This window comes from Oncorhynchus nerka, linkage group LG18 (assembly GCF_034236695.1).
Source record: "Oncorhynchus nerka isolate Pitt River linkage group LG18, Oner_Uvic_2.0, whole genome shotgun sequence".
Lineage (NCBI taxonomy): Eukaryota > Metazoa > Chordata > Actinopteri > Salmoniformes > Salmonidae > Oncorhynchus > Oncorhynchus nerka.
In genome coordinates this window covers 37,536,969-37,606,876 of record NC_088413.1, presented here as the reverse complement: position 1 = coordinate 37,606,876, position 69,908 = coordinate 37,536,969, and the positions used below count along the sequence as shown (strand labels likewise).

The 69,908-nt window shown below is 44.0% G+C and overlaps 1 protein-coding gene and 2 pseudogenes across 1 annotated transcript; 1 reads left to right on the top strand and 2 right to left on the bottom strand.

Moving 5' to 3' along the window:
* The first annotated feature begins 5,422 nt into the window (after window positions 1-5,422).
* Window positions 5,423-6,386, top strand: LOC115146750 (toll-like receptor 2; annotated as a pseudogene).
* Window positions 6,387-11,998: 5,612 nt separating this feature from the next.
* Window positions 11,999-15,035, bottom strand: LOC115146567 (secreted frizzled-related protein 2-like). Its single transcript, XM_029688653.2, has 3 exons — window positions 14,410-15,035; window positions 13,697-13,777; window positions 11,999-13,531 (listed from the first exon to the last, which is right to left on the bottom strand). The coding sequence occupies exons 1-3, from the start codon at window positions 14,903-14,905 to the stop codon at window positions 13,227-13,229; spliced, it is 882 nt and encodes a 293-aa protein (XP_029544513.1). The 5' UTR covers window positions 14,906-15,035; the 3' UTR covers window positions 11,999-13,226.
* Window positions 15,036-42,643: 27,608 nt separating this feature from the next.
* On the bottom strand, window positions 42,644-68,352 carry LOC135561619 (protocadherin-23-like; annotated as a pseudogene).
* Between the last annotated feature and the right edge of the window lie 1,556 nt (window positions 68,353-69,908).

Sequence of the window (69,908 nt, the reverse complement as noted above, 5' to 3'; positions counted from 1 at the left end):
CAGCTCGTTGATGAGCTGTCGAAGGAGAATGGAAAGAATCGTGCAAGCTAACAGGCAGACGACAAACAGGTAAATAATGGCGCAGTATAACAGTGGTGTGTAGAACGGCATCTTGGAGCGTAGAACTCATCAGTCCTTGTCACGGATGGGCTATTGCAGCAGAAGAGCACACCGGGTTCCACTCCTATCAGCTAAAAACAAGAAGAAGTGGCTCCAGTTGGCACGCAATCACCAACTGGGCAATGAGGAGTGGAAAAACATTGCCTGGTCTGATGAATCTCGCTTCCTATTGCATCATGCTGATGGCAGAGTCAGGACATGGAGTAAACAGCATGAGTCCATGGCCACATTCTGCCTGGTGTCAACGGTACAGGCTGGTGGTGTAATGGTGTGGGGAATGTTTTTTCCTGGCACATGTTAGGTCCTTTGATAACAATTGAGCAACATGTACATGCCCTGAAGAATTCAGGCTGTTCTGGAGGCAAAGGGGGGTCTGACCCGGTACTAGATGGGTGTACCTAATAAACTGTGTATAACTAGCTGTATGTTGTATCTTACAACCTAGTTATTATAATCTGAATAATTGGGCACACTTGTATGAATAACCATTTTAAATGCTTATTTTCATGTCTATGAATTTGAGGGGTTACATTTCTCCAGCCCGATCCATCAGCAGACACAGGGATGGGAAGAAAGATTTCTTGAGCAATCTTGAGGAGCTTGTGTTCCATGTCAGTGCTCTAGAAGTCTATGAAAATGGACGTTTAGAGTACATTGGACCTGTTGGCAGTGTAACACTTCGCCTAAACAATCCATTTTAGAGAAAAATGTTCTTGGTTTACAACAGGGTTCCCCAAATTTGGCCTGTGGATGGTTTTATTTGGCCCCCCTAGTTTTTTGAGCACATGGAAGACTGGAAAAACACCAGTCGGCTCCAAGTGATTTTCATTTAAGATATCTGTTCCCAAGTATTCCCACGCATAATAGAGACACGTGATCGTGTACAAATGTAACCAAGGTTTAAAATGAATATTTTTTTAGTCAAACATATGTTTGGGCTTCTTGCGGTCAATTTGCAGTCTACAAATTATTTGTAATTATATTCCTGCCCCCTACCGTCCATTAAAGATAAAATAGGCCTGCGGCTGAATCTAGTATATTTCATAGCCCAACACAATATTTACATTTACATTTAAGTAATTTAGCAGACGCTCTTATCCAGAGCGACTTACAAATTGGTGCGTTCACCTTAAGACATCCAGTGGAACAGCCACTTTACAATAGTGCATCTAAATCTTTTAAGGGGGGGGTGAGAAGGATTACTTTATCCTATCCTAGGTATTCCTGAAAGAGGTGGGGTTTCAAGTGTCTCCGGAAGGTGGTGATTGACTCCGCTGTCCTGGCGTCGTGAGGGAGTTTGTTCCACCATTGGGGGGCCAGAGCAGCGAACAGTTTTGACTGGGCTGCGCGGGAACTGTACTTCCTCAGTGGTAGGGAGGCGAGCAGGCCAGAGGTGGATGAACGCAGTGCCCTTGTTTGGGTGTAGGGCCTGATCAGAGCCTGGAGGTACTGAGGTGCCGTTCCCCTCACAGCTCCGTAGGCAAGCACCATGGTCTTGTAGCGGATGCGAGCTTCAACTGGAAGCCAGTGGAGAGAGCGGAGGAGCGGGGTGACGTGAGAGAACTTGGGAAGGTTGAACACCAGACGGGCTGCGGCGTTCTGGATGAGTTGTAGGGGTTTAATGGCACAGGCAGGGAGCCCAGCCAACAGCGAGTTGCAGTAATCCAGACGGGAGATGACAAGTGCCTGGATTAGGACCTGCGCTGCTTCCTGTGTGAGGCAGGGTCGTACTCTGCGGATGTTGTAGAGCATGAACCTACAAGAACGGGCCACCGCCTTGATGTTAGTTGAGAACGACAGGGTGTTGTCCAGGATCACGCCAAGGTTCTTAGCGCTCTGGGAGGAGGACACAATGGAATTGTCAACCGTGATGGCGAGATCATGGAACGGGCAGTCCTTCCCCGGGAGGAAGAGCAGCTCCGTCTTGCCGAGGTTCAGCTTGAGGTGGTGATCCGTCATCCACACTGATATGTCTGCCAGACATGCAGAGATGCGATTCGCCACCTGGTCATCAGAAGGGGGAAAGGAGAAGATTAGAGAAGATCTGGTGGTCCCAGCACGCACGACCCACGTGGAGTTCCAGGTCTCCGGTAGCCTCTGGAACTGCCGATCTGCGGCCAACAAGGCAGAGTTCATCTCAGCCTATGCCTCCCTCCAGTCCCTCGACTTCTTGGCACTGACGGAAACATGGATCACCACAGATAACACTGCTACTCCTACTGCTCTCTCTTCGTCCGCCCACGTGTTCTCGCACACCCCGAGAGCTTCTGGTCAGCGGGGTGGTGGCACCGGGATCCTCATCTCTCCCAAGTGGTCATTCTCTCTTTCTCCCCTTACCCATCTGTCTATCGCCTCCTTTGAATTCCATGCTGTCACAGTTACCAGCCCTTTCAAGCTTAACATCCTTATCATTTATCGCCCTCCAGGTTCCCTCGGAGAGTTCATCAATGAGCTTGATGCCTTGATAAGCTCCTTTCCTGAGGACGGCTCACCTCTCACAGTTCTGGGCGACTTTAACCTCCCCACGTCTACCTTTGACTCATTCCTCTCTGCCTCCTTCTTTCCACTCCTCTCCTCTTTTGACCTCACCCTCTCACCTTCCCCCTCTACTCACAAGGCAGGCAAATACTCGACCTCATCTTTACTAGATGCTGTTCTTCCACTAACCTCACTGCAACTCCCCTCCAAGTCTCCGACCACTACCTTGTATCCTTTTCCCTTTTGCTCTCATCCAACACTTCCCACACTGCCCCTACTCGGATGGTATCGCGCCGTCCCAATCTTCGCTCTCTCTCCCCCGCTACTCTCTCCTCTTCCATCCTATCATCTCTTCCCTCTGCTCAAACCTTCTCCAACCTATCTCCTGATTCTGCCTCCTCAACCCTCCTCTCCTCCCTTTCTGCATCCCTTGATTCTCTATGTCCCCTATCCTCCAGGCCGGCTCGGTCCTGCCCCCCTGCTCCGTGGCTCGACGACTCATTGCGAGCTCACAGAACAGGGCTCCGGGCAGCCGAGCGGAAATGGAGGAAAACTCGCCTCCCTGCGGACCTGGCATCCTTTCACTCCCTCCTCTCTACATTTTCCTCTTCTGTCTCTGCTGCTAAAGCCACTTTCTACCACTCTAAAGTCCAAGCATCTGCCTCTAACCCTAGGAAGCTCTTTGCCACCTTCTCCTCCCTCCTGAATCCTCCTCCCCTCCCCCCTCCTCCCTCTCTGCAGATGACTTCGTCAACCATTTTGAAAAAGAAGGTCGACGACATCCGATCCTCGTTTGCTAAGTCAAACGACACCGCTGGTTCTGCTCACACTGCCCTACCCTGTGCTCTGACCTCTTTCTCCCTCTCTCTCCAGATGAAATCTCGCGTCTTGTGACGGCCGGCCGCCCAACAACCTGCCCGCTTGACCCTATTCCCTCCTCTCTTCTCCAGACCATTTCCGGAGACCTTCTCCCTTACCTCACCTCGCTCATCAACTCATCCCTGACCGCTGGCTACGTCCCTTCTGTCTTCAAGAGAGCGAGAGTTGCACCCCTTCTGAAAAAACCTACACTCGATCCCTCCGATGTCAACAACTACAGACCAGTATCCCTTCTTTCTTTTCTCTCCAAAACTCTTGAACGTGCCGTCCTTGGCCAGCTCTCCCGCTATCTCTCTCAGAATGACCTTCTTGATCCAAATCAGTCAGGTTTCAAGACTAGTCATTCAACTGAGACTGCTCTTCTCTGTATCACGGAGGCCCTCCGCACTGCTAAAGCTAACTCTCTCTCCTCTGCTCTCATCCTTCTAGACCTATCGGCTGCCTTCGATACTGTGAACCATCAGATCCTCCTCTCCACCCTCTCCGAGTTGGGCATCTCCCGCGGCCCACGCTTGGATTGCGTCCTACCTGACAGGTCGCTCCTACCAGGTGGCGTGGCGAGAATCTGTCTCCTCACCACGCGCTCTCAGCACTGGCGTCCCCAGGGCTCTGTTCTAGGCCCTCTCCTATTCTCGCTATACACCAAGTCACTTGGCTCTGTCATAACCTCACATGGTCTCTCCTATCATTGCTATGCAGACGACACACAATTAATCTTCTCCTTTCCCCCTTCTGATGACCAGGTGGCGAATCGCATCTCTGCATGTCTGGCAGACATATCAGTGTGGATGACGGATCACCACCTCAAGCTGAACCTCGGCAAGACGGAGCTGCTCTTCCTCCCGGGGAAGGACTGCCCGTTCCATGATCTCGCCATCACGGTTGACAACTCCATTGTGTCCTCCTCCCAGAGCGCTAAGAACCTTGGCGTGATCCTGGACAACACCCTGTCGTTCTCAACTAACATCAAGGCGGTGGCCCGTTCTTGTAGGTTCATGCTCTACAACATCCGCAGAGTACGACCCTGCCTCACACAGGAAGCAGCGCAGGTCCTAATCCAGGCACTTGTCATCTCCCGTCTGGATTACTGCAACTCGCTGTTGGCTGGGCTCCCTGCCTGTGCCATTAAACCCCTACAACTCATCCAGAATGCCGCAGCCCGTCTGGTGTTCAACCTTCCCAAGTTCTCTCACGTCACCCCGCTCCTCCGCTCTCTCCACTGGCTTCCAGTTGAAGCTCGCATCCGCTACAAGACCATGGTGCTTGCCTCACGGAGCTGTGAGGGGAACGGCACCTCAGTACCTCCAGGCTCTGATCAGGCCCTACACCCAAACAAGGGCACTGCGTTCATCCACCTCTGGCCTGCTCGCCTCCCTACCACTGAGGAAGTACAGTTCCCGCGCAGCCCAGTCAAAACTGTTCGCTGCTCTGGCCCCCCAATGGTGGAACAAACTCCCTCACGACGCCAGGACAGCGGAGTCAATCACCACCTTCCGGAGACACCTGAAACCCCACCTCTTTCAGGAATACCTAGGATAGGATAAAGTAATCCTTCTCACCCCCCTTAAAAGATTTAGATGCACTATTGTAAAGTGGCTGTTCCACTGGATGTCTTAAGGTGAACGCACCAATTTGTAAGTCGCTCTGGATAAGAGCGTCTGCTAAATGACTTAAATGTAAATGTATATACTGCACTCAATACCATCTACTGTATCTTGCCTATGCCGCTCTGTACCATCACTCATTCATATATCTTTATGTACATATTCTTTATCCCCTTACACTTGTGTCTATAAGGTAGTAGTTTTGGAATTGTTAGCTAGATTACTTGTTGGTTATTACTGCATTGTCGGAACTAGAAGCACAAGCATTTCGCTACACTCGCACTAACATCTGCTAACCATGTGTATGTGACAAATAAAATTTGATTTGATTTGATTTGACAATGCAAGAGATGCTGTGCTATGGCAAGGGTGTACTTTGGGGGCTTAGGTCCCTGAACATCAGCAGACACAATCTGCAATCCTTCAACAATCACATTTTCACGAAACTGGAGAAGTTGACCACCATCGACTTGAGTTGGAATGTTTTCCATAGCATACTTGACAGCTGCATCTGGTCTCCAAGTGTCAGCTTACTGAACCTCTCGTCCTCCCACTTAACAAAGGCAACCCTTTGCCTTCCGAAGAGTTTGCACGTTCTTGATTTAAACAACAATGACCTGACGCTGTTAAACATTGAACTTCCTCTCCTTACTGAGTTGTACTTCTCTGGCAACAAGATCTTGAGTTTGATGGATGGAAAGTTGTACCTTTGTCTGGAGGTTTTCTCCATTCGCAACAATGCCCTTTGCTCCTTTAGCTGTGATGACTTGGAGGGATACAACAAACTAAGGGTTCTGGAGGCTGGTACCAACACATTCGTATGTTCGTGTGACTTTGTGGCTTTCATCTACCCACCTTAGTAGATGGATCTGGGGCCTATGAATGCGAGTCACCTGACGCGGTGAGAGGCATGCCCATCGTAGACGCTCGGCTATCAGTGTTTGAGTGCCACGCAACATTATTCCTGTCCCTTCTTTGCACTAGCATTCTCATGGTCCTGTGTCTGGATGTCTGTGTTACAATTGCGATGCCCTGTGGTACCTAAAAATGACCTGGGTTTGGCTGAGAGCTAAAAGGAGGCCAGTTCTCAAGAGGGGCGACTGTCGGCTACGATGCCTTTGTAAGCTATAGTGGGAGAGATCTGGGTGGGAGGAGGAGCATCTGGTCCCAGAGCTTGAGCAAGTGCAACAGCCATTACGGATCTACCTCCACAAGAGGGACTTCCTGCCCGGTAGGTGGATCTTGGACAACATCATGGACACCATAGAGAAGAGCCACAGGACACTCTCCCAGAACTTTGTGTGAGTACGAGCTGGACTATTCCCACTTCAGACTGTTAGATTTAAAAACGACAGGGCCGCGTTGAAACTGCTGGAGCCCATTGCCAAGGAAACCGTCCCAAAAAGGCTCTGTAAGCTGTGAAAGGACATGAACTCTAGGACCTACCTGGAATGGCCAGAAGATGACAACCAGTGAACTGAGTTTTGGCAAAGTCTAAAAGTGTCAATACAAAGACCTGAGCAGAAAGCTTGAAAAATACATTAATTTGGAGTGAAAATGTAGGTATGCTATTGCTGTGCTGCTGTTATTTGAAACAATGGAATTTCCTTAATGTGAAATGTTTTGTTTATTAAAAGGTGCATCAATGCAATTCAGGGTAGTGTTCTGTAGGCAAAAAATGGGAGATAATGTTTTGAACCCTACCAGAGATACTGGATATAATGAGAAAATGCTTGTGTCTCCATCCAAACAATGGGATTTGTTGTCCACAGAGTGGAACGTCGGGCTGTCATGTTCACACTTATTCCTCTCTTTGGATTTGTGGATACATCTTGTTATTTGAATATTAGATGAGGGGTGTTGACATCAACCATTGAAATTACTTGGAAACAACGTTGATTCATTGGCTGTCTCGAATTTCAACAACGACAACTCCAATATAAAGTGTTTTTTCTCAAAGGTGCCAGGATGTCACTTGCATCATACTTTTAAATCAGTACACCCGTGACAACCTAAGCATTACGGAACCTCTATGAGATCAAATAAGCCATCAAAATAGCAATTCATTTTTATCTTGACTAAATTCGTCAATCTCTCATTGCCCCCCATACAAAAACGTGTAATTTGCTAATGAATGATTGACAGAATGGACAGATTTTGGGCCTTTTCGTTTCCCATTTTCGTCTCTGACCTTACAACCTAGGCAGGCTCAATCCCAATCAATCACTCTTCACCCCTATCAACTCTTTATTGACCTCAATTCTGAATACGTTTATATCAAGTAAGAAATGGAGGTGCTAAGCCTAGTTTCCATAATCCTGGTTGCACTGTCATCAGCACCTGAATTTTAGAGAAAACCTGCTTACCTTGATCTCAGTTGCAGTGTGTTAAAATCTCTTATCTACCACTAGTGGTCATGCAAGACCTACCAAGGGTTAGATTTAAATCCCTGACATGTTACTATGATTATCAGTTTTCTGACATATTGTTTCACATTAGTCTACAGTGATCATAAGGAGGCAAAATGCAGTTGGTATGCTTGGTCAGTATTTTTTATATATATATATATATATATATATATATATATATATATATATATATATATATATATATATATACTGACCAAGCATACCAATTGCAATGTGTATATATATATACACATTTTAGGGGGTACATCAGCTTTAATATCGCAGATAGATTGTGGATTCTATCAATGTAATTAGCTGCATCATTTCTAATCTCCCACATATTTTTTGGTAAATATATATTTTAATGTATTATGTCTTTATTGTTTTCCCTTAACCCTACCATCCCTCCCCTAATTGGAGTAAACTAATGGACAACAATACTTAGGCTTTTACTTCCTGCGGATACACACTATATACATTTTACGGACACATTTTACTTGAATTATCTTGTTTTTTTGTTATTTTTAGTCCCACCCTTCAGCGCTCCCCTCAACCCCTCCCAGCTATCTCTGAACACCATCCAGTCCCACCCTTCAGCTCCCGTCAACCCCTCCCAGCTATCTCTGAACACCATCCAGTTTTGATTTATATTTGCCATATATTTCTAAACTGTGCTGTGATGTTTCCCTTTGCAGAAAAACAGCCCCAAAGCATGATGTTTCCACCCCAATGCTTCACAGTAGGTATGGTGTTCTTTGGATGCAACTCAGCATTCTTTGTCCTCCAGACACGACGAGTTGAGTTTTGGTTTCATCTAACCATATGACATTCTCCCAATCTTCTTCTGGATCATCCAAATGCTCTCTAGCAAACTTTCAGACGGGCCTGGACATGTACTGGCTTAAGCAGGGGGACACGTCTGGCACTGCAGGATTTGAGTCCCTGGCGGCGTAGTGTGTTACTGATGGTAGGCGTTGTTACTTTGGTCCCAGCTCTCTGCAGATCATTCACTAGGTCCCCCCATGTGGTTCTGGGATTTTTGCTCACCGTTCTTGTGATCATTTTGACCCCACGGGGTGATATCTTGCGTGGAGCCCCAGATCGAGGGAGATTATCAGTGGTCTTGTATGTCTTCCATTTCCTAATAATTGCTCCCACAGTTGATTTCTTCAAACCAAGCTGCTTACCTATTGCACAGTCAGTCTTCCCAGCCTGGTGCAGGTCTACAATTTGTTTCTGGTGTCCTTTGACAGCTCTTTGGTCTTGGCCATAGTGGAGTTTGGAGTGTGACTGTTTGAGGTTGTGGACAGGTGACTTTTATACTGATAGCAAGTTCAAACAGGTGCCATTAATACAGGTAATGAGTGGAGGACAGAGGAGCCTCTTAAAGAAGAAGTTACAGGTCCGTGAGAGCCAGAAATCTTGCTGTTTGTAGGTGACCAAATACTTATTTTCTATCATAATTTGCAAATAAATTCATTAAAAATCCTACAATGTGATTTTCTGGATTTGTTTTCTAATTTTGTCTGTCATAGTTGAAGTGTACCTATGATGAAAATTACAGGCCTCTCTCATCTTTTTAAGTGGGAGAACTTGCACAATTTGTGGCTGACTAAATACATTTTTTGCCCCACTGTATATTAGTCTATATACATTCTACTGGTTGCAAGAATTTGGTATAGTTTAAATTGAAAAACTATAAGTTTTGAATCCGGCGTCGTATTGTGTATCAGTTCATGAAACATGTACCATGGAATCGGTACATCGAAAATCTCTTCCCAACTACAATATTTTGCAGCCTGTATGGCACAGCTTATCATTTTCTTTAACCAGTTTTGGTCTTTAATGCAGGACTGACAGACAAGTTCCTTACCTTCTCCCCCATCCACTTGTCTCTTCCATTTTTACTGAAATACTGTAGTTAGTTGGTTGTAATTTTGGATAGAGCAGACATTTCCATAGTTTTGTTGGCATAACTCTACCAGTCCTATGTATGACATAAGATTATACCGTCATTTTTTTTCTCCAATAATATCCTTTTTTTTAAAAATCAATTAGTATATTTGAGTTATTTATTGTAATATTTGTTCTGTCTTTTCTGGTGGATTAAACTGAAATTGCAACCAACTTTCTATGGCTTGTTTTAGAAATAGCAATATTTTGGAGAATTCGTTTTCAAATAACCGAAAGTGAAAGGTTGTAATCTGAATAAAGGGAAAAAGGCCATTCTTGAACACTGGGTGAGCCATTATTACTAATCTGCTAGAGAACCAGTAGGGATTCAAGCCTTTATCGAGAGGTCTAATACTTTAATATTGAATATTATTTGCCCTCTGAATTCATATTCATTACCGTGCATTCAGAAAGTATTCAGACCCCTTGAATTTTTCCACAACATTACAGCCTTATTTTAAAATTGATTAAATAGTTTTTCCCCCTCAAAAATCTACCCACAATACCCCATAATGACAAAGCAAAAACATCACATTTACATAAGTATTCATACCCTTTACTGAGTACTTTGTTGAAGCACCTTTGGCAGTGATTACAGCCTCGAGTCTTCTTGGGTGTGACGCAACAAGTGTGGCACACCTGTATTTGGGGAGTTTCCCCCATTCTTCTCTGCAGATCCTCTCAAACTGTCAGATTGGATGGGGAGTGTCGCTGCACAGCTATTTTCAGGTCTCTCCAGAGATGTTCGATCGGGTTCAAGTCCGGGCTCTCGCTGGGCCACTCAAGGATATTCAGAGACTTGTCCCGAAGCCACTACTGCGTTGTTTTGGCTGTGTGCTTAGTGTCGTTATCCTGTTGGAAGTTGAACCTTTGGCCCAGTCTGAGGTCCTGAGCACTCTGGAGCAGGTTTTACTTTGATCCATTCATCTTTCCCTCAATTCTGACTAGTCTCCCAGTCCCTGCCGCTGAAAAACATCCCCACAGCATGGTCCTGGGAGTCTTTAAGTGGCTTTTGGAAAACTCCAAGCGGACTGTCGTGCCGAAGAGTGGCTACTGTCTGGCCACTCCACCATAAAGGCCTGATTAGTGGACTGCTGCAGAGATGGCTGTCCTTCTAGAAGGTTATCCAATCTCCACAGAGAAACTCTAGAGCTCTTTCAGAGGGACCATTGGGTTCTTGATCACCTCCCTGACCATTGCCCTTCTCCCCCGATTGATCAGGTTGGCCGGGTGGCCAGTTCTAGGAAGAGTCTTGGTGGTACCAAACTTCTTCCGTTTAAGAATGATGGAAGCCACTGTGTTCTTGGGGCCCTTCAATGCTACAGAAATGGTGTGGTACCCTTCCCCAGATCTGTGCCTCGATAAAATCCCGACTCCGAGCTCTACGGACAATTCCTTCGACCTCATGGCTTGGTTTTTGCTCTGAAATGCACTGTCAACTGTGGGATCTTTAGACAGGTGTGTGCTTTTCCAAATCATGGCCAATCAATTGAAATGATATGAATGCTTGGTCAGTATTTGTATTAAACCATTCCCTTCTCTAAACTGATTAGTCTCTTATTAATATGGTTTTGATCCCCCCATGGGTTACATATTCTGAAAATATGTTTATCTGTAAATTGATAGTGATAAAACAAAAATCCCCAAACTATCACATCTGTCCTGTTTGTTACTAATTTGTTTGAAAATAAATATAGGTATGTACAAGCTGTATTCTTTTGAAATATATCCAGCAGATAGCTCTTCATTATTGTATACATTTTACCCTAATATATATTTTGTTCAGGGCCTCAGTGCCCAAAGTATTGGTTTGGTGTATATTTTATCAATCCACTTTCTCTGCATTGTGACCAGATTTTGTGATCCCTCTGTATGCAAATTATTTGACAGATATTGTTTCAAATGAATATGAATGTATTCATTTTAAGACAATGGTGCCACCTGTTAACTTTACAGGGCTAGATAATGATGATTTAGATGTTTTTACAGTCCAGATCTGTCTACATTTGTGAGATATCCAGACACAATGAGTGCTCTGCTACCTCTGCAGGTGGTCAGGAAGATCAGATCACAATGTGTTTTTTGATCATCTACACCTGTCTACATATGTGGGCACAATCAGTATGTTGACAAAATCAGGACAAAGGACGCGTGTTAGCACCAGGTATGAACGAGGCTACGGAGTACCATCTCTTGCCCTGGCACCTTGCTTTAAATGTGGATGTTGTATTGGCATGATAATGTTTAGGGAGATGGATACTTTAATAGGTTAATAGGGTTGGTCTGCGTCTTGTTTTTCCACATTTCAACAGATCTTGTCATAGTCTCAATACGCTAAATTTAGCTCTGGTTGTCAAGAAGTTAGATCTGGAATGGTTCTGAAGAGGTTGTGTCTGGTTTTCCGCTCTTCACTTCATATCTGTTCCCAACATATTAATAAACATGCCATTGATTAGTCAAAGACTTGTATTTTAAGGTTCCTTGAATTGTTTCCTTTAATTAAGAGGGACCAAAAGATGCATATCATTTATAAGAATTACACTTCTCAGATTAAGATTCTACAAACATATGTTTAGTGTTGTAATTTACAAAAATATATATCACCATCTGAATACACACGTGTCAACTGCTGCTGTCTCCCGAAACTATGTACATGAATACAAGGTTTCTGATATTTACAGAGTACTATATAAAGCAATATTTTACACACACACACACACACACACACACACACACACACACACACACACACACACACACACACACACACACACACACACACACACACACACACACACACACACACACACACACACACACACACACACACACACACACACACACGTTGCATTCACCCCTAAAACCCTAAAAATGAAAACACAATCGACCACTAATATACAATCCTGATATACTTAGTTAACATACCTAAGACACGCTGCCATAGTGAGAAGAAATGTAATTTTAAAAAGTTGAGAGAAACAGAAATGGCATGGTAGACGGGCACTCCACAATTTGATCCCCAATGTCAAAGGAATTTACTTGAAAAAGCTTGAAACAGAAAAATATTTCATAATCAATCATTGTGGTAGAAAAATAAACAGTGCAGTATTGAGGCTCATGTACAAAAAGGTGACATAGTCCATTGACTGCAGAGGGTCAAATAATTGATTGTCGTCACTGCAATGATATGGGCCTTGCTTTGGGCTGCTGAACTTGCAATGCCAGGGGTACATTGGAAGTACCATCTAAAAGGCAGAGAATATAGCCAGCTATCTCTCATTGCTTGAGAAAAATAATAAGTAAAAAAGCACATTACATTGTATTTCTTTACATACCATATCATCATCTTAACGAATACATCTGAAACAATATCACACCATGCACACAGAAACCACACACTCTCCCTCTCACCTGATGATAGGCCAATGCACTAAATGTATCCAGCCTCATCATCAAGTCTGGATAAGTGTAGCCTAACAGACTGCATTGCATAATGAAAAAATGAAAATAATGATTTTGAATCTTTTCAGAAACACTGAAATATGCATACAACATTACAGGTAGTATGTAGTAGACCTGCAATATTCACCTGTTTGTCTTTGATTTTAATGTAATGTGTATGTGATTTGTGTTATCTTATAAGGACTATTGATGGATCAAATAAACATGGTACTAAGAACAGGACGTTTAACAATACTGACTGAGAACTAGTTGCATTCGGATCGGACCAGATCCGGCTCTTAGAGTTTAGATAAGACTCATCGGGTCTTGAGTCTGGCTTCGCTCAGCACTGCAGCTTGCGGATGCTGCGCGAGATCCTCTTGAACACACGCTGGCCCCGCTGCCAGCGCTTGAGCGAGGTGATGACCAGGTGGCCATCCATCTTCTGGCCCATGACCAGGTAGGAGGCGTTGATGTCGTTCATCTCGTCGCACACACACTGCAGGCCATCCTTGAGCCAGAGCACCGTCTTGCGCAGGTCTCGTTCCGTCACACCGCTCAGCTTGTAGATGGTCTTGCTCTTGGTCTCGGGCACGATCTTGGTGTCGCCGTTCATGTAGGAGATCTCCTTTACCTTGATCTTCAGGGCTGCGCAAAGCAGGCAGGGTTGAAAGGAAGAGGTTGAGGTTAAGGTTTCGATTTGTTGGACTTGAAACTGGGTGCTAACAGGCCTGCAGTAGGTAGCCGACATTTGTATATCTATAAAAGCAAAGAAAAGACTGTATCTACTTAGAATTCAGGAGTAGGACTTACCGAAGTCGTTTTTGCACAGGTTGTCAACTATTTCATTGTCATTTTCCTCCTTTTCCTTGCAGGCGTCACACACTCTGGGCACTACAGGAGAAACGAGAGCAGATGTTTTATACTCCCACTGTAAATTCAACAGGTGTTCTATCAACTATAACACAATGCAGCATATGACAGTGTAACGAGTAAAGCTATTTAATGCATTCTTTCTCACATTCCACTGTTGAGTGATCCTCAGGAGTAACCCGTGGAGATCGTGCTGTTTAAACATCCCCTAATTAAGGGAACAACCCAGTAAACACAGGCCCTGCCCAAAGGAGGGGATTCCACAAGACTCGCCACTAATTAACCTGATGTTCACTCTTATGAAAATCCACGAGGGAATGGAGCTCCAGGAACATGGTTTTTAGGCTATTACGTTTTATTTAATTACTCCATTACATTACTCCATTAGCTCTCAATAGGCTACTGTATAAAATATACCATCGGCTGTTTGCTGTAGTCATGTTATTGTAGGCTAAGACATATTTTGCCTTGACTTTATTTATTTTATCAGTATTCTGTTTCTGAAAATGTTACACTTTTTGTTATGTTACCATAATAAAGCCCTGTATTTTTTCAGAACTGGTTAAACAGGTTTACACAAATATATAATCGATTTGAGGTTTATTTTTTGAATAACTGAAGTGTAGTCTAGCCCAATTATGCCAATACCTTACCTTCTTTGGCAACTGGCATGAAATAATCGATGCCCGCTGGAGGGATACACAGGTCATTGTCTTGGGGGAAGCGCTCGCAGTCAAGCATATCTGGCCACGGGAACCCGAACGCGGACATCACCGGTGCGCAACCGTGTTTGACGCTCACGCACAACGACCTGCACGGCTGGATAGGCTCGTCCAAATCGTGCAGACACACCGGTGCAAAGAGAGAGCAAAGAAACTTCCTCGTGTCGGGGTGACACTGCTTCTGGACCAGTGGAATCCACGAAGAGGCTTGCTGCAAAACCTCGTTCATGGTCTCGTGCCCGAGAAGATTCGGGAGGCGCATCTCGGTGTATTCGATGTCATGGCACAAAAGAAGATTGGCCGGGATGGGCTTGCAGTTATTCTTTTTGAAGAATAACTCGGGCTGACCGAAATTGTATAATCCCTGGATGGCCATGCACGCAGGTAATGTTATCGCCCATATTAAGGACAGAATGTAGTAATTCATAGTTGTTGCCTAAATAAAATACAAATGATCTAAGATTTTTTTTAAATGTAATCGAAAAGATGAGCTGCAACTCCTTCATCCAGGTGTTCTTCAGCATCAGTAGCCTACATGAGTAGAGGACCACTGACAATGTTCTGAATATGTAGTAGCCTAACATGGTGTTTTCTTGTGGGCATGTTTGGGAGGAGTCAGTGTCGTCAAGTGATCTCATCTATTGGTCCATTTTCACTCCTCGGTTTCAGGTGAACATTCGACTGGCAGAGTTACATTCTCAATTATTTTGAGTCTGGGTGGAATTAAAGTCAATTACTACTATTGAATACAAACAATGAAACAACAGAGCTCACCAGAGAAAGATGCGTGAAAGTGTTCACTGGGATATTTTCTAGTGTACAATGTTCTTCATTTCTCATTTCTAGTGTACATTTCTAGTTTACAATATTCTTCATTTCTTATTGTAGCAAAAACATATGTATACAAACCAAGGTTTATTTGAAAAATGGCGCTAAGAGAAGAAGGCAGACGCTTTACATGTCCCCAACTGATTGTGTTTTTTTGTTCTTTATTTGCATTTTTTTACAACTTATATTTTGTGCATAATGTTGCCACTACCGTCTCTTATGACAGATAATAACTTCTGAACATCAGGACTGCTATTACTCACCACGGACTGGCAGAAACAAGCCCGACACAAACAATATACTGCTTTCTCGGAAACAGGGCCATATCGCCATGATTTGTGTGAAGAGGCGGAGAATTCGAGGCAATTGAATAAACCCCCACATCCTTCCATTCTGCTAGCAAATGTGCAATCTTTGGAGAATAGAATAGATGACCTACGGGCAAGATTAAACTACCAACGGGACATTCAAAACTGTAATATATTATGCTTCACGGAGTCGTGGCGGCAGGATAGAACAACAGCGGTGTCTGGTAAGACAAGGGGTGGTGGGCTATGCATTTTTGTAAATAACAGCTGGTGTACAATATGTAAGGAAGTCTCGAGCTTTTGCTCAGCTGATGTATCTCATGATAAGCTGTAGACCACACTACCTACCTAGAGAGTTTTCATCTGTATTTTTTCGTAGCTGTTTACATACCACCACAGTCAGAGGCTGGCACTAAGACAGCATTGAATGAGCTATATTCCGCCATAAGCAAACAAGAAAATGCTCACTCAGAGGCGGCGCTCCTAGTAGCCAGGGACTTTAATGCAGGGAAACTTAAATCCATTTGACCAAATTTATATCAGCATACAAAGCTCTCCCTCACCCTCCATTTGGCAAATTTGACCATAACTATATCCTCCTGATTCCTGCTTACAAGCGAAAATTAAAGCAGGAAGCACCAGTGACTAGATCAATAAAAAAAGGGGTCAAATGAAGTAGATGCTAAGCTACATGACTGTTTTGCTAGCACAGACTGGAACATGTTCTGGGATTCCTCTGATGGCATTGAGGAGTACACCACATCAGTCATTGGCTTCATCAATAAGTGCATCAATGACATTGTCCCCACAGTGAATGTACGTACATACCCCAACCAGAAGCCATGGATTACAGGCAACATCCGCTAATCTAGCTAAAAGGCTAGAGCTGCCACTTTCAAGGAACGGGACTCTAACCCGGAGTTTATAAGAAATTAAGTTTGCAGATGACACAAGTGGTAGGCCTGATCACCGACAACGACGAGACAGCCTATAGGGAGGAGGTCAGAGACTTGGCCGTGTGGTGCCAGGACAACAACCTCTCCCTCAACATGATCTTGACAAAGGAGATGCTTGTGGACAACAGGAAAAAGAGGACCGAGCACGCCCCCATTCACATCGACGGAGCTGCAGTGGAGCAGATTGACGGCTTCAAGTTCCTTGGTGTCCACATCACCAACAAACTAACATGGTCCAAGTACACCAAGACAGTCGTGAAGAGGGCACGACAAAACCTATTCCCCCTCAGGAAAAGATTTGGCATGGGTCCTCAGATCCTCAAAAGATTTTACAGCTGCACCCTTGCATCACTACAAGGTATGGCAACTGCTCGGCCTCCAATTGCAATGCACTACAGAGGGTAGTGCAAACGGCCCAGTACATCACTGGGGCCAAGCTCTCTGCCATCCAGGACCTCTATACCAGGCGGTGTCAGAGGAAGGCACTAAAAATTGTCAAAGACTCCACCCTAGTCATAGACTGTTCTCTCTGCTACCGCATGGCAAGCAGTACCGGAGCTCCAAGTCTAGGTCCAAGAGGCTTCTAAACAGCTTCTACCCCCAAGTCACAAGACTCCTGAACACCTAATCAAATGGCTACCCAGACTATTTGCAATGCCCCCCCCCCCCTCTTTTACACCGCTGCTACTCTCTGTTATTATCATGTTTGCAGTCAATTTAATAACTCTATCTACATGTACATATTACCTCAACTAACCGGTGCCCCCGCACATTGATCCTGTACCCGTACCCCCCTATATATAGTCTCGCTATTGTTATTTTACTGCTGCTATTAGACCCAACGAGATCCTCTGGACTTAGTCCCCTTCCCCTCACCCTCATTTTTTTTTAAATGGCTGAAAAGTCAAACTAGTACTGTATTTGTCATTTTTACTTGTTACTTTTATTTCTTATCCGTATTTTTTAAAACTGCATTGTTGGTTAAGGGCTCGTAAGTAAGCATTTCACTGTAAGTTCTACACCTGGCGCACGTGACAAATAATATTTTATTTGATTTCATTTAAGTTATTTCACTACCAAGCATACCTCTTTGCAATTGGAGCCAGCAGAATGGGAGAAATACCTCACACATGCTACAAAACTATACAAAACTGTCTTGCACTTTTTTTTTTTTTTTACTAGCTAGAGCTATGTCACTTAATTTAGACTTTTAGACTCTCCTACTCTCCTATGCTTTTTGAGTCAGCTGCCCAAAACAATAGTATACATGAACTAATTAAAACCCATAAGCTACACCTTGTCTTTAGGAAATATGGACTGGAAAGCTATGTTGAAAGTGGCACTCGACTCAAATTAACGCATGGATAAATTGTCATCATCGCCAGAGGTTAAACCTCCTGGCCCACTCCTCAGGTTTATACACCATATCATTTACATTTACATTTAAGTCATTTAGCAGACGCTCTTATCCAGAGCGACTTACAAATTGGTGCTTTCACCTTATGACATCCAGTGGAACAGCCACTTTACAATAGTGCATCTAAATCTTTTAAGGGGGGCGGGGGGGTGAGAAGGATTACTTTATCCTATCCTAGGTATTCCTTAAAGAGGTGGGGTTTCAGGTGTCTCCGGAAGGTGGTGATTGACTCCGCTGTCCTGGCGTCGTGAGGGAGTTTGTTCCACCATTGGGGGGCCAGAGCAGCGAACAGTTTTGACTGGGCTGAGTGGGAACTGTACTTCCTCAGTGGTAGTGAGGCGAGCAGGCCAGAGGTGGTGAAATATAGTCCAGTGTGAGAACCAGAGCTTGGCACATTGGACCCAGGGGTGAAACTCTATCTTCCCCCATCGGCTGCAGACCTAGCCTGGCTCCCATCCCACTCAACACCCCCTGGGCTGGAGTCTCGTCTACAGACAGCCAAATGGTTCTTCTCAGCCTTGACATCCTGCCCTATTTTCTTCTTGGGGGAAAAAAAAGAGAAAGAACGAATGGTGAAAGCTTTATTTTAAAGGTTGATGTTGTTCATGCTCGCAGGAGTCTTTGCTCCGACAAGTATAACTAGATCAATGTGTAAAAGGGAGAGCTGGAGTTGACATGGTCAGCAACCTAAGTCATGGCCTCCATTTCCTTACTAGAAAGTCAGTACTCTGAGAAGAATGTTCATTTTCAGTCACACACAATAACATAAGGAAGCATGTACATTGCATTGTTCTAGTGAATTTAAAATTTGATAAAAGCAACACAAATGTGTTCTTGCTCGTTAAAGATGCACTCTCGAATAATTTCAGCCGGTAGTTTTGAAAAAGATGCTCACGAGCAAAAACGGTTCCCCGTTTTTTGTGTACCACGTCATCCAATTGTGTACTGCGTCATCCATTTCCTGTGATACCTTATGGATTTTACAATTCGTATGATATCATACCAATTTTGCAATTCGGGTGTATGTTAAAGGTGCACTCAGGGATCTTAAGCACAAGAAATTGTAACATATTGCACAAATTGCATTTGTAACTTCCCTTCTACTCTGTCCCACAATAAGATGTTATTGCCTTGTAGTTGACATGTTACCTACCTTGACAATAATGCAGTATGTATGCTATAATAGGCCTAAGAGTACACAACCTATGTGCATGTACAATTCTTTAAAAAAAAACTTTATTTAAGAACAAATTCTTATTTACAATGACGGCCTACTGGGGAACATTGGGTTAACTGCCTTGTTCAGGGGCAGAACGACAGATTCGATCTTGCAACCTTTCGATTACAAGACCAACACTTTAACCACTAGGCTACCTGCCGCCCCTATATGGGTTTTTACGATAGAAAAACCACATTGAAAAAAGAAATGAGGAAAGAATGTGTTATTGTAATGGTGTGATTTATGGCATCACCCAAAACGGTTATAATGAAATACTTTTTCAAAAATTCAATGAGAAATCTATCAAATGTCATAAAGCTGTTTTTCTTTTAAAATTGTGAAAATGTTACGAGGCCCATAAAGCTTTTAGCCGTGTGCCATCCATGTCAAACAAGCCAAGAATTGACAACCCCCACCTTTTGGATGGAAAAACCAATGAACATGATTCCTCGCTATAAAGCTTTCTTCTGGGACAGGAAGAGCAATATGTATATGTGGTCTCGCCATCTCTTCTTCACTTCTCGAGATCCCCTTCCAGCACCACACAACAAGCAGATCTGTTCAAATAACATTAGTTGTCTTTCAAATACTTTAGCTGTGATTAATTGACCTGCCTGTCGAAATTGTACCAATGGAATAGTCCCAAAAGAGCAAATCCCACCCACCTGGCACAGTGGCACTCCAGGCAGGCTCAAGCAAATGTTTATAGTATTTGAAGGAAAATCAGGTCTGCATAGCAGTCACTTTGTTCGCCCTAGAAGTCGATATAAGTAAATGGCAAAAGAGGAGAATGGAAGTCAATTGAAAACAAGAGAGTCATTTACAGTGTCTGAATTAAACCTATCATTAAAGTTTATAGCTTTAAGTCCGTACATTTTTCAGTTGGGAGGGATAAAGAGGATGGATACGTTGGGAAAATGCTTAAAGTTTGGGACTTTTATTCTGTGGTAAAACAAGACAGAACTTCCATAATATAAACAACTAGGAGTGTTTTGCATTTCAGTCCAAATGAATAGCTGACTATTTACCCATTCCCTTAAATGAGGTGTTTTATTGTTCACTAACCATGATAAAATACTTCTAAAATTCTCCTGGAATGAGTCATCATAGAATCATGAGTAGATGGCATACCTTCTACTGAGTCACACATTTCATCTCTTTATAGAGGCTTGTATGGATTTGTTACAAATAATAGTACCTATTACGCCCACATTTCAGGAAGGCAGATCACCTAGAGCGCATTTAGAATGTTTAAACATATGTATTTGCTGTCAAAGCAAGGCCCATGTGTGTTGGGACAATGTGAAACTGACTACAGGACACTTCCATTTTAACCATCCTCCAATAACATTTAGACTGCTGCTCGCTCAGTGTCAAGTGTGCACGTACCGGAGTGTAACTTATCTACAACTGCTTTTTATTTACATAGGGAAAATGTGCACCCCCCAGTGGTCTAAGGATCAACTGAGTCCAGTGGTACGTTTGTGGTGCCCCCAGTGCCTTGGAGTCAAAGGTTTACCCTGCTTTTATGGGGCAACGTTTCTCCCTTCATGCTTGCTCCTCTTCGTAGTGTGCAAATTCCACAAACACTTCTGCGAAGACAACCTTGAGGTCGTATTTACTCACTAAAGCCCCTATTAACCCGCTACTGGGCTCCCTTTGACCCTCAGGGTCCAGAGGCTAAGCCCAGCTATTTAAACCCAAGGTTTGATAGTTCAAGTGACAATCCCTTCTGTTGGGCTACCGAGGTGACATAAAGGTTACAAACGGGAGCACGGCTTATACTGGGGAGTCTTAACGTCTCGCTACACCAGGGCCTGTATTCACAAAGAGTCTCCGAGTAGGGGTGGTGCCCTAGGATTAGGTCCTCCCCCCCTGTCCATTATGATCTGAAAGGGAAAAATGATTCTAGATCGGTGTACTCCTACTCTAAAAAGCTTTGTGAATACGGGCCCAGAGAATGGTTGTGGACCCATTCAATGGGAAAGTTCAGGGGCGTAGAATGTGTGGTTTCACAGGTCCACGGGGCATGGGTAAAATCACTGGGGAAGCCAAGCCAGAAAAGAAACCAAATCACAACCTGTATGTGTTGTGATAATTGTGTTGTTTTCTCTATAACCTATTAGGTCTATTAGCCTTGCCACTGTGATATATAGGCCCAAGGCCGAGACAATAAGAAGATACAGTGGCAGAATAAATTCAAACACACCTTTGTTTCATCACAAAACTGGAGAGCAGCATCTGTCCAGTGAAGTCCACAAAGCGTATTTCATTTAACAAACAGTTACACAACCTACAGCATGGTCAAGCAAGTTAATGTTTCCGTCATTTTCATACTATTGATTTCGAACCACGGAGAGTTCCCGCAAGTCGCTAAGAAAACAGGAGCTGCCATCTGCTAGTTAACATTAGCCTACTACATCTAGCTACATATTGAACTTCCATCCTTTCAGGCCAGGGGCACAATGTATGAATTTATGGTTGGTTGGATCAGAATCACAGTTATATAATCACTAACCAGTACGGAGAATGAATTAAAAACAAATTGCTATCTCCATCCATGGCTAATTTAGGAAAGGGACAATTTTATCTAACTAGCTAGCCACCAGAGAACAACAACACAATGAGATGCAATAATTCACATTTTTTTCTGTCAATGACTATTTGTTTTTGATGTGATTGGTGTGAAACCAAATCCAAACTGTCTTCCAATGACACTTCTATTCACAGTTGAGGTCGTTCCGTTTAGCTCAACAATGATTGGATATTATTATTATTTTTTAATTATTATAAAGGGATGCCAAATGCTCACTGGCTTCCCTTGTATTCAATGCTACAGGCAGCAACAAGGTCATACTCTCTTTGACAGTGTCAGATACAGTTGAAGTCGGAAGTTTACATACACCTCAGCCAAATTTAATCCTAGTAAAAATTCCGTCTTCGGTCAGTTATGATAACCACTTTATTTTAAGAATGTGAAATGTCAGAATAATAGTAGAGAGAATGATTTATTTCAGATTTGATTTCTTTGATCACATTCCGAGTGGGTCAGAAGTTTACATACACTCAATTAGTATTTGGTAGCATTGCCTTTAAATTGTTTAACTTGGGTCAAACATTTTGGGTAGCCTTCCACAAGCTTCCCACAATAAGTTGGGTGAATTTTGTCCCATTTCTCCTGACAGAGCTGGTGTAACGGAGTCAGGTTTGAAGGCCTCCTTGCTCGCACACACTTTTTCATTTCTGCCCACAAACTTTCTATAGGATTGAGGTCAGGGCTTTGTGATGACCACTCCAATACCTTGACTTTGTTGTCCTTAAGCCATTTTGCTACAACTTTGGAAGTATGCTTGGGGTCATTGTCTATTTGGAAGACCCATTTGCCACCAAGCTTTAACATCCTGACTGATGTCTTGAGATGTTGCTTCAATATATCCACCTAATTTTCCAACCTCATGATGCCATCTATTTTGTGTTGTTCACCAGCCCCTCCTGCAGCAAAGCACCCCCACAACATGATGCTGCCACCCACGTGCTTCACGGTTGCGATGGTGTTCTTCGTCTTGCAAGCCTCCCCCCTTTTCCTCCAAACATAACGATGGTCATTATGGCCAAACAGTTCTATTTTTGTTCCATCAGACCAGAGGACATTTCTCCAAAAAGTATGATCTTTGTCCCCATCTGCAGTTGCAAACCGTAGTCTGTCTTGTTTATGGCGGTTTTGGAGCAGTGGCTTCTTCCTTGCTGAGCGGCCTTTCAGGTTATGTCAATATAGGACTCGTTTTACTGTGGATACTTTTGTACCTGTTTCCGGCCAGCATCTTCACAAGGTCCTTTGCTGTTGTTCTGAGATTGATTTGCACTAAAGTAGTTTTATTTCTAGGAGACAGAACACTTCTCCTTCCTGAGCGGTATGACGGCTGTTTTTCTTTTTTGTTGTTGTTTTTTTTAACCTTAGGCAAGTCAGTTAAATTCTTATTTTCAATGACGGCCTAAGAACAGTGGGTTAACTGCCTGTTCAGGGGAAGAACGACATTATGTACCTTGTCAGCTCGGGATTCGAACTTGCAACCTTTCGGTTACTAGTCCAACGCTCTAACCACTAGGCTACCCTGCCGCCCCAACACTGCACATGCTGTGTGGTCCCATGGTGTTTATACTTGCGTACTGTTGTTTGTACAGATGAACGTGGTATCTTCAGGAGTTTGGAAATAGCTCCTAAGGATGAACCAGACTTGTGGAGGTCTACAATTTTTTTTCTGTTGTCTTGGCTTTCCCATGATGTCAAGCAAAGAGGCACTGAGTTTGAAGGTAGGCCTTGAAATACACCCACAGGTACACCTCCAATTGACTCAAATTATGTCAATTAGCCTATCAGAAGCTTCTAAAGCCATGACATAATTTTCTAGAATTTTCCAAACTGTTTAAAGGCACAGTCAACTTAGTGTATGTAAACTTCTGACCCACTGGAATTGTGATACAGTGAATTATAAGTGAAATAATCTGTAATAATCAACAATTGTTGGAAAAATTACTTGTGTCATGCACGAAGTAGATGTCCGAACCGACTTGCCAAAACTATAGTTTGTCAACAATAAATTTGTGGAGTGGTTGAAAAACGAGTTTTAATGACTTCAACCTAAGTGTGTGTAAACTTCTGACTTCAACTGTAGATGGGCTAGACATACAGAAACAGAGGTGTGCTGTTTCGCTCGCTCGGATGCTTTCTCCGGTGAGAGAATTCTCTTCGAATTGAAGGGAAATTATGAAACACAGAGACACGAAGTATTTTTCTTGGTAATTGTTTTGGGGAAGCCTGGCTTCCCTTGGCACCCATGAATACACTCCACTGTGAACAGAACACTGCACACTGTCTGTACATCATCCTAAACCTCTTCCTAAACCTCTTTCAGAGACAAAGCCCATGTCAGAGTGAAATAAACCAGGCGAAAGGAAAAGCACATTGTGGTTGGGTTTTAAGAATTTAGCCTAGCGGTTAAGAGTGTTGGTTCAGTAACCAAAATGTCACTGGTTCGAATCCCCGAGCCGACTAGGTCAATAAAACTGTGGCTGTCCCCTTGAACAAGGCACTTAACCCTAACTGCTCCTGTAAGTTGCTCTGGATAAGAGCGTCTGCTAAATGACTCAAATGTAAAAAGCCTCAAGTAAAAGAGAGATCCTTTTCAAGAAAGCCTTTTCAAATATTCTTACAGTGTGATCCCCACACCTCTAACCACAACTGTCGGGCTCCCCTGTGCCAAGTACAGTGTGTCACCAACACTGCAATGTTCCACAAAACCACATAATTGCTATTCATACCACAAGGGTGATGTTAAGCAGTGTACCCTGCAACCAAGAACCCCAAACAGCACAATCTGTGTTGGCCCATATTTGTCCTCCATAGCCAAGGGAGATGCTCCCTAACGAAGCATAGATCTCAGGTCAATCTGGAGTTTGACAACTTTATGGGTAGAAGTTAGAGTCAGGAATCGGGAAGCTGATCCTAGACCTGTGCTTAAAGGGGCCGCGTCTCCCCAGAAAGACTACCAGGAGGTTCTCATTACAACTGTGTCAAATGAGACGCAGCTTTGTTGGAGCGACCCGCTCATCTGTAGGCTGGTAATCCTTCCCCCTCCATCCCTCCCACCCTCTCTTTTTACGTGTTTGATTGAGAATCGCAGGCTGGACTACTGTCACAAGCCATTAGTGAAGGAATGTTTCCTCAGGTTCAGGAGAAACCCAAACCCCACTGGAAGCCTTTGAGGAATCAATTCATCGATCGTCAATAAAGTCTCTTGCGGTGTGAAGGGGGTTTGGACCATCGGGCCCGCTCGAATGTAAAACTAGAGTTCTCTTTCATGTTTTCACATCAAAGTCGCAATTCCTTGATCAGAAAGCTATTTTTTTCCCATCTGCACTTTACAACATTTTTTTTAACGCTTGCTATTTGGGAAGGAGTTCGCTAGTCAGGTCTCTGAATATGTTTACTGTAATTTGGTTGTTAGCGACATATTTCTAAGCCAAAAGCCAAATCTTTCATCACTATGATACGACATTCTGTTCCAATCACGGTACCAGAAGAATTGTTGTTGGCTTTCGAGAAGGGCTTTTATGAAATCAAAATTAGAGTTTCAACTATGTTTTGAGGAAATAAAGTGTTTACAAACAATCTTATATTGATGGAGTAAGTAAGACTGTTGAACTAAGCTCATGAGGCATTTCTTAAAATCAATGGGTACATATCATATATTTAAAAAGCAAAATAAAATATCAACCCTTTAAGCACTTTCTAAGCTTCTCAGGCTGCGTTTAGACAGGGAGCCCAATTCTGATCTTTTTTTTTCACTAATTGTTCTTTTGATCAATCAGATCAGCTATGAAAAAGATTGTGTGAATGCAGCCATAGTGGTCTGCAAGTGGCAATCTATCATAGATCTTAGATCTGCAGTGTATGAATCTATTATATATGATTTATGGTCTGAGTGACAGACCGATGCTTCGTGAGATCAACAAGGCTGTTCCACTTCTACTCTGTACTTATCACGTAGGGAATCAACAGAGAATCAACGTACAGTCCAGGATATGTACTGAAGTCCACATGGACCACATGTACTAATGACCTTGTTAGCCGTAATCCCTCTGCATACATTGACATAAGAGGGGAAGGAATTCATCCTATCTAAAATGTATTAAAATCTTTAAATCTCATTAAAGTTCCAGACAGTCATATAGATAATGGTGTAATTTATGAAATGCCCCCCATTACGGAGGTAAAATTGTTTCAGTATGGAGGTTCAGGCAGCTGTGACACAATCAACTCTCATGCTAAGGGGGATAATAATCAGATGCACAAGAGCTGTGGCCCTGTCCAGCTTCTACGTCAACTAGATCTACACATCTGTACAATGCTCAAATTCTATTTCAACTATATCTACATATATACACTGAGTACACCAACCATTAGGAACACTTTCCTAATATTGAGTTCCACAGGGATGCTGGCCCATGTTCAAGTTCGCTGGATGTCCTTTGGGTGGGGGACCATTCTTGATACACACGGGAAACTGTTGAGCGTGAAAAGCCCAGCAGCGTTGCAGTTCTTGACACAAACTGGTGAGCATGGCACCTACTACCATACCTCGTTCAAAGGCACATACATTTTGTGTCTTGCTCCTTCACCCTCTGAATGTCACACGCACAATCCATGTCTGAATGGTCTCAAGGCGTAAAAATCCTTCTTTAACTTGTCTCCTCCCCTCCATCTACGGAGGCAGGGTAGCCTAGTGGTTAGAGCGTTGGACTAGTAACCGGAAGGTTGCAAGTTCAAACCCCCGAGCCGACAAGGTACAAATCTGTCGTTCCGCCCCTGAACAGGCAGTTAACCCACTGTTCCTAGGCCGTTATTGAAAATGAGAATTTGTTCTTAACTGACTTGCCTGATTAAATAAAGGTAAAATTCAATTTAAAAAAATTGAAGTGGATGTAACAAGTGACATCAATGAGGGATCATAGCTTTACCCTGGATTCACCTGTCATGGAAATGTTTTAATGTTTAAACATTAAGTTAATGTTTTGTATACTGTGCACCGTGTGAGTCAAAGTCAACAGCATGGTACAAAAAAGGCTTCTTCAGGCTCGTCTCTGTAGAACAACCCGTTATGATTCTAGGTAGAACCATTTTTCCCACAAAGAACCCTGTTTAAGGTGTTTTTTCCCCATGGAGACTGTTTTGGAGAACCCCTCCCAGATGAAAAGGATTCCATTTTCCTTACAGAGAAAATGCTTCCAAAATTGTTATTTGTGGGTGAAAAGGTTTTTACCTAGAACCATAAAGGGTTCAACTACTACAGGGACATGAACTGAACAGACACAATGTCTATATGATTGACTGTTAGTTAACACGAGGTCTTCCCCTTTCAGACAAGCTGGAAAAGTGTTTTTGGGTTGGGATCAAATAAAAACGTAGGTGGTGTTGGGCGCTACACATGTTTGGCAGATGAGTAACTCGCCAGCGAGGCACGTTGGGCCACACGGATGAAAGTCAACCATTATGACTACAATTGAAATGGTCATAAATGCTCTGCGTTGGTAAATTTAACAAACACATTTTGTGGTTTCGAAATTCAAACCACGTTGCTTTTGCTGACTAGCCTTACGATGATTATATTTCTGGGAACGACCTTGGCACGCTTTAATGTTCGACCGAAAGGGAGGGTTACCTTTTTTAAATAAAAAAGTCAACAGCTTGCCGTTTGAAAAGGTCAGAAAAGCGTTAGAACATAAAGTGCAGCACGTAAAACATTGGGCCGAGCAGTTTTACGCTATACAGGATGTCCGCGACACACGACAAGCGGATGCTTCGGAATGGCCTTGCCCTTTGACCTCTGACCGACACTGGAGCTGGAAGTCTCACACTGAGGGACTTAGAGGGACTTTTTTACGACGCACACCAAAGCAACGAGCAGCCCTGGGGTTACTGCACTGTCTATGGATGACCCAGACCTGATCTCCATCTCATACGGAAGGGCACCACCATCCCATTCTCGCCACCCCCACCCCCTTCCCTGACAGATGCATTCCTTCCCAATAGGAACCTCGGTGTTTACCTAAATCAGTCCCTGTGGAAAAAGAGAGGGGGCTACCGACCTACCTACCGCTCTAAATCGTTATTAGCAAGGCTTGGAAAACATACAGATGAGACGTTAACCAATTAAACAAAATGGAGCAGCTGCCGGATATCCATTATGGCCAAATGTAAAAGGTGGGGTCATTTCCTGACATTTCGCTCACGTTTATGCCCTCGGAAACTTTCAGTTGATGTACATAGTTGATGTAGCATAGTTTTGAGAAAAATGTGTACGAGACTAGCTATATAAGTCAGAGGCCTATCAGTTGCTATATTTATAGTCTGTGTACTGTATTTTGGACAGTCTTGATGAAACCATGGAGTCTGTATAAGAGCTCCATAACCAATAAGGGAGAGGGTCTAGGTTTTAGCTCCATCTGTAAAATACTGGAACAAAAAGAAAGGTGGCTTAACAGGTTCATAAACCGGTTGTATTTCGTATCTAATTAACTGACCCAAAAGTTTGAATCGTGCACAGGTCGGCAAGGAGCGCCACATTTATCAAACTTCAACTTGAGCCTTTAAGACCTCAGTCTTACGTGTACAGTGTACCTTTTTGGTCTGAAGCTGTTAGACGCGATATCACTCTGTTACCCTAGACTTGTTTTAGAGTGTCCAGTGCTGTTTTTCTGCTACATTTTATTGATATCAATGATCCAGGCTCTATCAACGATTAAGCGTCACTCTACCTGGGCATTCTAGAGGAATGGGACTAAATCCAAAATGCCCCCCCCCCCCCCCACTTCTTAGCTCATAAAACAAGTCAGGATGCTTTTCCAGATAATGTAAATATGGCCAATAATGTATTTATGTAAATGCAAGTGCTGCAAGACAAGCACCGGTAGTCTCAGTGACATGAACAAATGACTGCTCTTGCACCAGTCATGGATCATTTGACAGTGTGTGTTGTGAAATACAGTCTCCACAAACCCTCATCACCCTCCTCTTAATTTTAGCCAAAATGACTGTGGGTGTACTAAGTGACCCGGAGTGACCCCGGGAATACCAGACGCAGACTCATGCATAAATAAAGCTCCGGCATTCCCACTCAAAGACGCAGCCACTGCGACAAGGCCGGAATTCGTTCACAGGGATCAGCCGAGACCCATTAGGTTTCACTTGAGCAGAAACAGACGTGAGCGCAACCATCTCCTTCATCGCATCACAAACAAACCCCCGCCAGCCCGTAAATGTGAAATGTGACCTGTGGTCCGTCTCTGAAGTCACTATCAAAATAGAATGATCCAAAAGGCACACTACAGTAGGCCTACAAACGAACATTTCTTTTCGCTAGGTAATTATTTCAATTTTTAATGGTCTTGTTTCCATTTCTGCCTGTTTGAAATGGTTTTGTATTTTCCAGATTTTGTTGCATTAAGTCAATGTGATACAACTGGAATAATCTTAAGGTAATTCCTTTGAAATGCCATTGATTGATATGAAGCAGATTGTGTTGAGGTATGTGGTATGTAAACAGAGCGTACAGTATAACACAGATTTCTTGGAAATGTGGAAATAGTATGAAAGCAAAACCACTCAATAATAATCTGAGAAACAAGCAAAAATGTGTTCGCAGCAAATCAAATGAATCATTTCTGTATATTGACATCTAACATGGATTTAGTTACATACAGGACGAGGGTATTGTTTAAAAAAATATATACACCAATCGCTTTTGCAAGATGAGCTTACAAAAGCTGCAAGAATATCAAAAAGGTCAAAAGTTGAGAAGCCTTTGCACTGTAGGAAGACGACAGGCTACAGTAAAGATAAAATGAAACATTGCTTAGAGGCAGAGGACTTGGCATATGTTACGGTGTAAAAGTATTATATAAAAAGACTGATTATGGTTAGTGTCGTGCAAGGCATCTCTTTCATCATCATGTAATCAAAGGTTTCCCCTCTCACACAGCTGAAGGATGGACCAGTGCTCCACACAACCTGCAGCAATGAGGGGGGGGGGGGGGGGGTTGACGTGATCCTGTGTTAGTGTGTGTGTGTGTGTTAGTGTATCCACGAATACTATCACTACGTGTTCAAATAGTCACAACAAGAGATCAAGGACTCTCGAAAAAAACAGGGCTCGGGTGGGGGGTTAAAAAAAAGGGAAGGGGTCGATTTCCATTTAGAATCCATGTTTCAAATGGGACAATTGGGTATTGACATGACAAAGGTTGCACCAGAATGTCCATATGTCGAAATGTCCATAATGTTGAAACATTCTTTAATTATACAAATGTCAGCTTCTAACTTTAGTCTTATGCAACTGCATTTAGTGGAATTGAATTATGACAGTAATATCCACTTTTGTTGCCCATTTGCTAACTGAACCTCACTGTGCAGTCAGTGTGCTTTCATCACCGGTACCGCCATGCTCTGGCATGTTGACGTTTTTCGCCAAAAGTCGAATTATTTTGACAAGGCTTGATGGATGACCGTGTGCAGCCACTTCAAATAAGTCCTACTGCATGTAGAAGCCAATGCGAGTTGGATTCTCTCATTTGAGGAATGTCCTTCCCTCTTCCCTGACAGAGCCAGACAATTGTGACCACAAGAATGAATTAGCCAAACATTTTGGAAGGATGCATTTTCATGGGATCGCATGTACTGTATTAATCAATATGACAACTGTGTATGCCAAAATATCTTCTTTTTTAAATTATTTTTTAGCAAGAGGCATTGTTGCTGTAAACGTTCGTCACATAGGTGTTCCTAATGTCAGAATACAGTCTATATTGAAAGGGAGTTTTGCTTTATATTGAAAAGAACTTTCCGTAGCGCAGCTTGCGCAGGCTTTTTAACCATAGCAGAAAGTGTTTCCCCCTGACATTTTGACTGTTTTTAAAAGAATACACTGACAAACACTGTCATTATACCCTGATGAAGACAGCTTGTCTGTCCAAACGTTGGACATAAATATTTTTGCATCTGAGCTCCTATAGAGCGCGTCTCACCTTTATTTTATAATACACTTTACCATCCAAGTTGACACTTTTTAATTATGTACCTTTATCCAAATAGAAATAGATTTAAAAGACCCTGTGTCTTCATGTCTGCAAGACATACTTGTAATTATTTAGCACCTATGGACCAAAGCAAGGCACTACATTAAAGGATAAAGAAGGTCTTTCCCCGGCATGGGATACATTGACATTTGAAACACTGATATTGTTCCCAAGGAGATTACCTTCCTCCTGGTCCACAGTACAATAACAACGTTTGATATAGAGTTGTAGTATATAATTGACTACATGAAGACAGTTTTGTACCTCTCAAAGTAAGTGGAGAACATGGTCTCCAGATAAACCACAAAAGTTCATTCCACTTGCCTTCTAGTGTAAAGATAGCATAGACCTTTTGGTGGATAGCCCAAATTCCTACCCTTTCTTAAATACATTGCACAGTTTATTTGCGTTGACTTACAGTACAGAACATTTTCGCTTTACCTTCATGCACCGTGCCAAGAGTGTTTGCTAACTTGGAAGTGTGCTTGGATGGAACAAGCCCAAGGCACGGCACATGATACCTGGAGAGTCCTGCTGCGAGCAGCAGAAAGAGACCAGGCATTAGCCTTAACCTATTTGGGAGACACGCCCCTGCACACTTAAAAACCTCCTGCCCATTTACTAAATGATGGCGTCCTGTAAACGCTGAAGGCATTTCCAAAACCTTGACGAGACGACCTCCTTCAAAGTCCCTACGTGCTAATTATTTGAAATTTTGGGCCTCGTTTTAAAGGAGAGGTAGGATGGTAGCTAGACTTCTCTAAATGGCAACTAAGTACTGTCTGCTTGCATTTACCACTTTCTTTTCGACAATAAATGAAATCCAATTCAGTTGATTTTGTTTGTAGATTTTGTCTAATCACGTAGTCTGGTCAGTTGGTCATCAACCCTGATTCTGTAGTTCTGCAGGGTGTGCAGGCTTTTGTTCCAACCAAGCATGACACACCTAAAATAGCACAGAGCAAATCAAGGTTAGTGTTAAGATCAAGGTTAGTGTTAGACCCACAAAAAAGCCTGCACCAGGATTGGTAATCGCTAGTCAAGGTAAGGAGCACCAATGTGATCGGTGTTCACTAAGCTGTGGTAGACCCACTTCTCTCCAACTGGTCTTCAAACATACCTTATGACTATGATCAGAACATTGAACTTGCATTCAAATCCAAGGAATTACTATACAATAAATGACATCATAATAATGTTTAGATTACGATTGCCCCAACCAAACACTTTCCCTTCAGTAGACCTTAGTTACCCTCTCAAGATGACATAACCCTTTTTACAAAATTCTCTGACGCATGTTGTTATCTTAATCCATTCCATGTTCACGACTGTCTGAAATTTAGCGCTGCTCAAAATTGAAAATAACAAGTGACAAACTTACTCAGTCTCAAGACGATGGGGCTTTCTTCCATTCACCTTATTCTCAAAGGGAGAATTAGGATCTGTTGCGCAAAGCACGCCTCAGTCGCACTCCAATGGAAAGTATCGCTGTTTTGAAGAACGAGTGGACATAGTTCAGCAGAAACCCGATCTCGCTGCTAGCGAGGCAGGAATCTTGAGAACAGTTATGACCATTTACTGATTCCAGACTCTCTCCTAATCCCATTGTCATCTCAACCACTCATTGTCAATTTAGTGGAAGTGATACAGTATTGTGAACATGTGAAAAAGGTGAGTAACAGCCTTATTTGTGAACTCGCCAATGTCAGTACTGTACAAATCAATACTTTATAGGAGTAAGTTCACGTCAGGGGAAGTAGACGAGAGAATACTTTCCTCTGGTCCTTTGAAAACCTTTTGTTTACAGTCAACTTACTAGCAGCTACAATCCCTCTGTAGCTAACACTGAAATATGAGTAAACAGACATCTCAGTTGTAAATCAAATGCTAATTACATACGTTCTCTGTTTGTTACAGAGTCATTGTCACAAGAGGCATCCAAAACAGCTCGCAACTGGTTCTATCAAATCACGATTAGCGCCCACAAACATTGTAGCTAGCTCTTGGTAATAATAGCACATTCAGTAGCACACACTTTCCCGCTCTTTAACAGCCTTATCTGAGGGCCAAACTGGTGCCTCAAAGAAAGGATATGCCACATTTGCATTGGTAATGCACCCAGGTCTTGTGCATTTGATGCCTGCAGATATCTAAGAAAGAGAGAGAGAAAGAAACAGCGAAAGAGTAAAATGAGTGCCACAGGAAGCTAGAGCTAGTAGCTACACTCTCAGCCGCATTATAGGCCAATCTTCAGGCCTGTGAAGCCCCAATGTCCTATCCCTCTTGACCCATATCTGGGTTGGCGGCCCTAATTGTTTGATACCGCTCTCCCTCCAAACTCCCAGTGCAGCCAAAGCACTTCAAAGGCTGCAGAGGCCTCAGAGTCTGGTTAACCAATGGGAAATTTCATTGGTCAGTGGTTCTGAACTCGTGCCGCCCGCCACCTGCTTTTTTCTCTCCCATTGCTGGCACGGGGGTGTGGTGTGTGTCAAGTAGGGGTGGTTCAGGAAAGGCAAAGCAAGCTGTCAAATGTATGAGAACGGTTCTGGGAATGGCCACTCACCATACAACTCCGCAAGGGTCCTATGCTCATATGTGTGTGTGTGTGTGTGTGTGTGTGTGTGTGTGTGTGTGGGGGGGGGGGTTACGAAAGTTTATTGATAGGTCTCTTTACGTTTTTTTGTTAACGATCTACTATATAATGTCAAAGTGGGAGAACATTTCTAACATTTTAATTTGATTAATGGTAAATAAAACACTAATGTGCCTTGATTAGATAAGTATTCAACCCAATGAGTCAATAAATGTTAGAATGACCTTTGGCTGGCCTCCCGAGTGGTGCAGCGGTCTAAGGCACTGCATCACAGTGCTTGAGGCATCACTACAGACCCTGGTTTGATTCTGGGCTGTGTCGCAGACGGCCACGACCGAGAAACCCATGAGGCGGCGCACAATTGGCCCAGCATCGTCTGGGTTAGGGGGAGGGTTTGGCCGGCCGGGATGTCTTCGTCCCATCGCGCTCTAGCAACTCCTGTGGCGTGGTGGGCTGGGTGCATGCATGCTGACACGGCCGCCAGTTGTACAGTGTTTCCTCCTACACATTGGTGCGGCTGGCTTCCGGGTTAAGCGAGCAGTGTGTCAAGAAGCAGTGCGTCTTGGCAGGGTTGTGTTTCAGAGGACGCATGGCTTTCGACCGTTGCTTCTCCCGAGTCCGTAGGGGAGTTTTCAGCGATGGTACAAGACTGTAACTACCAACTGGATATCACAAAAATTGGGGAGAATTTTTGGGGAAAAAGATTAACCTTTGGCAGCGATTACAGCTGTGAGTCTTTCTGGGTAAGTCTCTAAGAGCTGTGCACATCTGAATTGTACAATATTTGCCCATTATTCATAAAATTATTCAAGCTCTGTCAAGTTTTTGATCATTGCTAGATAGCCATTTTCAAGTATTGCCATAGATTTAAGTCAAACTGTAACTAGGCTACTCAGGAACATTCAACATCTTCTTGGTATGCAACTCCAGTGTATTTTTGTCTTTGTATTTTACATGAATTTGGTGAATTTGTCTCCCAGTGTCTGTTGGAAAGCAGACTGAACCAAGTTTCCTCTAGGATTTTGCCTGTGCTTAGCTCTATTCTGTTTCTTTTTATCCTACACAACTCCCTAGTCCTTGCTGATGACAAGCATATCCATAACATGAGGCAGCCACCACCATGCTTGAAAAAATGAAGAGTGGTACTCAGCGATGCGTTGTGTTGAATTTGCCCCGAACATTTTTTGTTGTTGTACACACTTCCTTTTCATTCTGTCATTTATGTTAGTATTGTGGAATAACTCAAATGTTGTTGATCCATCCTCAGTTATCGCTCATCACCAGATCCATCCGTCACTGGGGGGCTGCTGTAAGAAGACACCCAGGAAAGAACACCTGCCTCTGGGGACCTCACCTCTCAGCTAGCCCCCGCTCCTGGCCTCAGCCCCCTCTAGTAAAGACTGGGAGTCAGGCAATTCAAGAGGTTGGGAGGCAAAGTCAGGCAAACTTGGCATGTCCAACGTCACGTTGTTAAGACACATTCACTTGGTGCTGTGTGGTTAATCCATTAGGCCGGCGTTACGAGACGGACCGAGGTTGTGGTATAATGTTACCGCAAAGCCACACATGCTGCAGACCCAAGGCAAAAGAGATCAATAGGAATCTTCAGATTTCACCTATTTTGATCTTGAAACGATCCAATATCATCAAAGACTTGGGACTGAGAAGAGCGTAAATTATTGAAAAAGATTACCTCTATTCCACAGAGTGAAAAAAGTAAACCACCCTACTGAATATTCAGATACAGAAAAGCAATATATTATCTGAATCAGTTGAAAGAGACCAGGGTGTTCAATACATCTAACTACTTTGTGCTCTAAAAAGAGACTACACACTGAAGAACAGTACCCCCTCCTTCTAAAGTCAGCAAAAAAAGAAACGTCCCCTTTTCAGGACCCTGTCTTTCAAAGATACAGTTGAAGTCGAAAGTCATTAAAACTCCACAAATGTCTTGTTAACAAACTATAGTTTTGGCAAGTCGTTTAGGACATCTACTTCGTGCATAACACAAGTCATTTTTCCAAAACTGTTTACAGACAGATTTTCAATTCAAATTCACTATCACAATTCCAGTGGGTCAGAAGTTTACAAACAATAAGTTGACTATGCCTTTAAACAGCTTGGAAAATTCCAGAAAATGATGTCATGGCTTTAGAAGCTTCTGATATGCTTAATTGACATAATGTGAGTCAATTGGAGGTGTACCTGTGGTTGTATTTCAAGGCCTACCTTCAAACTCAGTGCCTCTTTGCTTGACATCATGGTAAAATCAAAAGAAATCAGCCAATTTCCAAACACCTGAAGGTACCACATTAATCTGTACAAACAATAGTACGCAAGTATAAACACCATGTGACCACGCAGCCATCATACCGCTCAGGAAGGAGACGCGTTCCGTCTCCTAGAGATGAAAGTACTTTGGTGCGAAAAGTGCAAATCAATCCCAGAACAACAGTAAAGGACCTTGTGAAGATGTTGGAAGAAACGGGTACAAAAGTATCTATATCCACAGTAAAACAAGTCCTATATCGATATAACCTGAAAGGCCGCTCAGCAAGGAAGAAGCCACTGCTCCAAAATCGCCATAAAAAAGCCAGTTTGCAACTGCACATGGGGACAAAGATCGTACTATTAGGAGAAATGTCCTCTGGTCTGATGAAACAAAAATAGAACTGTTTGGCCATAATGACCATCATTATGTTTGGAGGAAAAAGGGAGAGGCTTGCAAGCCGAAGAACACCATCTGAACCGTGAAGCACGGGGGTGGCAGCATCATGTTGTGGGGGTGCTTTGCTGGTGCACTTCACAAAATAGATGGCATCATGAGGTTGGAAAATGATGTGGATATATTCTCAAGACATCAGTCAGGAAGTTAAAGCTTGGTGGCAAATGGTTCTTCCAAAAGTTGTGGCAAAATGGCTTAAGAACAACAAAGTCAAGTTATTGGAGAGTCCATCACAAAGCCCTGACCTCAACCTACAGAAAATTTGTGGGCAGAACTGAAAAAGCATGTGCAAGGAGGCCTACAAACCTGACTCCGTTACACCAACTCCGTTAGGAGGAATGGGCCAAAATTCCCCCAACTTATTGTGGGAAGCTTGTGGAAGGCTACCCGAAACGTTTGACCCAAGTTAAACAATTTAAAGGCAATGCTACCAAATACTAATTGAGTGTATGTAAACTTCTGACCCACTGGGAATGTGATGAAAGAAATAAAAGCTGAAATAAATAATTCTCTCTACTATTATTCTGACATTTCACATTCTTAAAATAAAGTGGTGATCCTAACTGACCGAAGACAGGGAATGTTTACTAGGATTAAATGTCAGGAATTGTGAAAAACAGAATTTAAATGTATTTGGCTAAGGTGTATGTAAACTTCCGACTTCAACTGTAATTCGTAAAAATCCAAATAACATCACAGATCTTCATTGTAAAGGGTTTAAACACTGTTTCACATGCTTGTTCGATGAACTTAAACAATTAATGAACATGCACATGTGGAACGATCGTTAAGACACTAACAGCTTACAGACGGTAGGCAATTAAGGTCACAGTTATGAAAACTTAGGACACTAAAGAGGCCTTTCTACTGACTCTGAAAAACACCAAAAGAAGGATGCCTGTATCTCAATCCCATTGAGCATGTCTGGGACCTGTTGGATCGGCTAATGAGGGCTAGGTCCATTCCCCCCAGAAATGTCCTGGAACTTGCAGGTGCCTTGGTGGAAGAGTGTGGTAACATCTCACAGCAAGAACTGGCAAATCTGGTGCAGTCCATGAGGAGGAGATGCACTGCAGTACTTAATGCAGCTGGTGGCCACACCAGATACTAACTTACTATTGATTTTGACCCCCCTTTGTTCAGGGACACATTATTCAATTTCTGTTAGTCTCATGTCTGTGGAACTTGTTCAGTTTATGTCTCAGTTGTTGATTCTTATGTTCATACAAATATTTACACAAGTTAAGTTTGCTGAAAATAAACGCAGTTGACAGTGAGAGGACGTTTCCTTTTTTGCTGAGTTTATTTGTTCATCTGTTTTACATACGGTGTCCAACAAAAACAACACTAGGGTGATTAGACTCAAATGTGATGCTTCGTGCTGCTTCTCTCACACACACACACACACACACACACACACACACACACACACACACACACAAACGGTCTTGATCGAGAGTCCCTTTAGCAGCATCTTCCATTCGGTCACAGGCGTATTTGCTGGCCTCATTGAACAAGTTCCCTCTAAGCATGTTTTTTTCAGTGCCCCATACAACCTAATAAATGATTAGCATATCATGGTAAACCAGCAAAACTGACCTCAGATCAGTGCTTAAGGGAAACTTCACCCCATGCGAGCAGTACACGTGAGGCGTATAGTAACAAACTGTCTGGGCCCCCACACTTATTCATGTTGGAATATCCATCTTGCTTTGGTCATTATATTTTAAAAAAATGTAAAAGCCATGACTGCCCCGTGAAACACACTGAACTCCAACTCGTATCCTGTCTGTGTTCATTTTCCTCAAGACTTCCAGGTACGGGCACTGCCACGCACTCTGGCATCCATCTCCCCACACTCTTGTCAAACATCTGAAAGCCATAGAGGAGATGTTCCACATGGTTTGGTTAAGCACTGAAGGTGAGCTATGGTCACCGAGTGACGCACTCTCTACTGTTCTAAAGAGTTCTCCATGGAGCCCTTCCTGTACAGGTTTCATGTAACCTGTTTTACTGATAACGTATACTGTGTGGTTCGAAAAGCTGGGAATGAGAGCACTTTTGGGGTCAATACTTGTAGGTGAAATTAGAAACTGCCGGACGGTACATTTAAATCATGCACAACAATGAGGTGTCATTCCAAGATGGTATGAGAGCACTACATCTTACTTTTACTCCACGCTCAGAGTAAACATTTTCTTCTCTAGCTGTTTGTCAACCATGTTGCCTTTATTTGGTAGTTGGGGGGGAGGAGGGGAGAGAAAATGAAAGAAAACATTCAACCTTGACTGTGGCCAGGTCGCAAATAAAGCACAAAGCTAGCCCCGAATATCAGTTTATTTATATACGTCTTCAAAGGGCAAAAGGTCTGAGGGAAGGCCAACTTACAGATTTAAAGCATCGATGTTGACTCTTTGCCCATATGCTGAGTGTCTGGAGTTAAAAGGGCCTAGCGGTGATTTATGGCCGAGCAGACATTTTCCTCGCTACAGTAGTGCTGAAAGACAGTAAACAGATTACAGGGTTCGCTGTAAATCTAGACTGTCATTTATCTGTGTTTAATGTGTTTTGCCATTCTATATTCAATCCACTGCAGATGTGTACACTTTCAACGGTTTACTCAGGTTGTATTTTCTTAAGTATATAACAAAAAAGCTTATCAAATTGCACAGGGAAGTATTTCTACAGTATAGGCGACCATGTTGAATTAAATGTCATGTCAATGTTTTCCCACAGGTAATGGAATTATTACATTTATAGAATTATGATTTAATACATATGACTAAAGTTGTGCATTTTAATAACTAGGGGGGAAAAAGCTTGTTTTTCGAGTGATTAAATGCAAGAGCTGAGGTGGCCATTTTGAGTTACATTTTCTATACGTCTATCCCCAAAAATTCCCTCTAGTTGCCCGTGTTTGAAAACAAAGACATTAAGAGCCCTCAGTGTATCGTGTTTATTTTAGAATAACCAGTAAAGTTAGAGTCTGGGGATATTTAGTTTAGAAAATCGTGACATAAGAAATGTAGCCCTAGTCTCCAATTGATCTCTTTATGAAGCTAGCCAGATGCTTAGATGGCTGCAAAATAAACAGAGCCAGACCCTGTTGAACTGGCAGTCTGGAATGTGTGCTTTGGAGGCATGCAAGGTGATGTGCATTATGGAGCAAATTTGGATTCAAGTAGTATTTTGGGGTGGGCAAGGGGGGTTCAAGTAGTATTTGTAATCTTTCAAAAGCTGCCAATGCATTTTGCCTGAGCCTGTCTATAGTGCCAGATGGGTGTGGTTTACACATGGGACTATTCTGTTGGTTCCATTGTGCCAGGCAAAATCATGAGCACAGATAAAGTATTTCAGTGATTTTAAATAGTATCTCAACCCAGGTCTGGTACAAAGTGTGGATGGCACGAAATAAAAATGATACAATTCCCACATGCATCTACAGTACATATTTCACCTTTTGGATGCGGCCCCACAGAACATTTTATTTTTGTGTTTCACATGTTGGAACATTTCTCTGCTCTTAAAGTCACACATTAAAGCCGGTTGGCTTTCAAAATTCGAATACACTTTTCTTTAAGTTGAGAGCAGTCAACCGTTACTTTAACAACATTGAAAACAGGCTCAGCCTGCTCAAATTGTAGAGCTGTTTGAACATTCTATCAGATTTAGCGTTGGATCAAATCTTTTAGCACTGCCTTCTGATCGCACTCCAGAAACATAATCATTATAAAACAACTTGTCACCCAGACTGTACCCCCTCCCCGTCAGTGAGTGTTGCTCTGCCAAGTCCCAACGCAATCTCGATTTTGCAGCGGATGACTCAGCCCCACGAACCTTGAGGTGTTTCAGAGCTCAGCCACTGAGAAAACAGACAACAATGGAGGACTTGTTTAGAAGCCAATGCATATTTCAATATCAATGGGTGTAATATGAAATCCAAGCCAGGTTAGAGTGCAGCTGTCTTGAAATGACCACCACGCATCCCTGCCCAACTGAACATCGGACCCGCGTAATCATGAGCATGAAGTGCTCGTCTGAGGCAAGGAGATTGTTTTACTGCTCTGAACAGAGCACATTGTCAGCTGACTGACAGGCGTTGAAGAAGCGTTGATGGAACATCTCAGAGGAGCTCCATATCCCTGCCTGGGACCCCTGACTCTCCCAGCTATGTGCCAAGACATGCATATGCTTGTTTTACCAGATCACATGACACAGGAAGGATATCTCCATCGCCTGTGCTTCCCAAGGCCAAAGACAGAGCAGAGCTGTAGTCCAAACCAACCCGTCAGGAAGGAGTGACCCAGAACTGAGTCAATAAATAAGATGCCTATCAGGCCCTATACATAGAATGCATGAAGCCTGCACGGTTAACTGACTAGCCACTCAAATGTTTATTATCCTTAATTAAGATACCTGATAAGGGCTCCGAGTCTTAGACCTCTCCTGGCACATGTTCCTAAAGATAGCATTTTTTGGATTAGCACCAGACCAAGTGGAGCCGTGTCAAATCGGCCTGCATTTTATTGCTTTTGGAGCAAAGGAATACGTGGGCGTTTAGATGGCCCATTATGGACAGTAAGGGACGCTTGGGTGGGTGCAAGGAAAGAAATGTCTGAAAGTCAGAGCTTATTATTGTCAGGGCCTATTACTTCTCCATGAGTCTTTCACCAGCAGTTTCGGAGGCCATTTTATAGTCTCGACGTGCAGACTCATTTGAGTTGAAAATGAGACATTGACGAGGCTAATTCAAATACCTTACACTTTTTGAAAATAGACCCCCTCCCAAAATCGGTTTCACAGCCAAAGGCCATGCCATATTTTCACATCACCGGTGGCCAAATGTATGGATGGTATGTCCATCTGTTAATCTTGAGACAGAGGCTCTAATGAAGTGTTTGGATGCTTCAAGGACCTCTGGTGTAGTAAGAGAAGTGTGACTCCTGATTGGCCACACAAGCTTTCATACCAGACCAAAGGTATGAATAGATTATAAAATAGATTCTTGCTCTCCAACCAACAACAGTCGATGTATCCTCTCCGTCGCGGTGACCCGAACGTAAGGAAACAGGTCATCAATATTAAGGATGCTCTCAAGCCAAGCCAAGCAGAGGAGTGTTAGGTCCCCCGAGCTCAGACACTGTTTACGCTGCCACGGCCTAAACCCTCGGAAAGAGAGAAGCATACTGTATCTTCATCTTTCCTTCAGCACTTTCCTTATAGCTGTGAGGTGGAAAATGCCTCAAAAGACAGTGCGAGGAATGAGATGAAGTGTCATGGCAAACATGTTCTACTGTATAACCTCAGAGCAACCTCAGAGCAACAATTACCAGCCTCTGAAGCTTGGGATTCTCACCTTGGCCCTTAGAGAGCCACAAGCGAAAGTCATTTTTATTCCACCCTTTAAAACGCAACTATTCTATTAGTCAGGGAATGGTTACACTCTTTAATTCGGTCTAGATTCCATTAGAAACGGATTCAAACAATTGTTTCGCGTCAGGCCTCCTTCAACACTGGGTTAACTCAGTGTGGCCATGTGGAATAATGTTGGATGGAATCAAAATGCTATTTGATCGTGATTCCAAGACACATTTCTTAAGAGTGAGACGTTCAGTTTCGAAAAGAAGCATGTTCCACAATAGGAAGAACAACAAAAGGGTTATGGGGTTTTTGTTCTCTATGTGGTATCAATACGTTTCTGAAATTTGATAGTTCAGTCTAATTTAGAATTTCTTAATGGCAGAGGGAGTCTGGAAACATTATTGCTCCGTAAGCAACACACATTTTCCATTGGAATTGTTTAATCTATGAACCACATTAACAGTCAGTTCAACGATGAAAAGGAATGGAGAGACAAAGTGACAAACCATTGCGGAATTGAATCGTACACTAATTGTTGTTCAAGTCAGTTAGAAGTGCCCCCCCCCCCCCCCCACATATCAGAGCTAAAAGATAGCAGGACATTGTTTAACATACTTAATCTGACCTTTGTTTATATGCATATTATGATTGAGCAATAACATAAAATGCATTATGTTACACACTGTACAATAAAGTGGTTTTAGTATCTATAGTATACAAATCAGCGCACACAGCAATATCAAAAGACACCACCTGCCCTGGCTCTTTGTTCAGACTTTTGCATATATTACTTTTTTATTTTATTACAAAAGCAAGTTATGAAAATATTAAATGCACCACAATGCAAATCATTCACTGTACAAAGACATTTAATAAATGTCTGATTTCACCCATGCATCTGCATTGTATAATGTCCTTACCAATAGATGTGCCAGATGACAGGATATTATTCAACATGAGCGAATGTTGATTTGTAGATCCTTTAAGTTGAGAAACGAATTGAATAGTTATGTGATGTTAAAATCAGATTTAAAATAAGCTTGAGAACCGGATGATTTAATACTAGTATTTGGCATCTATCATACAAAACAATATATTTCAAAGTCAATATAAAAAGGTCCGCAAGTTTACACCTGTATTTCTCCCTCCAGGAAGCTGCCGGCGTCTAGCCTGAAGACCCCCAGCCCAGTCTCTGAGACCATCGGGCAGGCGTTGGGGGTCCGCAGTGTGAGAACCGAGGGCGAGGGAGAGAAACTGGGCATCATGGCAGACGGGGTGAGCACCATGTTCCTGGCCAGGGGCGCGTAAGCATATTTTGGGTAGGAGGGCCTCCGGGTCAGGATGTGTTTGGGGCATCCAGGGGGCACAGCCCTGAGGCCTGGCTGCGCCACGCCTGTGATGAGGGGTGGCGGATGCATGAGGCAGCAGGCTTCAGACGCCAGGCCCCCGTGGCCCCCTTGGAGGTCCTTGACGGGCAGCAGGCTGATGTCGGCTCCAAGTCCAGCAGGTAGTCCCAACCGTAGCTGCCCTGGAGCTGCTCCTCCAGACAACAGCGAGCTGAAGGAGCCGTCCACAGAGGGACGTAGCCCCTCTTGCTCTCACCTTGACCCGCGGCAGCATCCCCCCTTCCTCTTTGAAAGTGTGGAGGCTCTCAGAGCTCTGCATCCCTGTGGCCAGACATGTGTTGGAGACCGTGGTTACGACCGTCCTTGTGTTTCCATCCTCTGAACGGCAGGAAGCTGGTCCGAGTCCCTGGGCACAGGGGACCCTCTCGCTCTGAGCAGAGTCGGCCCTTTTGCGGCACTGATACTCGTTGATCATCTTGCAACCCGAGGCCGCTTGAGTCAGAGTTCCATATAGGGAGGAATATCTCCCTCTTCACTCGGATGGTGATGGGCGCCCTCAGCTCTCGCAAGCCGATGCCGATGCTATTGGCCACCGCCAATCCGCCAGTCCTGCCGAACGTGCCAGTGTTGAGGTTGGTCTTCTATCTCAGGACAAGTGACACGAAGTTGACGAGTAGAAGAAGGAAGATGGCCAGCGACACGCACAGAGTGACTGTCTGGACACCGAGGGCCACCCCAATCGAGCTGGAGATATTGACTGTTACCAGGCTGGTGGTGGACCTGGAGTCCATTCTGGGAATGCCGGCCGTCACCAAGAGCTCCACCATGTCTTCGTTGGAGAAACCTCCTCTCTTGCGGTACACTGGGCCCGAGACGAACACTGCGTCTGTTGTTTTGTTGATGGAGAACAACTGAGGGGTTGAGAAGGGAGTACTCCAACACGCCATCCAGGCCTCTGTCATGATCCATGGCCATAACGTGGCCGACTGTCTGCCCCGCCTTGGCGTTCTCCGGGAGGATGAAATGGTACTGGCTCTGGGTGAAGACGGGACTGAATTCGTCCGCCCCTTCGATGGCCACCTGGACCCGCACGATGGCCATTGTCCCTGGCCTCCACCATGAAGCAGTAGTCGCTCTCCCACTCGAAGTCAAAGGATGTCCCCGGAGAGGCTGTCGATGGCAAAGACCTCCTTCCTGTCAGGGCTGCCACTGCCGTAGTCCATGAAGCAGGAGGACAGGATAGAGTAGGTGAGCTGGACATATGGCCCGGCATCTTAGTTGACGGCATGGACTGAATAGGTGGGGGTGGAAGGTTCTCCTGCACTGAGCAGTTGACTGCGGGGAAGATGAAGTAGGGCGAGTTGTCATTCTCGTCCAACACCATGACAAAGACCACTGTGAAAGCTACTTTACGGTTTCCAGCTTCATCCCCCATCGGAAGCCTGGAATGGTCAGTGTGTACTTGGAGTCTTCCTCGTAGTCGAGACTGTGGTTGACCTCAAGGGCGCCGGTGTGATGGTCTAGCCTGAGGTGACCCTTGCTGCTGCCGGAGATGCCATACCGGACCAGACCATTGGTTCCAAGGTCAGTGTCCTCGGCAGTCACCCGAACCAATCTGGTGCCCGCTGGGCTGCTCTCGCTGGCCTGAGAGTGATACTCTGCGCTGACAAAAGGTGGAGCGTTGTTGTCCGCCAGGGTCACCGCCACGACCACCAAGCTGTTGAGCGGAGGTGAGCCGTGGTCAAACTGTCACTGTCAAGATGTAGCCCCCAGTAGCTTCGCGGTCCAGCGGTTGGCACAGAACCAGACTCCCAGCGGTTCTCTGCTGGCTCTCCATTTGGACTGCACCTACAGTACCTCGATACAGAACCTCCTGTCCTTGTTGCCACTAGCAATAACATAGTCCCGTTGGGTGTTTTCGTATGCCCAGAGGGTCAGCAGGGTGGTGCCCTGCCCAGAGGGTCAGCAAGGTGGTGCTGACGGGGGTATCCTCAGGGGGGCTGACCATGTAGGTGTCATGCTGGAAGAGCGGGGTGCGGTCATTGGCATCCAGGACCACAATGTCCACGGAGGTGACCGTAGAGTGGACTGGGTCACCCCAGTCTCTGGCCTCAACCAGGAGCTGGATCACGTTACCATTGGTGGCGTACTTCAGGAGCTTGTTGGTGAACACCGACCCTACAAATGGGTTTGGAGTTAGCCATCGTCTCCGATTTGAAAACAGTGAAAAACATCTTACTAGTGTTTTTAATCAACTGAAAGTGCTGCAAGTCTTTTAGATATTGCTTTATTCATATACATAATTTAAAACCGCTTAAAAATAAAAATGTTATCGTCATTTTTAGACAACACTCAAAATGATCTATTTTAGCATTGTCTAATGTAGGGGCATGTTTCAGGTGTCCACTCAGTCTACAGCTGCTGAGGGAGGCTTTACCATGCTGACTGTCAACACAACTCACAGCTCTCTAGCTGTTATTATGGTAAAGAACAGCCTATCAAAGAGCAACGTTGGTGGAATGCCCCTTTAACCAGGAAAGTCCCTACAGAATTTGGCAACCGCAAAACCTGTAGAATAAGATCACTCACTACCTCATGGGTTTCACCCATAGCTCAGTCTATGAATCTGAGAGTGATTACATTTCTCCAGCCCCATTCCTTAGCTGTATAGCAAACCGAGTGGTGGGGCTGCCTTTTGACTGATACCCAAATTCAGGATTTGTGGCTTTAATGCTCTCTGTAGAAGTGCATTCTGTGGGCTTTTGGCTGAAGTTTCTTTTGAGAATGTTGAACTATCGAATGAGTTTACTGATGTGAGCACAGAAAATGGAGACTGAAAACCCAAGCAAGATTGGTCCTTTTCAATACATGGAATTGACTATTATTGTATAGCCAAATTAATTTGGGATATTACCCAGCCTCCTATAATATTTCAACTCATCTTGAAACACATTCACATAAGTTTAAACATATTTCAGTGCTGGAAATAAGAGGAAACACAAAAGAACAAGCCAGTATCTGTTTCTGGTTCGAGTTAGGATTAAGACACGATTCCAAGAGGCTCAATTCTAATATTGATGCCAATGTAAATTTCACTTCCCATAAGTTACTCGCACCACAAAACATGGAGAACACATTTCTCAGATGTTACTTTCGAGGGCCAGCGACTTTAATAAGGAGGCGGCTACAAATATGTTTTTCAAGAAAGAAAAAAGTTTTTCTGACTTCATTTCTGCCATCTATTCAATATTTTTTTTGCTAACGTGGAAAGGCTCACCACAAGGTAGATGTGTGTGTGTCTGGTGAGGGATTTGTGTTCCATAACTATAACTATCTTGTAATCCATCATTAAAAGACAGATTGTAGCTCTAGCTACCTGGTAGGAGTCCTGGGAGAAGACAGGCACGTTATCGTTGACATCCAGCACTTGAACCTGGACCTCGGCTGTGGTCAGGTGGAGGGAGTCAGAGGCCGAGGTCCTGGTTCAAGTGCTGGATGTCAACGATAACGTGCCCGTCTTCTCCCAGGACTCCTACCAGGTGGTCAGGTGGAGGGAGTCCGAGGCCCACACCGCCAGCCTGTGTGCCTGCCTGCTCCTCACGGTCCAGCATCTGCGTCAGGGTCACCACGCCCGTGTAGTGGTTGATGGCGAAGCTCCCAGCGGCATTGGCCGAAAAACTGTAGATCACAGTGGCGTTAGCCTCTTGTCGGCTTCAATTAGTCTTCACTCGTTGGGTTGGGGAGGGCGATGACTTAACTGGGCTTCTCGACACCGGAGATAACAGACCCGGCTCTTAAGCAGACCTGTATATCACTGACCTCTCATCAGCAATCTCTCCCACTCACCCTTTCTTTTTTTCTCTCTCTCCCCTCCACTGCACTCGTTCGCACATCCAAGCCCGTAAAAAGAGAAAGGATGGAGAAACGGAGGCTACTGACAGTGTGAATACTCTGGATAACCCTTGATGTGTAGAACTGGGCATGTACTTACTGTTGGCACAAACCCCCATTTCTTGGCACTGAGTGAAAATACGCTCGCCGTGCTAGGAAAAATGTGATTTTAAACAAAGGGAATATAAAAGATGAATATGAAAACCGGGCTGCCAGACAACCTTAAGACGTGGACCTTGGAAAGCATGTGGCGGTAACTTTTCTTTTACAGCTACATTTTGACAGGCTGAATCGTAGGAATTAAGAGAAGCACATTTTGTGGCATCGCGGGAGTATTAGGCCTATTTCTTCAAGACCTAGCGGCAGCTATATAGATTCAGCCTTGGCATTTCTGACAGACTCGTCCTTTGGACTCTGGGTATGATTGGGAGAATGGTCCCGGTCCATTAAAAACATTTTCACGTGGGCTCTGCTAAGAGTTCACACTTTACAGACTTCGTGCCTAAATAAGTTCCATTGTTACCCTTCAATTTGACTAAAATTGATTTAGAAGGGACTGATGGGACAGCAGTTAGGGCCGTAACCTCTGGTGCACATATGTGCACTTCGGCATAGCTCCCAGTGGCATTGGCTGAAAAACTGTAGGTCACAGTGGCGCTGAGGTCCATGTCGCTGGTGCTCACCATGTAGCCCGCTGGGAGGTCTAGTGACCAACAAGATAACAGTGTAAGAGGTATTTAGTACCAAATAGTCTATATAGTCAAATGCACACCACTTGATAGGGGGTACTGGCCTGAGCCGAAGAGCAGTTGTGTGTGCGGGTCCTATTTCATCTCTACAGGTATTTAGTACTACAAATTAAACTGAAACGTTCTCTAAAGTTAACAATACTCTTGGATATCCCCCTCAATCAATGAAAATGGCTTTTGTCCCGACTTCTGCTGTAACACCTGATTCAACTAATCATACAAACCTTGGTTAGCTGAATCAGTGAGTCGGTGCTGAGCTGGGAACTGCCCTATGAGCAAAATACATTGGAAAGACATTGAAAATATGTATTTTTGGTTGGAAATACCAATTTCAACACATTTTACTCACTGGGTGGGCTTGATTTGTCTCAGGAAGTGATCTTCACTCCTTCAGAACGGTGGCATAAGGACAGAGCTTTGCCTCAGGCACAACAGCCCGCGGGCCTGTTACAGAGGGACTTCATCCTTTCACCAGCTACCAAATCTTGGCCTACTGTGAAGATGCTTTATATGCACACACACACACACACACACACACACACACAGGAAAAAGTACCCAGTTGTCATACTTGAGTAAATGCCATGATATCTTAATAGAAAATGACTCAAGAAAAGTGAGTCACCCAGTAAAATACTACTTGAGTAAAAGTCAAAAAGTATTTGGTTTTAAGTATACTTAAGTAAGAAAAGAAAATGTAAATGCAAAAATATACTAAAGTATCAAAAGTAAAAAGTATAAATAATTTAAAATTACTTCTATTAGGCAATCCAAGCAGCACAATTTTCCAATTTACAAATAAAGCGTGTGTTTGGTGAGTCCGCCACATCAGAGTCAGTAGGGATGACCAGGGATGTCCTCTGTGAATTGAACCATTTTCCTGTCAGAGGCAGTACGAATGACCAGGGATGTTCTCAGTGAATTTTCCTGTCCTGTTAAGCATTCCAAATGTAACGAGTACTTTTGGGAGTCAGGGAAAATGTATGGAGTAAAAAAGTTGTCAAAAATATAAATAGTAAAGTACAGATACCCCAAAAAATTACTTCAGAAGTACTTTAAAGTATTTTTATACCACTGCATTTATACACAGACAGACACACAGTACCAGTCAAACGTTTGGACAACTACTCATCCCAGGGTTTTTCATTATTTTTATTATTTTCTATATTGTAGAATAATAGTGAAGACATCAAAACTATGAAATAGCACATATGGAATCATGTAGTAACCATGATGGGTGGAAGTTCTGGCTTTGGTGTGTCCCTGGCCTCGAAAAACGACCATGGAAGAAAAGACAAGACTTTTGGAAGTTCTTGCTGCAGGCAACTAATGAAAGAATCCTAGCTGGCTTATGCCAACCAGCACACTGGAGCCTAAGCAATGTCTTTGATTCCAGCTTCAGAGAAGTATTCTGGAGAGGAGAACAAGTTCTTTTGGGGTTTTAAGGTACTTATTGAAGACCAGGACAGTGAAGAGGAGACAGAAAAGGTGGGAGAGATTGTGAATCAAAAAGGTACTGAGCTGGATTTAAACACATGCTGACTCTGGTAAACATGTGTGCCGGGGATGTTGGCACTAACCACTGGACCACACAATAAATATCGTTTTTTAGTATTGGAAAGGTTCAGTTCATACCTGTGTGTCGGTTAATGGTGAAGGCGCTGTTCTCGTTGCCGTTGAAAATGCTGTGTTCGATTCGCCGTCCATCGGTCATGGGCCACCACGTTTCCCATCCACAAGCCTGGAGGGGAAAGGAGAAGAGATGGAAGACTGGAAGATAAGTCTCAATGGCTTTTAGCACTCACCTGAACTGAAAGGGTTTGAGACCCTCGTAATAGAGTGACGCCAGTAAAGAGTTTGGATAAGGTATTGAACATACACAGCAGACTTAAGTGTTTGATTGAGCCTGACTGGAGCGCCAGATGGGCTGGGTTGAAACTTTTAGGATTATTCTATTGGTTCCATTGAAGCAGCCAAGTTCAATCAAGGATGTTTTTGATAGAAAACAAATACTAGTTGAAACCAGGTCTGGTACATATCAATGCACTTGTCTTGAATAGTTGTACTGATGTTAGAGCAGTTCTTACGTACCAGTTTTGCTGTTTTCCATCACGACTGCTTTGTAGAGCATCTCAGTGAAGTGCAGTGGCTCGTCCTCTCCCTTCAAGTGAATAAGGACCAGGCAGGTAGAAGTGAGAGCTGGCTTCCCCAGGTCTGCAGCCAACACCTGCAGCTTAGCACCCAAGAGACTCTGATGAATGGATGGGTTGTTTTCCACCAAGCTAAACCACACAGTCCCGTTCTCACTACTGTCGCCGTTCTCTGCAGTCACCATGGCAACAATATTGTTTGGGATCATCTCCACGGTGACCCAGCCGAACAATGTGGTTCTCCGCGCAGACAGGCGCGTCGGTGTCCTCCACATGCACGGTAACCACGGTGGCGGACCTCCGTGGACCTCTGGCGCAGCCGTCGGTAGCCACGGCCCTGAAAGTATACTGAGCGCGGCTCTCTCTGTGATTTGGCTGGGTCGTCCAAATCACGCCCGTGGCGTTCTCTACCAAGAAGGCCCCCAGGGTGTCCTCGGCCAGAGAGAATGTCACTTCGCAGTTGGGGCCCTGGTCCGGGTCCCGGGCCTCCAGACGCAGCACCTCCTCAGCCAAGGAAGCGCGGTAACTCTTGTGGTGAAACAAGGGACTGTTGTCGTTCGGGTCCAGCAGGAGCACCAGGAGCTGGGTGGAGGAGTTGACGGGGGAGGGTTGGCCTGCCATCGCTGGCCTGGATGCAGAGGGTGTAGCTGGGCCGCTCCTCTTGGTGGAGGGCCCGCGTGGTGCTGACAGCGCCCGTGGTGGCATGGATGGTGAAACGCCCGCCATAGTCCTCGCCTGGAGGGACTCCGGTTACACTCCGGTTAAACTTAACGAAATAGACTGTCCTTTGAAAGTCATAACTGAAGACATACTTCTTTCACAGCTTCTCTACATTGTACCAACATCTTATACTGCCCCCATCCCCTCCCCCAAATATGATATGAAACAGATTTTCTTTCTGGGTTCATTTCCCCGTTTGTTTTCATCTGACCGTACCAGTGGAAAATTGGCCCGACGTCTCTTGGTATTTCACAATCACCGGGTCCATTCTGGCACAGCTTCAAGACATTGGGGCTTTCCTGTGATTACATTTCCTTAGTAGATTTAAATTGTTCAAACTCAGTCCCGACTGACATTTGCTGATGTAAAAAGGGCTTTATAAATACATTTGATTGATTGAAATATCGTCATGTGCACATCTGAAAGCAGTTGTATCACAACATATTATTGCATATTTTGGATGTAATTGTGTTCGCATGAGGCGGGGGAGAAAGCACGCGAGAAAGGCCCTAGGCCAAGAAAGCAAAACAGTCTGTGGAACATGCGTCTACCCACAAAGCTGAGAGTCGGAAATGACACCCTATTCCCTAATAAGCAGTGCACTATGTAGGGAATCAGGTACCATTTTGGACGTCCAGCCAAATCTGGTGAATAATGTTGCTCTCATATAGTGGGTAGACCGAGTTCTTTATGACTCTGGCTGTGAACCATACAAGAAGAAAGAGAGGGATTGAAAGAGGGAGAGAGAGTGGTGGTGAGAGAGAGCGGAGAGGAGAAGAGAGTGAGGAAGAGGGACACGAGAGGGAGAGAGGTAGACAGAGGGAGCGACGAAGGAGTGAGCACAAGAAAGAGGGAGAATGAGAGAGAGGGAGCGATAGAGAAAGTTAGAGAACCCAACAAAGAGAGGGAGAGAGAAGGAGCAAGAGAAAGAGTGTTGAAAATATTCAAGATATTTTATTAAGCCCGATGGTGGAAACAGACGTGATAAGCCAAGAGGCCTAAATGACCTAAACGAGAGAGGACTGCCGTACAGGATAACGGTCTCTACGTATCACATGATGGGACTTTGAATAAAGAATGGTACCAACACATCCTTCGAGAGCAACTTCTCACAATCATCCAGAAACAGTTTGGTGACGAACAATGCCTTTTCCAGCATGATGGAGCACCTTGCCATAAGGCATATTTTGGGTCCATGGCCAGGAAACTCCCCAGACCTTAACCCCATTGAGAACTTGTGGTCAATCCTCAAGAGGCGGGTGGACAAACAAAAACCCACAAATTCTGACAAACTCCAAGCATTGATTATGCAAGAATTAATTTTTTATTTTACCTTTATTTAACCAGGTAAGTCAGTTAAGAACAAATTCTTATTTTCAATGATGGCCTAGGAACAGTGGGTTAACTGCCTGTTCAGGGGCAGAATGACAGATTTGTACCTTGTCAGCTCAGGTTTGAACTTGCAACCTTCCGGTTACTAGTCCAACGCTCTAACCAGTAGGCTACCCTGCCACCCCAAGTGGGCTGCCAACAGTCAGTATGTGGCCCAGAAGTTAATTGACAGCATACCAGAGCAGATTGCAGAGGTCTTGAAAAAGAAGGGTCAACATTGCAAATATTGACAAAGCACCCGGATACCATCACACATCCATGCTTCACAGTGGGAACCACATATCCAGAGATAATCCGTTCACGCTCTATGTCGGACTTCTGCTTCAGAGCTAGGTTCACCTGGAGAAGGGAGGAGGGAGGGAGGGAGGGAGGGAGGGAGAGAGGGAGGCAGGCAGGCAGGCAGGCAGGCAGGCAGGGAGGGAGGGAGGGAGGGAGGCAGGCAGGCAGGCAGGCAGGCAGGCAGGCAGGCAGGCAGGCAGGGAGGGAGGGAGGGAGGGAGGCAGGCAGGCAGGCAGGCAGGCAGGCAGGCAGGGAGGCAGCTCTTTGCATCAACTTCATGTAATTGTCAATAAAAGCCTTTGACACTTATGAAATGCTTGTAATTATACTTCAGTATTCCATAGTAACATCTGACAAAAATATCTAAAGACACTGAAGCAGCAAACTTTGTGGGAATTAATATTTGTGTCATTCTCAAAACTTTTGGCCACGACTGTACACTGTGTGTGTGTGTGTGTGTGTGTGTGTGTGTGTGTGTGTGTGTGTGTGTGTGTGTGTGTGTGTGTGTGTGTGTGTGTGTGTTAATGTGCGTGTGTCCGTGTAATTGAGGTGAGCATTGGTTGACTTACAAAATACACCATGGCTGTTAGTTACAATATTTCTGTGGTTCTTTCAAGGTAATTCAACGGTTGTTGAAAGGTGCAGTGCAACTTGAACTTTCCCAGAGACTCAAAGAACCAACACACATATAAAAAAAGAGCACCTCTTCAACCTCAGGAGGCTGAAGAAATTCGGCTTGTCACCAAAAGCACTCACAAACTTCTACAGATGCACAATCGAGAGCATCCTGTCGGGCTGTATCACCGCCTGGTACGGCAATTGCTCCGCCCACAACCGTAAGGCTCTCCAGAGGGTAGTGAGGTCTGCACAACGCATCACCGGGGGCAAACTACCTGCCCTCCAGGACACCTACACCACCCGATGTCACAAGAAGGCCATAAAGATCATCAAGGACAACAACCACCCGAGCCACTGCCTGTTCACCCCGCTATCATCCAGAAGGCGAGGTCAGTACAGGTGCATCAAAGCTGGGACCGTGAGACTGAAAAACAGCTTCTATCTCAAGGCCATCAGACTATTAAACAGCCACCACTAACATTGAGTGGCTGCTGCCAACACACTGACTCAACTCCAGCCACTTTAATAATGGGAATTGATGGGAATTTATGTAAAATATATCACTAGCCACTTTAAACAATGCTACTTAATATAATGTTTACATACCCTACATTATTTATCTCATATGTATACGTACTGTATATACTGTACTCTATATCATCTACCGCATCTTTATGTAATACATGTATCACTAGCCACTTTAAACTATGCCACTTGTTTACATACTCATCTCATATGTATATACTGTACTCGATACCATCTACTGCATCTTGCCTATACCGCTCTGTACCATCACTCATTCGTATATCTTTATGTACATATTCTTTATCCCTTTACACTTGTGTGTATAAGGTAGTAGTTTTGGAATTCTTAGCTAGATTACTCGTTGGTTATTACTGCATTGTCGGAACTAGAAGCATAAGCATTTTGTTACACTCACATTAACATCTGCTAACCATGTGGATGTGACAAATAAAATTTGATTTGATTTGATTTCATGTGTATAACCTCTGAGGGTGAAGTACAGCTCCCCGTCCAGTTGGGAGATGGTGCAGATCTCTCCAGAGTGGAGGTCGATGGAGAAAAAGTCGTAGCCCGGGAAGCAAAAGGCTGTACCGTACCGCAACTAACTGAGGGACAGTTAGTTCCCGGTTACTGTTCACATCTGGCCGATATCAGATGCACGGTACACAAAATAACAGACAGTTCTTTCAAATACTTGAAGCGTTTGCTTTAGCCTGCCAGATAGACAGGGTTTGGAAATATATTTTGGTTCCATTGCGCCACACAAGCTAAATCATGGAGAAATGAAGTATTTTAGAAAACAACACAGAAACACGAAAACAGTATCAAGGTTGCGGGCACGCAGCCATGGCACCATCAGTCCAGCTCATGAAGCAAAGGCATTCAAAACAAGGACCATGTAATAAATAGGACATTGTTCAATAAATGGCAGGCATGCAGGCACATGAAAACGAACCATTTCAATATTAACAACCCTTGTCTACGGCTCCAGCATTTCCCACCAAAACTCACTCACGCTTTCCATTAAAACCAATGCACTGCTTTTTTCTTCTCGCAATATCATTGATAACCCAGCAAATTCCACAAGGCTCCTTTTAGACATATTGGGCTGTGTCCAAAATGGCATCCTATTCTCTTTATAGTGCACTACTTTTGACCAGACCAAAATAAGTGCATTATACAAAAATCGGGAACAGGGTGCCATTTCAGGTCAAATGAAGGGCACTGCACCATAGGGAATAGGGTGCCATTTGGGGGACACACGCTTGAAGTTTAGGGGTACATTAATAACAATTCCGCTCCGACGTCGCCGTTTAGCATGTCGTTAGGTCAGCCCACCTACATGTCCCAAATGACAGGGAATAAGGTGTCATTTGAGACACAGACCATTTTTAGGGGCCTGTCTGGAGAGAAAGAGTCGTTTGGGACAGGGGCCTTTTCTGATTCCCAGATTGAAACCTGTGCTAAGGGGGTAAATCACCTCAAGATATGATCTGTCACTTAAATAAAGGAAAGAAAGAAAAAGGGAAATATTTGGCTAACCTCTACATGAGCCCCACCAAGTGCTGCAGTCTGATTCAATGCTGGTGGATCACCCATGTACGCATGCTCACACACACACGCGCACACACACAACCACCTTGAAACCCCCCCACCCCCGCCTAGTCCAATGCTTGTCTCAGGCACAAAACAGATGAAAAATGCTCCGAAACGGATAGCTATCTGAACGTGTCCAATAGGAAACACTTGTTAACCGTTTTTGCTACGGTGTGTCCTAACGAAACACTACCCAGGTCGGTGGTTTGAAGGAAGAACAGGGAGAGGCGACAGTAGGGAAAGAGCCACGAGTACTAGAGACACACAAATTGATGTCCCTGACCTAGTCATAGCCCCCCCCCCCCACCCCTTTCACCCCTAGCCCTATCCCACAGGCAGGTGAACTGGTAGAGCAGCCCTCATCAGGCACCAGCCAACGCAGGTCTCCGCATGTGGTTCACATTACCACACACTTTCACGGGAGAAATGTAAGTCCACCACTAATTGTCAGGGGTGAAGGTGGGGTATATTCTCTTCCCTGTCTAGTGGCTATGGTGACTATAGTGGACGGTGTTGTACTGTTTTATTTATTTAAAAAAATAAAAAAGGTACATTTCATTTGGCTCATTTAACAGAACCTCCATATCATTTGATTCTTTATGATCTAAAAGGCCACGTTAATCCTCTATCAGCACTCGTACTCTGATAATCTTTGTAAATACAGGCATTGAACCATTAGGATAATAAATAAAACATCTGACCCTGGACCAGTGGTTCAGGGTAACTTCGAGAGGGGGATATGTTGGTGACATCCAAGGTCAAGTGAGATAAGCAATCACCATGGCAATAATTACACAGCAATTGGACAGTCAGAAGCTGTGCATGTTGGGTCGTAGAACAAAAATCCCTAAGGGTCCAAATCCAAACATTAGTTTTTTTATTAATGATTTGACTGGAACTACCATGTACGGCAGTGTACATAAGCAACTCTAAACACAAATGTCTGATGCACACTATAGGGCCAATTTGAACAGTAGTGTGCTGCCTCCGCTATTTTATTTTCTCATAGTTTCAGCAACTATGGTGAATACATAACCAGGCCAGCTCCAGACAGTTTGGCATGGGACTTGTCAAAAACACGAGCTGGACAGAACAATTCACAAACATGTCAATAACCCAACATGAATTAAAGCTCTACTATAACTAATACCTTTTATTTCTTGTATAAAATCATATTTTTCCTTGTGGGAACACATATTCAAAAACATCCCCCCCAAAAAATCCAAACTATAAAGTGAAGGGTATTATGGGATATATATATATATAATATATAATATATATATAATACTGTCAAACAAAATGGAAGACTGACAAGGAGAGGGAAGAAAAAAGGAAATGTGAAGTACACTACCGGTCAAAAGTTTTAGAACACCGACTCATTCAAGGGTTTTTCTTTATTTTTACTATTTTCTACATTGTAGAATAATAGTGAAGACATCAAAACTATGAAATAACACATATGGAATCATGTAGTAACCAAAAAAGTGTTAAACAAATCAAAAAAATGTTTAATATTTGAGATTCTTCAAATAGCCACTCTTTGCCTTCATGACAGATTTGCACACACTAGGCATTCTCGCAACCAGCTTCATGAGGTAGTCACCTGGAATGCATTTAAATTAAGATGTGTGCCTTCTTAAAAAAGTTCATTTGTGGAATTTCTTTACTTCTTAATGCGTTTGAGCCAATCAGTTGTGTTGTGACAAGGTAGGGGTATACAGAAGATAGCCCTATTTTGTAAAAGACCAAGTCCATATTATGGCAAGAACAGCTCAAATAATCAAAGAGAAACGACAGTCCATCATTACTTTAAGACATGAAGGTCAGTCAAACCGGAAAATGTCAAGAACTTTGAACATTTCTTCAAGTGCTGTCGCAAAACCCATCAAGTACTATGATGAAACTGGATCTCATGAGGAACGCCACAGGAATGGAAGACCCAGAGTTACCTCTGCTGCAGAGGATAAGTTCATTAGAGTTACTAGCCTCAGAAATTGCACCCAAATAAATGCTTCACAGAGTTCAAGTAACAGACATCTCAACTTCAACTGTTCAGAGGAGACTGCGTGAATCAGGCCTTCATGGTCGAATTGCTGCAAAGAAACCACTACTAAAGCACAGTAATAATAAGAAGAGACTTGCTTGGGCTAAGAAACACGAGCGATGGACAATAGACTGGTGGAAATTTGTCCTTTGGTCTGGAGTCCATATTGGAGATTTTTGGTTCCAACCGCTGTGTCTTTGTGAGACGCGGTGTGGGTGAACGGATGATCTCTGCATGTGTATTTCCTACCGTGAACCATGGAGGAGGAGGTGTTATGCTGTGGGGGTGCTTTGCTGGTGACACTGTCTGTGATTTATTTAGAATTCAAGGCATACTTAACCAGCATTACATTTACATTTACATTTAAGTCATTTAGCAGACGCTTTTATCCAGAGCGACTTACAAATTGGTGCGTTCACCTTATGACATCCAGTGGAACAGCCACTTTACAGTAGTGCATCTAAATCTTTTAAGGGGGGGGGTGAGAAGGATTACTTTATCCTATCCTAGGTATTCCTTAAAGAGGTGGGGTTTCAGGTGTCTCCGGAAGGTGGTGATTGACTCCGCTGTCCTGGCGTCGTGAGGGAGTTTGTTCCACCATTGGGGGGCCAGAGCAGCGAACAGTTTTGACTGGGCTGAGCGGGAACTGTACTTCCTCAGTGGTAGGGAGGCGAGCAGGCCAGAGGTGGATGAACGCAGTGCCCTTGTTTGGGTGTAGGGCCTGATCAGAGCCTGGAGGTACTGAGGTGCCGTTCCCCTCACAGCTCCGTGAGGCAAGCACCATGGTCTTGTAGCGGATGCAGCTTCAACTGGAAGCCAGTGGAGGGAGCGGAGGAGCGGGGTGACGTGAGAGAACTTGGGAAGGTTGAACACCAGACGGGCTGCGGCGTTCTGGATGAGTTGTAGGGTTTAATGGCACAGGCAGGGAGCCCAGCCAACAGCGAGTTGCAGTAATCCAGACGGGAGATGACAAGTGCCTGGATTAGGACCTGCGCTGCTTCCTGTGTGAGGCAGGGTCGTACTTTGCGGATGTTGTAGAGCATGAACCTACAGGAACGGGCCACCGCCTTGATGTTAGTTGAGAACGACAGGGTGTTGTCCAGGATCACGCCAAGGTTCTTAGCGCTCTGGGAGGAGGACACAATGGAGTTGTCAACCGTGATGGCGAGATCATGGAATGGGCAGTCCTTCCCCGGGAGGAAGAGCAGCTCCGTCTTGCCGAGGTTCAGCTTGAGGTGGTGATCCGTCATCCACACTGATATGTCTGCCAGACATGCAGAGATGCGATTCGCCACCTGGTCATCAGAAGGGGAAAGGAGAAGATTAATTGTGTGTCGTCTGCATAGCAATGATAGGAGAGACCATGTGAGGTTATGACAGAGCCAAGTGACTTGGTGTATAGCGAGAATAGGAGAGGGCCTAGAACAGAGCCCTGGGGACGCCAGTGGTGAGAGCGCGTGGTGAGGAGACAGATTCTCGCCACGCCACCTGGTAGGAGCGACCTGTCAGGTAGGACGCAATCAAGCACGGAGATGCCCAACTCGGAGAGGGTGGAGAGGAGGATCTGATGGTTCACAGTATCGAAGGCAGCCGATAGGTCTAGAAGGATGAGAGCAGAGGAGAGAGTTAGCTTTAGGGTGCGGAGCGCCTCCGTGATACAGAGAAGAGCAGTCTCAGTTGAATGACTAGTCTTGAAACCTGACTGATTTGGATCAAGAAGGTCATTCTGAGAGAGATAGCGGGAGAGCTGGCCAAGGACGGCACGTTCAAGAGTTTTGAGAGAAAAGAAAGAAGGGATACTGGTCTGTAGTTGTTGACATCAGTGTAGGTTTTTCAGAAGGGGTGCAACTCTCGCTCTCTTGAAGACGGAAGGGACGTAGCCAGCGGTCAGGGATGAGTTGATGAGCGAGGTGAGGTAAGGGAGAAGGGAGAAGGTCTCCGGAAATGGTCTGGAGAAGAGAGGAGGGGATAGGGTCAAGCGGGCTACCACAGCATTCTGCAGCGATACGCCAATCCCATCTGGTTTGGGCTTTGTGGGACCATCATTTGTTTTTCAATAGGACAATGACCCAACACAATTCCAGGCTGTGTAAGGGCTATTTAACTAAGAAGGAGACTGATGGAGTGCTGCATCAGATGACCTGACCTCCACAATCCCCCGACCTCAAACAAATTGAGATGGTTGGGATGAGTTGAACCGCAGAGTGAGGGAAAAGCAGCCAACAAGTCCTCAGCATATTTGGGAACTCCTTCAAGACTGTTGGAAAAGCATTCCAGGTGAAGCCGGTTGAGAGAATGCCAGGAGTGTTCTTCCTGATCTTCCTGTCTGGGTTGGCGCCCCCCCCTTGGGTTGTGCCGTGGCGGAGATCTTTGTGGGCTATACTCGGCCTTGTCTCAGGATGGTAAGTTGGTGGTTGAAGATATCCCTCTAGTGGTGTGGGGGCTGTGCTTTGGCAAAGTGGGTGGGGTTATAATCCTTCCTGTTTGGCCCTGTCCGGGGGTATCATCTGATGGGGCCACAGTGTCTCCTGACCCCTCCTGTCTCAGCCTCCAGTATTTATGCTGCAGTAGTTTATGTGTCGGGGGGCTAGGGTCAGTTTGTTATATCTGGAGTACTTCTCCTGTCTTGTCCGGTGTCCTGTGTGAATTTAAGTATGCTCTCTCTAATTCTCTCTTTCTCTCTTTCTTTCTCTCTCTTGGAGGACCTGAGCCCTAGGACCATGCCTCAGGACTACCTGGCATGATGACTCCTTGCTGTCCCCAGTCCACCTGGCCGTGCTGCTGCTCCAGTTTCAACTGTTCTGTCTGTGATTATTATTATTTGACCATGCTGGTCATTTATGAACATTTGAACAGCTTGGCCATGTTCTGTTATAATCTCCACCCGGCACAGCCAGAAGAGGACTGGCCACCCCACATAGCCCTGGTTCCTCTCTAGGTTTCTTCCTAGGTGTTGGCCTTTCTAGGGCGTTTTTCCTAGCCACCGTGCTTCTACACCTGCATTGCTTGCTGTTTGGGGTTTTAGGCTGAGTTTCTGTACAGCACTTTGAGATATCAGCTGATGTACAAAGGGCTATATAAATCAATTTGATTTGATTTGATTCAAAGCTGTCATCAAGGCAAAGGGTGGCTATTTGAAGAATCTCAAATATAAAATATATCTTTTTTGTTGAACACTTTCTGGTTACTATACTACATGATTCCATGTGTTATTTCATAGTGTTGATGTCTTCACTATTATTCTACAATGTAGAAAAATAAAAACCCTTGAATGAGTAGGTGTTCTAAAACTTTTGACCGGTAGTGTATGTAAACATGCATTATTTAGTATTTTCCATAAATACATCTTTTGTTTGTTTTTATTACCAAAAAAATGTAATCTGGACACGTCCCCAAAGCAAGGTTTGGAGCCAAGTACTGAGCAACCAGTCTCTCCTCAAGATCTCTCCACACCGAAGCGGGAGACAAAAATCAACCACCAGCGAAAAAAAAAAAAAACCTTCTTCAACTTTCCACCCGGTGTCAGTCAAATAATAATTTGCTAATGATAATCAAATAAATGATTGTGGGAGAGATGGAGAGAGAGTGGCCATCAAGGCACGCCACAGATTCTGGCCACTCCAGAGACAGGTGATTAGAGGATGAAAACATGACGCCTATTAACACAGATGGTTGGGATTATGGACTCATCAGTGGAACCTTTCACATCTCCTGGAGGAGCGAGGGGTTTTGCATTGCTTGTTGTTCTTGGACACTGTTCTCACCCCCAAGAATGTCTCACGCGCACACGCATGTCTCACGCGCACGGAGACACACGCTGAGACAGACATACACTCACACACACACCTCCTTGGTGTTTAAAACACCACCCCCTCACTCGCGCCACCTTCTTCCTCAACTTTCAATATTTGGATGAGAAATTAAGAAACTTGATTTGGGTGCCGGTGGGCTACGGTGGGGCAAAGTGTTACAATAAACAGGGCCAACGTGTGGATGTGCGAACACGATTCATTTGGGGCGTGAGTGTAATGTGTGCTTGAACTAGCCTGCATAGAGAAAACAAACAGTATAAGAGGAGATCAGGGGAGCTGACTCCCTTTCAATCAAACCCAAAGGCTGCGTACCAAATAGCACCATGTTCCCTATATACTGCACTACTTTTGACCAGAGCCCAATGGATCTATATGTTTGGGAATAGTGTCCCATGGGCCCATAGTGCTCTGGTCAAAAGTAGTGCATTATGTAGAGAATAGAGTGCCATATGGGACAAATGGAGAAGTCGAAATTCTTGACCTGTCAGGCCTCTAGGGCTCTACTGAAAACTCACGGATTGAGCTGGATTGTCGGTTAAGTGCCCCCCATCAGTGTGAAATACTGGTGATTGACATGAACCACATATGGATGGGGGGGGGGGGCAAAAGGAAAAATGGGGGGAATGATAGACCTGTGTGTGGCTTTTCAGGACACAAGGTTACCCAATAGTTGCACTTTCGAAATACTTTTTGCGATAGCAGAAAAGACACAGGAATCCCAAAATGTTTCCATAAACTATAGATATTTCATATAAAAAATGATTTCCCTTAATATTCTACCATTGGACAGTGAACAGTTTGAGAGAGCAACATACGGATCAAATGTAAGTATAAAAAAAGTGTCCCAAACCACAATCCAAACCATAGCCAACTTGGTTATTTTACTAAAAGCAATTTTATGGTCAGGATATTGGGTTAGAATGGATAACCAACAGTCTTTGCTGACCACTATATCATGGGACAGATAGGACTCAGCTCAACCACAGTAAGATAGGCTACCTCAAAAGAATAATTAATATGCTGATGCTGCCACCTAGAGGACAGACTGATCTACTGTAACGTGACCACTGTGTACATCTAAACTGTGGATGGGTTTGTCTACAACGAGTGATGTGGGCTCTAGGTTATCTAGAGTATTCTTCTGCCCATGGTTCTCTTTGTCCTGATCGCCCTGCGGTTGGGAGTTTGATCACCGGTCGATTCATAAAAACTCTAAATGAGACCTGATGCATCTCTGCATAGCACTCCGCATTAAGGAGGGTAAGTGTATTGTGGGTAAGGAGATGGCTTGGGGTTAAGGGGGTAAGACCCTGTGATCTCCAGGGAGTGTACTTTTACAAACTGCCTTATGCTACAGAAACAGGAGAGGCTCTTTCCCTATGGACCATTTTGGCTCGGACAAGGCTTACTTCGAGATGAGGTGCAAGCTAGCGCTGCGGCGCAGAACAATATCGTCAACAAATAGTTGAAGCACTTCAAATGGAGAGTAAAACGGCGACTTTATGTTTTTCTGCATCCGAACTGAACAATTAAACAATTTGAAAAAAGAACCGTGTCCAGAGTGGTACGTACCGGAGTCCTTGTCTGTGGAGGACACGGTGGCCACGCTCTCCCCAGGCTCTCTGTTCTCGGCAACGCTGGCTGTGTAGACGTCCTGCTGGAACAGGGGAGGCTGGTCGTTCACGTCCCCCACCTCTAGCCTCAGGGTCTGGGTAGAAGAAAGAGGGGACCCCTGGTCTGAGACCTGGATGGTCAGGGAGTGGGAGGACTGGAGCTCGTAGTCCAGAGGGGATGCTAGGTACAGCAGATCAACGAGGGGAGAAGAGGAGAGTTGAGACTGATGTACTGTGGCAGTGTTTCCCTGCCATTGTATTGACAGAGTGGGCCCCTATCTTGCTCTGTTACCCTCCACCTAAAGAGACTCAGTTTGTCTGAAGGGATCAGTTTGAGCAAGGAAAGGCGCAGAATCGCTAATCATGATCACATAATGAGTAGTTATTTGGGATGCAAAGTGATTCGAAGATCAGTGATTCATTTGACAATTTTGATGCCAGAGGATCTGGACATTTGCCTGGCTACTAAGAGGTCAACCGATTATGATTTTTCAGCGCCGAAACCGATTATTGGAGGACCAAAAAAAGCCGATAACGATTAATCGGATTATTTTTATTTATTTATTTGTAAATGACAATTACAACAATACTGAAAGAACACTTATTTTAACTTAATATAATACATCAATAAAAATCAATTTAGCCTCAAATAAATAATGAAACATGTTCAATTTGGTTTAAATAATGCAAAAACAAAGTGTTGGAGAAGTAAAAGTGCAATATGTGCCATGCTGCAGTTGTGCCATGTTGCTCAGAACATGAGAACATATGAAAGTTGGTGGTTCCTTTTAACATGAGACTTCAATATTCCCAGGTAAGAAGTTTTAGGTTGTAGTTATTATAGGAATTATAGGGCTATTTCTCTCTATACCATTTGTATTTCATATACCTTTGACTATTGGATGTTCTTATGGGCACTATAGTATTACCAGTGTAACAGTATAGCTTCTGTCCCCCTGCTCGCCCCTACCTGGGCTCGAACCAGGAACACATCGACAACAGCCACACTCGAAGCAGCGTTACCCATCGCTCCACAATTGCCGCGGCAACTACTCCAAGTCTCAGAGCGAGTGACGTTTGAAACGCTATTAGCGTGCACCCCGCTAACTAGCTAGTCATTTCACATCGGTTACACCAGCCATTAGGCTGATAGGCTTGAAGTCATAAACAGGGCCGTGCTTGCGAAGAGCTGCTGGCAAAATGCACAAAAGTGAAGTGTGAAGTGCAACGATTACCGAAAAATACCGATTTCCGATTGTTATGAAAACTTGAAATCGGCCCTAATTAATCGTCCATTCCGATTAATCGGTCGACCTCTACTAGCTACCCAGACTCCTTGCTCCGGCCAAACACTCTGCCACGCCCAAAGACTTTAGTTTTATTTACCAGAGTACCTCCATGACCCTTCATTGAATGTAAACACATTCGGGGCCGTCTGATAAAGCAACGGGTTGAAAACTCGTCATTGGCTTTGATACTTTAAATCGGTTAGAGACAATCCAATCGCTGAGGACTTTTTGTACAACACCCCGTGTCACCACAAACAACTTCATTGATGGCAGTCTCAGACTAAAGTATGTAGCAAACGACAGAGCAGCGGAGGAATTTAGCGTGATTCATCAGGCTACCTGGATGCTCTGCTTTGGGGGCCTTGTGCTTCGCCTGGAATTAAACTATGGAAAGACTGTATTGAGGTAAATGATTCCTCATACATTTTCCAGAATCATATTTTCGTCATTCATTAAAATACTACCAAGAGCATATCTGTTTTCTCCTCCAAAGTAAAGAACCCTTCCTTGTTCCCAGAGAAAAGACAACAGGTGACCTGGCAGCTTTCACCCATGTCATCATCCACGCCCACCACACGATGCACCACGCTCCCCACCCCGTGTCATCCATTATGAGGGCCGTGTCCTGGGAGACAAAAGCCGGACAGTTGTCATTCACGTCCAGCAGGAACACCTGAGCAGCCACAGTCGCAAAATTGTGGTCAGTCGCCCTTGCTGACGGGTCGGTGGCGGTGACCATGAACATGAAGCTCACAGTCTTCTCGCGGTCCAGGGGAGCGGTCATGGTGAAGGTGCCGGGTGGATAAGGAAGCGGGTGGATACGGAAAGCAAATGATGTTGAGGACAACAACGATGACCCTCCTGACCTGCCCAGCTCAGGGTCAAAAGTCAATGAGTAACGCAGGCCGCTGTTGGCCAGGCTCCCGTCGCCATCTTTGGCGATGAAGGTGGACACACACGTTCCAACTTCTACGTCCTCCAGAAACCCCAACGTGACCACCTTGCAGGGGTACCAGGGTACGTGGTCGTTACGTTTGTCCCGGGTCCCGTGGCGTCCTCACCATGTACAACCAGAAAGTAGCATGATGTAGACTCATAGTCCAGCGGCTGGTTGAGGTACAGGTCGCCGGACGAGCTGTCCAGGCCAAATTGAAGGACCCCGTCGTCCTCGGCGATGGAGTAACGCAGCCTGCCATTGGTTGTTAGGGATGGGGAGAGGTGGACGGAGCCGAGACAGTGCCGGGTTTGGTGTCCTCCCTCACGGAGAAGGCTCGTACACTTTGGGGATGGGTGCCACCGTGCTGTTTCTCTGCAGCCTGAACATGGGTTGAATTCAACTTCAATTCAAACCATTACATTTCTAATTGCCAATGCAGACTTAAGTAGTGCAAATCATGTTAGAAATACAACTAATTATTGTAAATTATTGTGAATTTCAAACCATCTACAGTAATCATCAGTTGTCTCTATTACACATCATGAGATTATGTATCTTAATTGCATGATACAACTGGATAAGGTAAATGACAAACATGTATGGGCATGTCATAGTAGTACTCAGTGAGAACTGGGCCGATATCAATCCCATTATGCAAAAGACGTCAGGTTACCTAGAGGTGAATGGCGGCTGTCTCCTCTAGGGGGACAGCTCCATTGTCGGTGGCAACCACTCTCAGGGTGTATTATTTCTTGGCGTTCTGGGTGAATAGCTCCGTATGTCTCCGCTCTGACTGTCTATCTCAAAGTGGCCCTGTTCCTCATCAGGGAGTGAGTGACAGAGAGAGACAAGAACACTACGTGAAGCGAGAACAACACGTCATACAGACATAGATAAAGATGATATGGTGCTCATCTTCATTATTTTGGATTGATGGGTATAGCTGGATCTACACAATGGCCTGGAATGAGGGCAACATAAGACTAACTCTAAAAACACTAACCTTAAAGACAAGGATCTGAACTAACCTAAATCTTAACATTGATTTTGTGATGAACTGTCCCTTTAAGTCACTTGGCATCCGAATAAGACAAATTCAAATACGTAAAACAATTCGGTGTTTAGATTTGAAATCATTACCTGAAGTCAGAGAAAACCTGACTGTTGCATTTTCTCCTGCATCGAGGTCTTTGGCAAACATCATGGTCACCAATGAGCCTGTGGGGACCCCTATACATTTCTGGCTCAGATGATAGCCTCATTTACACTGCCTTCAGATGGTATTCACACCCCTTGAATATTTCCACTTTTTGTTGTGTTACAACCCAAATTTAAAATGGATTAAATGTACATTTGTCAGCCCTGCCTACACACAATATCCCATAATGTCAAATTTGAGTTTTTTTGCTACATTTTAGCAAATTAATAAAAAATGTAAAGCTGAAATGTCTTGAATAAATAAGTATTCAACATCTTATGGCAAGCCTAAAGTTCAGGAGCAAAAATGTGCTTAACAAGTGACATAAGTTGTATGGACTCACTCAGTGTGAAATAGTGTTTAACATGATTTTTGAATGACTACCTCATCTCTGTACCCCACACATACAGATAATTGTAAGATCCAGCAGTCTAGCAGTGAATTTCAAACACAGATTCAACCACAAAGACCAGGGAGCTTTTCCAATTCCTCTCAATGAAGGTCACCTCTTGGTAGATGGGTTAAAAATACATTTAAAAAACACATTGAATATCCCTTTGAGCATGGTGAAGTTTTGTTTGACAGAATTTTGCTAAAAGAACACTTGATAAATGTTTATTGTAGATGACATTATTTACATGTCTAATGATGTTTTGATAAGAATTAAGTTGATCATTTTGCTATTATGGTTGCTTTTCCAGTATTTTCTTCTTGGTATTCCATGTTTGTAAAATATGTTGGTGGTATGTTAGTTAAAGTCAGGAGCTTACATCAGTAGCCTATTATGTTTAATATTTCAGAATGCAGCCTGAAAGTCCACTCTAAACTGCGCAGATATCAACCATGTACACTAATTGTATCAGTGTCTCACAACGCTTTCCTCTTTCTATCAGTGTGGAATTACACAAAAATGCTATTTTCAATCTGATTTTAATCTCAACCCCTCCCAATGGTTTCCTCTTATAATTGAGAACTGGGCTGATGTTATTGCATTTAATATACAGTGCCTTCGGAAAGTATTCAGACCCCTTGACTTTATCCACATTTTGTTACGTTACAGCCTTATTCTAAAATGGATTCAATATTTTTTTTCCACCTCATCAATCTACACAAAATACCCCATAAAATGTTTGGCTTATTTATTACAAATAAAAAACAGATATCACATTTACATAAGCATTCAGACCCTTTACTCAGTACTTTATTGAAGTGCCTTTGGCAGCATGAAGTCTTCTTGGGTGTGACGCTACAAGCTTGGCACACCTGTATTTGGGGAGTTTTACCAGCGTTCTTTCCCATCTTCCAGTTCTCAAGTTTCTGTTTCCTAGTTTCCACAGTTCTGATTATTCTGCCTGCCCTGACCCCGAGCCTACCTGCCGTTCTGTACCTTTCTGACCCTGCCCTTGACCTGTCTTTTGCCTGCCCCCTGTTTGGGTCAATAAACATCTGTGATTCTAGCTGTCTGCATCTGGGTCTTATCCTGAGTTCTGATAGTCCAATCAATTGAATTAACCACAGGTGTAATTCAATCAAGTTGTAGAAACATCTCAAGGATGATCAATGGAAACAGAATGCCCCTGAGTTCAATAAATAAGGAATTTCTGTTTATTTTTTAAATACATTTGGTAACATTTCAAAAATGGGGTATTTTGTGTAGATTGCTGAGGATTTTATTTAATCCATTTTAGAATAAGGCTGTAATGTAACCCAAATGTGGAAAAAGTCAAGGGGTCTGAATACAGAAGGCACTGTATATGCTGCTCAAATAGCCTCCAATTTATAACAGAGATATAACAGAGCGTTACTTTAAATCACATAGTATAATGACCTCTACCTTATATGATACTGCTTCCTGGTAATGCTTCCATTTTTAGTGTAACTGTGTTCAGCTCCCCTCCCTCCTACTGTCATGCTTGTATTTGGCCAATAACTTGAATGTGTTTAGAGGCAAGAACTGATAGGTGGGAGAGAAGAGAGGAGGAATACTAAAAACAATTACCCATGACGACAGACGTGACACAGGGCATTAGGTGATGTCTCGCATCTCAAATAAAGGTGAAATAAAAATAAAAAAAAAATGGGAAGCCAAAATATGAATCTCATTAATTAACCTATATTCTACCTCAATTGCCTTGTCATTATTCATAGAAACCAGAGAAAGCCCTTTGGTTCAATGAATTGTCTTATTAAAGTGTACATAGTAATGAAGAAAGTCAAAAGACTGGTGTGTGCACGTGTCTGTATATGTTTATTCTTTTGCACTTCACATGAATGTTTACAACAACAAAACATTCCCCAGCAAAAAACATGTACAAGTACATTGCTTTACATGGTGACACCCTGGCTGCATTCTTTCCTGTTTAAGGAAACATTTGATTGTTTATTCTAGCCTGGGTGGTAGGCCAAATGTGTGTGTGTGTTTTATTTCGGTGTGTGTGTATGTTGTCTGTGCAGATGTGGGCAGGTGTGTCCATTGCTTTTGTCATTAGACAAGAGTAGGAAAATACATTTTCAACACTGAGTGTGTTACAGGCAACTTTAGGACAAAGACTATGAAAGAAAACAGCAAGAAAGAGTGATTACGTCTCCCACCACCACTGAAATAAAACGCAATTCATCAGTGATGGTATCGCAACTCTGCTGCACTGCCAGGGGGTCGACCCAGGGGGTCCACGCCATGGGACCAAAAAACGAATGGCGAAAAAACTGATAGCCAGGTTCTTACTTTCAGATCTACACTAAACAAAAATATAAATTCAACATGTAAGGTGTTGGTCCCATGTTTCATGAGCTGAAATAAAAGATACCAAAATTGATCCATACACACAAAAAGTTTATTTCTCAAAAATGTTGTGCACTGATTTGTTTACATTTGAGTGAGATTTCTCCTTTGCCAAGATAACCCACCCACCTGGCAGGTGTGGCATATCAAGAAGCTGATTAATTTTAAACAGCATGATCATTACACAGGTGCACCTTGTCCTGGGGACAATAAAAGGTCACTCTAAAATGTGAAGTTTTGTCACAAAACATAACGCCAGAGTTTCAAGCTTTGAGAAAGCGTGCATGCTAACTGCGGGAATGTCCACCAGAGCTGTTGCCAGAGAATTGAATGTTCATTTCTCTACCATAAGCTGCCTCCAATGTCGTTTTAGAGAATTTGGCAGTACGTGATGTCAACGTTGTGCCCCATGGTGGCGGTGTTGTTATGGTATGAGCAGGCATAAGCTACGGATAACAAACACAATTCCATTTTATCTATGGTCATTTGAATGCACAAAGTAACCGTGACGAGATCCTGAGGCCTATTGTCATGCCATTCATCCAACGCCATCATCTCATGTTTCAGCATGATAATGCATGTTGCAAGGATATGTACACAATTCCTGGAAGCTAAAAATGGCCCAGTTCTTCCATGGCCTGCATACTCATCGGACATGTCACTTATATTTGGGATGCTCTGGATCGAAGTGTACAACAGCGTGTTCCAGTTCCTGCCAATATCCAGCATCTTCACATAGCCATTGAAGATGAGTGGGACAACATTCCGCAGGCCACAATCAACAGGCTGATCAACTCTATGTGAACGAGATGCATCGGGCAAATAGTGGTCACACCAGATACTGACTGGTTTCCTGATGCCCTACATTTTTTTTAAGGTATCTGTGAAATCCATAGATTAGGGCCTAATTAATGTATTTCAATTGACTGATTTCCTTGTATGAACTGTAACTCAGTAAAATCTTTGAAATGGTTGCATGTTGCATTCATAATTTTGTTCAGTATAGATAACGGTAGCCTACGTGAGTGCAGCTGAGCATCGACTATGAGAGAAAGAACAGCCTATTTGGACAGTCATCCCTGATTTCTCGGCAACTCCAAGTGAGACTCCACCAACAGAGTCCCTCTTCATCAATCAGACTGGTGATAGCAGCGCCAAACAGATATTAGCTCTTGCCAAGAAATATCTCATACCCTGTAATGATACAGACAGGAGACGGACTCTAAGGGAGCATATACAATTTCCACTCACCAATGTAGCATTTTAGCTTCCTAACTGAGCCACAGTAAGCCTAATAACTAACCACAATGTCACATAATGAGAAGTAGGCTAGTCTAGGCTAAAGGTGAGATAATGAAACAGACAGGCGAAGGAGCCCACACAGGGACACTCATTTCATTCCACAAATGTATCATTTTGGGGCCGTTTGAGACACAGTAATAACCACAGCAGC

Excerpts from the sequence above, each read along its gene's own strand:
- LOC115146567 (XM_029688653.2), bottom strand. The coding sequence starts at position 14,905 with ATGAATTACTACATTCTGTCCTTAATATGGGCGATAACATTACCTGCG. Across the intron at positions 13,778-14,409 it reads CATGCCAGTTGCCAAAGAAG|TGCCCAGAGTGTGTGACGCC; the intron begins GTAAGGTATTGG and ends TTTCTCCTGTAG. Across the intron at positions 13,532-13,696 it reads CCTGTGCAAAAACGACTTCG|CCCTGAAGATCAAGGTAAAG; the intron begins GTAAGTCCTACT and ends TGCTTTGCGCAG.